This window comes from Castor canadensis, chromosome 1 (genome assembly GCF_047511655.1).
Source record: "Castor canadensis chromosome 1, mCasCan1.hap1v2, whole genome shotgun sequence".
In the NCBI taxonomy this organism is placed as follows: Eukaryota; Metazoa; Chordata; class Mammalia; order Rodentia; family Castoridae; genus Castor; species Castor canadensis.
Window position 1 is genome coordinate 157,501,662 of NC_133386.1, and position 56,671 is coordinate 157,558,332.

The following is a 56,671-nucleotide window of genomic DNA, read 5'->3' on the forward strand; positions in this document are numbered from 1 at the left end:
GCCCTCAACACAGAGAAACTAAAGCAGATACCTTAAAAGCAACTGAGGCCAATAGGAGAAGGGGACCAGGAACTAGAGAAAAGGTTAGATCAAAAAGAATTGACCTAGAAGGTAACACACACGCACAGGAAATCAATGTGAGTCAATGCCCTGTATAGCTATCCTTATCTCAACCAGCAAAAACCCTTGTTCCTTCCTATTATTGCTTATACTTTCTCTACAACAAAATTAGAAATAAGGGCAAAATAGTTTCTGCTGGGTATTGAGTGGGTGTGGGGGAGAGTGAGGGGTAAGAGAGAGAGTGGGTGGTAAGGGAGGGGGTGGGGGCAGGGGGGAGAAATGACCCAAGCATTGTATGCACATATGAATAATTAAAAAAAAAACAGACATGAGTTTGGTGATATGAATTCCCCTGGAATCCTTCAGTTTTTCTGGGTTAAAAGAGAGATACTAATTATGACGATGGAGGGACAAAGTAGTACAAGTTGATATCAAAATTGGAGATCAAGAGCTGGGTGCCAGTGGCTCACGCCTATAATCCTAGCTACTCAGGAGGCAGAGATCAGGAGGATCGTGGTTTGAAGCCAGCCTGGGCAAATAGTTCATGAGACCCTATCTCAAAAATACCCAACACACACACAGAAAAAAAAAAAGTCTGGCAGACTGGCTCAAGTGGCAGAGCACCTGCCTAGTAAGTATGAGGCCCTGAGTTCAAAACCCAGTATCACAGAAAAAAATGGAGACTAAGAACCATAAAGAATAGAACATCAAAAGCATCTATTTAGGGCCATAAGTTTGAGGTGGGCATAGACTCACACATTAAAGGGTGTCTGAGGGCATTACTGTATCCTTGGCGATCTAACCTAACATTGTATTTGTTGAATTTGAGTTTAACAATAGTGCTAATGGATCTGTGAAACAAGAAGAAAAGGTAAATTATATTCAAACCATTCTGTTTATAACTGGGGAGCTGTATTATATCGTTTTAGAAAGATTTCAATGCATAGAACTGAAATAAAAATGTTTTCATTCAAAACAAACTTCTAGGAGATTCACACATAGAATATTTTACTAAATAAAGTAGGATGAGAGTGTTTGTACAACATATTGCTAAGGGTTTGTAAAAACTGAATGAATATTTTCAAAATAGTTCAATATACAGATGCTCCTCTACTTATGAAGGGATTAGGCCCTGCTAAACCTAAGTTTAAAAATAAGTTGAAAAGTATTTAATTTTCTTAACCTACCATACATCAGAGTTTAGCAACACAGAATATTATAGAGTACCAATTGTTTACCCTCAGGATCCCATTGCAGACAGAGAGCTGTGACTTGCTGCCACTAGCCAGGGTCACTGCATAATGCTAGCCCAGAAAAAGATCAAAACACAAAGTTCAGTTTCTGCTGAATGTGACTCACTTTCACGCCATGATAAAAGTTGAAAAGTCGTAAGTTAAACCATTGTAAACCAGGGAATATCTGCATACATGTCTTTCAAAAATACTGTTGACGACCTGACTGTTGGAGGACACTGACAATGTATTCCCTACCCACATTTTTCTACAAAATGTCGACAATCACCACAAGTCTTCATTTAGCTACTGATGTAATTGAGCATGACATTGACTGCACTTAAATCAGTGGGACATTGAGATGTAAAATCACTTCTTTAAAAGTTGATTAAGAGATTGATACTTTCTCAACCTAAAAGAATGACACATTTCCTTTGAGTTTATCTTTTATTTTAGACTCTCAAGATTTGAAAAGTACCACTTGGTGATGAGTACTTAAAGAATCTGCAGTCAACTCACACTCTTTTATATAATTAATAGGATTGTTCAGACCAGCTTATCTGCTTTAAGTTCTAAAAATCTCTTTATCCTTTATCTGCAGGAACACTAATCACTTGAAAAGGACAAGGTTCAGGGAATTTGCTTTAAAGCCTGTTTAGAAATTTTTTTGGCATCAAATTTTATTGCTCCAGTTTCCTGGGTTTCTCCTATCTCTTCAATAATTTCCCTTTCAGGTAAAATGGCACTCTACATTCGCTTGAACATAGGTGACTTACTTTCATTTTTCTGGTGAGATAAGCAATTCTGAAAAGACTTTCTATTTCCTCTTTGGTTGGATTTCTACCAGGCCCAGAGAACAGGGTATTAAGTCGTCTATGAACTGGGAAGTCTTGACTCTGAGTTTTCCTCTATGATCTGGTAAGTCACAGAGATAACTCGCTACTTTAGGTGAAATAAATTGAGCAAAGGCTCAGGGGATTAGTGGATGGCTGAACTCAGGTTTGAACATAAACAGGTGCTTCTGCAGAGGCTTTGGGAAGCAGGACCTCCAGCTATATAAACAGAATGCAATGAAAAGAGAATGGTGAAAACACCCACTGCTGCCGGGATGAAGTGGAACATCAAAATCTGAGAAGGTTGGTTTAGGCTGGATGCCAGGTCCACTCTTGCTAGACATAGATTGTGTCCCCAGTAACAGTTCACTACGCTTCATCCAATGTGGAAAATGAAATTCCTTAAGAGTAAATAAGAAGGCAGTTTGGGAAAAGCAGTTGCATGCTGGGAGGGTAACTGTCCATGACTGCACTACTACCTAGCATCTTTAAAGTTGTTTCCAGCTACAAAAACGAACAGAGTGTTCTTCCATTAAAGTATTTGGAGTTACCACATTCCAGGGATGTTTTCTTCTATGAATGCTTATAAAACCAATGAATCATAACAGGACAAACAGGAAGATATATTTATGAACACTTAAGGTTATGTGGCTGCACTTATTTTCTATTGCTGCTTAACAGAATTATCACAAATTTAGCATCTTAATACACATTTATTATCTTGGGTTCTGTGGGTCAGGAGTCTAGGCATGGCTTAGGGTCCCCTGTTTAGTATCTCATAAGGCTGCAATGAAGGTGGCAGTTGGGGTTGCAATCTCACCTGAGGCTCATCTGTATTAGTTAGCTGTCTGCTACTGTGACAAAATACCAGATAAATCCACTTAAAGGAGAAAAGATTAATTTTGGTTCCTGGTTTCAGAGGTTTTGGTCCATGGTCATTTGGCTCTATTGCTTCTGGGCCTGCGGTGAGGCAGAACATTATGGTGTGGAATATGTAGTGAAGCAAAGTTATTTACCTCATGGTGTCTGGAAGTAGAGAGAGAGAGAGCTGAAGAGGCCTGGGACAAGATATAACCCTTGAGACTACACTCCCAGTGAACTTCTTCCAACTAGGCCCCATCTTCTGAAGTTTCATCACTTCCCAGTATCTATTAAGTTGTAAGTTCAATGGATTGATCCATTGATGAGGTCAGAACTCTCATGATTTAATCACCTCCCAAAGGCTCTTTTATCTGCAGGAACACTAATCACTTGAAAAGGACAAGGTTGAGGGAATTTGCTTTAAATTGATGAGGTCAGAACTCTCATGATTCAATCGCTTCCCAAAGGCTTCTACCTCTGAACACTACTGACCTATGGTCCCAAGCTTTCAACACGTAAGCCTTTGGGGGGGACATTTCATATCCAAACCATAACAGATCTGCTCTAAGCTTACTCTCCTCAGGTTGTTGGCAGAATTGTTTCTTGTGGCTACAGGTAAGACCAAAGATTTGTTTCTTGATGATTGTTGACTGTAAGGCCACCTTTAGCAACAAGAGGCTAGCTAGTTTCTTACCACGTTGGGTTTCCTGGTTTCTTTGATTTCTCAAAGTCAATAAGGGAGAGAGACACCAGCCAGACATGTACTACAGTCTGATGTAATCATACAACCACACACAGTCATACAAACTCTATCACCTTTACAGTGTTCTATTGGTTAGACCAAGCCACAGGTCCCACCCACACTCTAGGGGAGGGGATTGCACAAGAATGTGAACACCAAGAGGTAGAGATAAAGAGACAACCCCAAAGATCTGTCAGAATGGCATAACTAGGAGGGTCAGTCCCCAGAGAACCTCTTCTTTCTGTGTATATGATTACTCTAGAGAAGTTCTTCTTCATGTGGAGAACTGATGAGGATAGCAAACAGAACCTTGGCCTCCATCCTCTAGCTCTGCTATAGAGAAGGGGGGTCTAAGGAGACCCACCTCCTGGGCTACAGTAATTCTTTTCTGGGTTTGCATTCCTCTCAGTTCTGAGTATACAATTAAATCTAGCAGCTTCTATAGAACTATATATTTTTTCTGTCTACCATAGCAATTAATCTTCTGTTTATTGCATGGAAAACACTTTATTTAGTTATATATTTCTCAACTAACTATAAGTACCCTAAAAGCAAGGGCCATTTCTTTTATCAGGGACCATTTGTATACTCTCCAAATAGAATAAAACTAAAGGCAAATATACTTACTTACATTACTCACATTGGTTCTCTAATGGTATAGCAAAAGAGGGTTTTTTTAGGTCAATGTGAAAATCTGCCCTCTCTTACCTTTACTTGGTTATGTAAACAAAACGAGTATATTTGGAAGGGTGACCTTTCAAATGTTCAGATTACCTGATAAAAATATGCTTGGTTTGTCAAGAGCTGCTTGGTTATATCTGGAGCTAGATCCTTGGGTAATGGGTGACATCCAATAGACATAGGTTGAATCCTTGCCTGTACTAGCTGTGTGACCATGGACTTACTGCTTTAAACTCTGAATTTCAATAACCTCATAGTCCTAACTCATAGTGCAATGAAAATGTGTAGCATATTTATAAAATGTGTAACATAGTGTCTGGCACAGAGTAAACATGTAGGAAATAGATATTTTGATGATCCTTTTAGTCCTTGACTATGGAAGGCACTTGAAAATTCTCAAGATGTAATTTGTCCATAAAAAGGGGGTTGAGAAGATGCACATTTAACACACTGTAGTTCATTCCTTCTCTTAGAGCTCACTAGGGCTTAGTGTGGTGGTTCCCTGAGAGTGGACGAAATTGGAACCCTTATGCCTATTTTCCTTTCCCTAGGGCTAGACCTCGGTGGTGGGCTTTCCTCTGTGGAGAGAATGAGGCCTGGATAAGTGCTAGTCATGCCAGAGCAGGACAGGGGCTACCCAGGGAGGGGTGGAAAGCACATGGTACTTAGTGCGATATCTTTGATTAAAGCCATGTTCACGATTCCAAGCAATACCAAAGGGCACAAGAGGGAAAGAATGTAGAAACTTCTACAAACTTTGTATATCTAAGTCCCAGGTTATGTTCTCCTTCCCAAGAATCTGCTTCTAAGATTGGATAAATTTTAATTTTCTCCCAACAATGCCCTAAGTGGCCAAATGAAAATATTAACTACATTTTAGAAAAATTTTAATTTGAACAATTTATGATTAAAAATACATTTTATAAATAATTTTTCCATAGACTTGATTGAAGATTGTTGCAAACTCTACAAAAAGACATACCACAACAATGGATTAAAGAAATTACAAAAAATATAGCTATAGACCTCCTATGTAAAAATACAACATTATACATCACACAGCATTTTCTTTGTGCAAAAAAGTTTGAGTGCTGTGCTAGGCATGTCAAACATATTCACTCAAAGGGAAGCAAATTTTAATAGTTACTTTGCATAATAATATAAGCACAGCTGAAATAATGAATCTTTCCTCCCCTAGAAGTTAATATACCTTAGTTCAACATTTTACTTTTATTTTGTAGGATTGAGGGCTAAAGTTAGCCTTATACAATGTGTCTGTGTTTGTGTGTATGTAAGTACGAAAACAAGTATTTGCTTTGACATTGAGTAAACACCCCGACGTATTTACAGTATTTTCAGAGATGGTATTCTCGAAACTAGTCTGTGCACATCTTCTCTATTAAATAGCTCTTTAGAAAATTAGTTGATTAATGGACATCCTCTGTTGAGACTTCCAGTTTTCGCTGTGGGACAAAGAGGGTTCCAAAGGAGATTTTATTAGCACCATCAAAATCCATGCAGGATGAGCCAGTCAGCTTGGTTGGTCCACCTGGGGTACGGAAGAAACTTTCAGCCACTAATTGTGGCCCTTTGGGTGTAACAGGAATGGGCTAATAGGAAAGAAGAATGGGAAAAAGGAGTCAAATTCACACAGAAACACACCCTAGCCAACTTGGAAGACTGGGCTAGACAGATGTTGCATGTTGGGAAACTAGCACATCCCAAAATCTGTTAGGGAAGCCTTGGTGAGTCTTATGTTCTCAATTATTGCTAAGGAGAGATGAAAACCTCATGAGAACCCAATAAGAACCTGTTGGGTGCTCTTCCTGCATCTAGAAGGTAGATTAGGCCTTCAATCACTCACTCTGCCATTATCTTCTTCAAAGAAGGAAGGCAAAGAGAGTCTCCTATCATACAGATATATTTTCAAGAAATAATTAAGTTAAATAGAAATCCTCTCACCTGTTGTGTCCCTGTCACAGAAATTGATTGTCCATTTGGTTGGCTCTGGCTCAGGACTGGTGAGTCATGGTTGGTGGCCCTTCCTTGCTGAGAGCCTGCATTTTCTGGTACAACACTAACTGCTTCTATTCTTGGGGATACAGGAACAGTTCCGGTTCCAGGCCCAGGGCTGGCAGACACCTGCATACTAGGGGAGATGAGTCCCAAGTGCTGCAGCGTGAAGTTTACAATGGCTGAGCTTGGGTTCTGGACAGGAACCGGGTGGCTCGAAGCAAGAGCCGGACTGTTCCCAACGGGTAGGCCTGCAACAGGAGTTGGTGAGACCATTAGCTTCAAAGGTGTCACATGAAAATTAACAGCAGCGAGTTCAGATGATGTCACTGGAATAACACCTGGAAAAAAAGAGGGACGAGATCTTAAAAGCCTATACATTTGTTCAAAGTTTATACAGTATAAGTGAACTGGCTGGCTCATGTTAGAAAGTGCTTTGCATACTCACCTGCAATTGGGGAGCCGTAGATCCTGTGGTTTGGAGAAAGTGTACCTGAGTTTTCTTTACTAGACAAAATGGGTTCTGTCCCTAGGGATGAGCACTGGGTGAGAGGGATTAGGTATCCTGATGGGAACAAGGTCTAGAAAATAAGAAGAAAGGGTTTATTTTACACACAAATACTCCAGGAAGAAAAATGGCCATGTGACTCTTCCAATACCTTGCTTGTTTTTCTCATCAAATCAAAGCCTCCAATGGTTTGGATACCAGCTGTGCAAATCTCAGAGGATAATATCCTCTCATACAGAACATCATTTCTTTTCTTTTTGGCAGTATTGGGGTTTGAACTCAGAGTTGCACACTTGCTAGTCAGGCGCTCTACTGCGTGAGCCATGAGTGCCTCCAGTCCTTTTTGTTGTGGCTCTTTTGGATAGGGTCTAGTTTTTGCTCTGGTAGACCTAGATGGTGATCCTCTTCTATGCGTCCCACTGTTGATGGATGACAGGCACGCACCACCATACCATTTGTTCCATTTAGACACAGACTTGCAAATTTTTTTTTTGGCCTGGGAGGGTCATGATCTCAGCCTCTCACATAGCTTGGAATGACAGGTGCACACACTGCACCTAACTATTGACTGAGGTGGGGTCTCTGTGCAGTTTTTGTCCAGGTTGGCCTCATACCATGGTCCTCCCTATCTGAGTCTCCCAAATTGCTAGGATTACAGGCATGAGTCACCAGTACCTGGCTTGAACATTCATTTCTTAAATGTACCTGAGCCTGCTTAGATGTAGGGCTCACCCAGCATACCACCCTCACGTTGATATCCTAACTCCTGCCTGCAGACTTCTTGGTATAATATGGCACTTCTGGACTATCTACTGATTGTTCTTGAATGGGGTAGGACAGCACTTCCCAGTTCCTGGGGATATGAACAGGCATTGCTTTATTCGTGGTCAAATATGTTTGGGAAATACTTGAACAAAGGCAAATAGTGTCTTTATTAGAGAATTTACTAATATGCTATATTATACTAAACACTTTAATGGGCAAGAATTATAAATCTCCATGTGAGGTATACTGCATGTAGCATTTCCAGACTATTTGGCAACTAAGTTTCTGATAGGCTGTTAAGGAGAACTAATATACCAAAAAAACATTTTAAGCAGTGTTGATTTAGAGAAAGGTGTGGCCAAACTGTGGCCCAGGACCATAGCCAAACCTTTGCTAGCTTTTGTAAAGAAGGTTTCCTTGGAACACAGCCATCCACAACTGTCATTTATGTACAATCTGCAGCTGCTCTCCTGTTATATTAGCATACCTGAGTTGGTACAACAGGAGCCAAACATGTTTACTATCTGGCCCTTTACAGAAAGCCGAGATGATTTAGAACAAAGGAATTGTAAAGTATAGACTTTTTTCTAGTACTTTTTATATTATTGTTTATGCTGATGATACCAAATAGTCTTATAACTTGGAAACTCAAGTACATCAGAATTAAAAAATGACAGACAAAAAAAAAAAGAACTGATTAATTCATTTTAGACACCCAAATGCCATAGAGTAAAAAGCTTCAGGCAATGCAATAATAACATTCCCAGTAGAAAAGGCCTGTGGGTCAGGTTACACATCCTTCCCACTCTGCCTGTTAGATCACTATACTTCCCCAAGCAGAGAGTCCACGTGGGTGGCTGAGCTGCCTGAAAAGTCTGCTTTAGCCTCACCACGCTCGGGACTGGCAAAAGCTAAAAACAGCTCTTAAAAAGCAGGGGCCTCTTTTTTTTTTTTTTAATCTTCCTCAGACCTTCTCTCCATTGTCAAAACAACAGTCCATACTTTGATCTCACGCCTAATAAGTCTTTCCCTTGAGAACCAGTGAATTCAGAACCCACAAAACCAAAAGTATACCACAAGATTTAAATTTTGTTTTTTTGTACTGCTCAAAATCATTATTTGTCGGTACCTTGAGAGTTGCATGAGCAGGGAATTCTTAACAGAGTTAGGCTCACACAATGTTGTCCTGTTATCTTTAGTGATACTGTCTCAGGATTCAGATTTAACTCGTCTTCAAACCTATAGTACTCTCATAATAATTACGTTCAAGAAGCTACACTTACTACAGAGTCTTTTAACCTATAAAGCCAACTCCATTTTTTAAAATATTAGAATTAGCCTTAGCAGACTGAATGATTTTGACATGTGACCCCTTGAATGTCATGTCTTGTAGCCTACAGTCACCCTCTCACCCCACTTCCTGTCACCAAATCCTGTTTTGTTTTCTGTTTTTATCATTCGCTATCTGATATGTCTGTGTTTATTTGCATAGTGTCTTCTCTCCACCCCTAGTGGTTTGGACTCTCAGTAAATGTTTGTTGAGTGAATTAGCACATGAATCTCTCATTTCTTTGTTCTGCTAAATCCCTGCTAAAGAGAAATGGTCAAAATGAACTCACAGAGATGAAAAAAAAAAAAAACAAAAAACAAAAAAAACCAGGGGGGCATAGAAAATCTACCCACTGAAAACCCTAATCCTGAATACCTCAGGGAGCAACAGGAGACCATTATTCAATCACATCCATTGGCCCCAAGAGATTATGGACCTCCCAGAAAACTGAATCAAGCCAGAGCCTTGTGATTTTCCCCCTAGCATGTACATTAAATGCAAAATGATACTACATGAGATAATGGATGTTTTGAACGGTTTCTACAAGGCCATCCTCAGGGAAGATCTGACAAACTCTAAATAGCTTCCTTAATAATCAGTTACGGATAATGCCCTTCAGCTGACACGGTGTCTTAAAAGGATCACATACATACCCTTTATGTATATCATCATGTAATAAACTCACTTAATCCCACAGAAACTGTAAGGTGGCCATGGGCAAGGACTCAGATGCAACCACCATCAAAGCAGATGCTGGGTTAGATTCGATCCAAAGCTCGGTAGGCAAGCAAGAAAATTGGTGGAATAAATTATTTATAAATGAAAAGTAAGATGTAGAGAAATAAAATAGCTTAATAAAATAAAATAGCAGGGACAAAATGAGAGATTAACATCTACTTCCATGTTTAGTTGCATTTACTTGATTACACTGTCTTTCATATATAATTGTCCTAAGTGAGGAGAGTAAGACAAGGTATGTAAAGGAATCCACTATCTATGACAATCTGAACTATGGGTAGACATCCAACAAATATTAATTCTTTCCTGAGCTAATTTCCACCTGGGAAAAAAATTACCTAAAATGTCAATAGTTTTAGAAACCAATGCATCCAATATACCTACAAGTTGCCTAGTTCAGTTTGGCTTTTCAATTTACATGAAATAGAAATTGTGGTTTACATTTAAGCTAGAAATTAAAAACAGGGAACAAATTATCTTTTCGACAACAGATGCCAGACACATGACATCAAACAGACATGGAGGAATGACTCAGAACACAGGAGTCACAGGAATCCTATACACCCATCCATCCGGGTTAGGCCTGCTTGTAAATTATTTATGACCTTCATGACAGGTGTTTGCATTCCAGTATGTGATGGAGAAATGGACTTAAGGACAGCCACCTGTGGTGCTTTAAAAAGACATCAAGTAATCCCTTCCTCCAAAGGTTAAAAATGTCTCTGACATCATCAAAGTCAGGGGATTAGCTGTCTGGGCCTTGACTTGGATCATGGGATGCTAAGGAACAGGTCCCTGTCTTCTAAGAGACTGCTCTTTGGTCTGTAAATTTCACAAGTCACCAAATTCTCTTTTAATTACCCAGGGGATTCCTAAAATTTTAAAGAACAATTCAAGATTGTACTTACTGTGGAGACATTTTCAAGTCCGTTTAGATCCTCTTTAAATTTCTTTTTGGAACCATTGTCCTCCAGCACACTTGCTCTCTTTGAGCCTCTTTCTCCAGCAGCCTTCTTTGCATTTTGTCTCTCTGACACTGGCAGCAAGCTTCCAGGTCTGGAGGCACTGGACTTTGTGGCATCATTGGTGACCTTTTCAGTGGTGGCATCTGTGGAGTTGTTTGATCCAGTAGCTTTAGAGGAGTGGGTGGGGCAGACTGTTGGGCTCAGGCCCTGGGATGGCGTCACGGTTTGGGCTTGGGCAGGCTGCAAGTAGATGGCATAGGATGGGCCCGCAGGGGCCTGAGGTAGGATCACCGGCACTGCAGATGACAGTGGGCTAGGGATCAGGGGGACCACCCCCAGGGGCTGGATGAGGGACGGTGCTGTCAGCTCCAGCTCAGCAGTTGCTGGGGTGTCCAGAGGGGCCACTGGTTTGCAGTGCCCAGATCTTGCTAGCTGAACTTTCACTTTCTTTCTGGGTTCACTAAAAGATAAGATTTAAAACATGACACAATGGAAATAATTTTCTCCTAAGTGTTCTACCATATTACACCCCAGGTTAAAGCCACGCTTTTTTGAAACTATGAAACTAGCAATAGTTTCTGTAATGACTGAGTAGGAGACACAGAAAAAATTCTCTCTCTAGTTTCCAAAGCAAGTAACTATTCTCACATAAAGTAAGCAATTTTAATAATACAATGCAAATACAATTCACCCTGTTAGTAAAGAGCATTGCCAACTTACCTTGATTGCTCTAACTGCATTTTGCAAATAGCTGCAAGTTGATCCATTTTACTTGGGAAAGGTGGAGAATTCTGAGAACTCTCAGCTGATAAAACAGAAGGGGGGAGGGTCAGAGCTAAAGAATAAATATTCACACAGATAAAACCTTACTAACGTTAAAGGAACAGAAAATACGCACCTACCTCCAAAGCTGCACAGTAATTCAATAAACCACATAAATTACCTTTTATCTTATAATTCATATAAATAAGTTAGGCTTACACGGCTTGGTATATGAATATTGAAGCAATTCTCTTTAACAAGAATTGCTGGAATCAGACAGGCTAAAAAAAAATCAAACAAAAAGGAATTTTTCCTAGTGGACCCCAACATACCTTTGTTGGTCTTGACAGGGCTACTGGGGGCAGAATTTATCTTTCGCCGATCACTCTCTATACTCTTTACCAGTTTAATAAGAGATGGGTGTCGAGTAAAGTTTGGTTTCCCACGTGTGGAAAAGAGATTTTTGGCACAGTTCTCTTTTGTAGACTGCCTTACCTCCAAATCAGAGGTGGCAAAAGGAATGATGGGGCTGGAGCCTGAAACAGAAAAAGTCAGTATATTGAAGTACAAGTGGTCTGTCTTCAAGATATAAAATCAAAATGTCGTTCTAAAATGATTTTAAGGTAAAAGTGGTAGCAATTACAGAGCATTGACTATGTGCTACTGTCCTACTTTACATGTGTAGCTTTGTTTATTTTATTCAATGAATTGTGAGAAACAATATTTCATGTTGTATCTCTGAAACCACACTGTATAATCATCCCTTGGCATCTAAGGGAGATTAGTTCCAGAATCTGCTTTGGATGCCAAAATCTGAGAGTGAATAATATTGAAATACATTGCATCTGTGTATGAAGATAGCATAACAAAACACACCGAAGGCTGTTGAATAATAGGGGAGCAAGGCAGTAGAGAAAAAGTAAATAATAGAGAGGGTTAACCTTATTAAAGTATGATATATACATGTCTGAAATACCAAGGCAAAACCCCTGGAACAATCAATATACACTTAAAAATTAAGGACAGGTCCTGTCCAGGGATAGGTGCCAGTGGGAGGGGCAGGGTAAAAGGAGGAGGTGCAGGAGAGCGAATATAATCAATGTACTTTGTATACATGAACAAAAATAGAACAATGACAGCTGTTGAAACTGTTTTAAGAAGGGGGAGGGGGATATGAGGGAGAAAGATGACAGGGTGAATCTAATTAAGGTACATTGTAAGCACATATATAAATGTCACAATGAAACTTCCCTGTACAACTAATATATGCTAATGAACGTTATTAAAAAAAACTTCAGTGTTCAAATCCCTTGCTTAAAATGACATAGTATTTGCATATAACCTATATACATCCTCCTGTATACTTCAAATCATCTCTGGATTATATATAATATCTAATATCATCCACACAGTGTATAAATAGTTGTGATACTACGTTGTTTAGGGGATAATATTTTTAATCTTTGATTGGCTGAATCCTTGGATGTGGAAGGTGCAGATATGGCGTATAGACTGTATCTTTAACCAATGAAGTGTTAGAGTGTAGTTGCTACTGATTTTTCTCTCTTAGTGATGTATTGTGTCTTATAATCAGTGGAGTGTTAGAGCTGATAAAACATGGTGATCCTTATACCTGCTCTACTAAGTAGGTTCTTCCTAGGAAATGCATCCCTATGTCAGAGATCAGAGCATGGACACACAAAGATATTAGCCAATGGCTGGCTCAAGTTCTCTCAGCTAGCAGTATGGGGACATTGTCAGTTGGGCCCTAGAACTTTCACTCCAAATTCCTATACCAAAGGACCTCTTCTTGAGATTATATTCCAAATCACAAATATCCCACCAAGGCACCATTGTTCTTCCCAGCTGAGGAAACTGAGTCTTGGAGAAGTAACATGCCTGAGATTACACAGCTAATAGGGGGCAGAGCCGAGACTGGAATCTAACTCTCCCTCTGCTTCCATGGTTCAAGTTCTTACCCTTTCCCAGTGATGTGGGTCTTTGGTGGAATGCAAAACGTTAACATCACAGATGAAGACTGAAAATATCTACCTTGAAACCAGAATGGACTCATTTCATATTCTCAATGTGTACAGGTTCTGTTGTGGTTACTGAGCAGCGTAAGAACAAGAGCAATTGATCTCATGCTCTCTAGTGCTTTCAGCTTTGTAAATCCTCTCACATTCAAATTCTGCTTCCTAGACACAGGGCTGGAGAAGGTGGTTATGGAGCTCAGGTTGCTAATGCAACCAGCAGTCAACTTTCTATATGGGCACTCATATTTAATCGGTTTTTCCATCATTTGTATATGTCCTTTCCAGGTGGAGGGTGTAGGTAAGAAGGAGAAGAGAGAATCTCTCCAAATGTGCATTAACTAAAAAAAAAACAGCAAAGAAATGAAAGAAAAAAAATACATACCACTGGTATTTGGACTGATTTCTGGGCCTGTCCATTTAAAAGCTGGTTTTCGACCTCTTTCCTCCGTAACATGCACTTTCTTGATAAGATTCAGGCTACTCAGAACATTAGCTATATCATACAACCTCCTAATTTTTGCTAGGAAAAAAAGTATATATACCACTTAATAGAATAATGAAACATCAAAGGATTTTGCTTCATAAGAAATTCATGTATATTCTAAAAGCTATCCTGTCAATGTCAGACAGAAACATCTGCCTCCTTTTAAGTTATTCTAGTGATGCTACTTTAATTAAAACCAAAAAATACTTTTAAATATTTAAAATACAGTTGCTACAGGTTCTGAATTTTGAAATGACAACAGCACATGATGAAAAAAGAAAAATGACTTGTTTAGATCACCCTATTTATAAGTCACCATTCCTAGGTATCTTCTAATGAGTCAGAAGAATTTTATGAACAAATGGAAATAAAGCATCAGTGATAAAAGTATTGCTTTTCTACTCACAACAGTTTATAACAAGATTTATTTCATATACTAAGCATGGAAAAATCAGTACCCCAACAAAATGTGTAAACTTTTACATTGCCCTATTTCATAGGCAAAACATAGATTCATTAATTCTATAAATCTCACATATCTTAAAAAGGTTTGTTACAAAGAGTCTTGTGTTTACTTCTGTTTGATAGTATAAAATTACAAATTGAGCCTCCCTCTTCATAGCCATTGCAGCAGGTTCTGAATTCCCTGGGGATTCAGCAAATTAACATCTGCAGTTCCTGGAATAGCTTCCAACACTATGACTAACCAGTGAAACAGAGAGCTGAAAACTGTCTGGTGACTCAGAAAAAGAAGGCGACCCACTGGTAGTATCAGGACATGTTTTCTCAAATTGCAGGTCTCCCAAGCCAATTGTCAACATTCTTGCCTTTACTCTCTACTTAATCCTATCTTTAATAAATACACTTTCAATCCAAAGATGTCTGAATTCACTCCCATGGGACTAGTACAGCATTACAGTATGGGAAGGCGTCTCTGTGTGAGAATTCCCTAGCAATTCCCATGACCACCATAGTCACTCAAAGTGACTCTTCCTCTACACAGCCAGATCCCACAAGTGACCTATATCCAGTCTAGCCCTGCAGCAGAGACAGTTGTGCAGCCCATCCCCACCCCATCAGTAAGCACTTATTTCCACATCTTTTCTCTATTCCTTCTCCTTGTAGAGGTTCTTGCAAAGTCTGGCATAGTGATGGAGGCAGAGCTCTATATTAAGAACCCAACCAATGGTCCCTTCCAAACTTATGGTGGGTAATCTAGCTAAAATCCTTCTTTCAAATGACAAGTCGGAGCAGAGATCTAGGGTCCAGTTCTACTTTACAATTTACTGCTCTTGTAGAGCTCAGACAGTACAGATTCTACCAGTGTAAAATGGGGACAGTATTACTATGAAGCCAAAGTGTCAGACAAATAGGAACAGCTATAGAAACCTTTGAATCCTATAAGTTAACTAGAGCAGTACCACTGAGAAGTGAAGATACAGGCTCAATGAGAGAAGAGCTGCTAGTGCCCAGTACATCTGGAAATCAGTTGATAACTGAGACTTTATCATTTATGAATTCCACAGGAGTCCATGACACTTACTTTTAAACTTGCTTTTATCCAGATCTTCCACATGGTCCTCCCCAATTAAAATCTTGGCAGCTATTTCTAGGCTTACTATCTGAGGCGTTGACACCAAAAACAGCATCACAAATTTCTGGCTCATCACTCTTAAGGACTTGTCTTTACGGCTGTTTACAGAAGCTTTGGAGAAGGATGAGGATTAGAGAATTAAAATTCATGAAGGGACAAGTGACTTCTAAAGTAACAAGGCTAAAAATACCACCACTTGATCATTCAGCTGACAACTGCAGCATTTTAACACTGTAAGCCAAGTAGCTTTAGCACAGTGAGCATCATGGGGTCTTTTCCCGAGACCTATGAGAAATGCCATACAGCCTGTTTTTTCCTCCCTTTCTTCTTCCCTTCCTCGCACTTTTTTTTTTTAATTGAACTCAGGGTCTTGTGCTCAATAGCATTCTACCACTTGAGCCACACCCCCAGTCCTTTTGTTTTTTTTAAAGTTTCTTTCTCAGATAGGGTCCCATACTAACTTTGCCCAGGCTGGCCTCCAATCACCATTCTCCCTTCTCTGCCTCCAAAGTAACTGGGATTATTATAGGGATGTACCCCCATGCCCAGCTAGCCTGAGCTTTTCAATAACATCTCTTACCTGCCCGAAATTCCACTCCAGGGAGCTCAACAAAACACTCTTGGTGTCCATTTTGGCCAGTGTTTGATTTGATGATATGATCCTCTATACTGTAACTCTTAATAAAGTCAAACTCTTGCTCATACTCTTTCTTTTTGATCATCATAATCTGCTCAGCATACTTATTCTCCTCCCCAACACTCTTCAGAGTTCCAAGAGTTTTGTTGAGATTGTGCCGCCCGTGCCAAGTGTACCTGTTCTTGGCAAGGCGGCTCACCATGTGTAAGCTCTCTAGGACGTTCACAATATCATAAATTCGTCGACGTTCAACATCTACAGAGAAGGTGTGATTGTACATTAATAGGGTCAGACTTCTGTAATGTGTTTAGAATTTTAAGTTTTTCTTCTATGGATTTAAATTAGCCAGTAGGTTCTGAGTAACATAATTTTATTTAATGTAAGCACACATACTCAACAGTGTGAAGGTGAGAATACATTCCAGCTCTCGATGGGTAGAAACAAGTTAATATAATTAGAAAGGCAACATTTCATGAGGGCTTAATATGTGACATGAGTTTCAGGGCATTTTTATCTTAACTCGTGATGAGAACATAGAAACTCAGACCAGCTAAGTAGCTCACCCCAGGGAACAGCTGACAAGTGGCAAAACTAAGTCCTAAATATTCTAAATCTCATGCCTTCTAACCCATTTCTTACATCACTCTCCCAAACACACACACACACACACACACACACACACACACACACACACACAAACCTTGCCTACAATAATCACGGTATAAAGTGCTGAGATTGCAGAAAAGTTATATATATATATATATATATATATATGTAATGGAGCTTTAAAAATCACACCAAAATTTTGCCTATGTTCTAGCTACCTAACAAAGTGATGTTAGTAATAATTCTGTGACTCCCATCAATCTAGTTAAAATGAGTTTAATTAGGATTCTGCATATTAGAATTCTCTACATTCCAGAAATTTACTTTCAATGCTGATTTCAATTCAAATATTTGATGGAATACAGCCTTTCTGGAAATGTGCTTAATAAAACACTACTTCAGCTGGGTGATGGTGGCTCATGCCTATAACCCTATCTACTTGGGAGGCTGAGATCAGGAGGATCACAGTTCGAGGTCAGTCTGGGCATAGTTCATGACGCATCATCTCCAAAATAACCAGAGCAAAACTGACTGGAGGTGTGGCTCAAGTGGTAGAATACCTGCTTTGCAAGTGTGAAAAACTGAGTTAAAACCCCAGTCCCACCAAAAATAAATACATAAATGAATAAATAAATAAAAACACTATTTCAAGAAGACTGCCTCCTTGTGGCTTCTTGCTGTTCCTAAGACCTGCAAGATAAGCCCTAGCCTGAAAGCCTCTGTAGAGCTTGCACAGAGGTGCTGCTTCTGCAGGGAATCCCTTCTCCCTGATATCCTCAGTGCTCCCTGCCTCACTTCTTTCAAGTTCTGGTTCATATGTCATCTTCTCAGCAAGGCCTGACCTGTCCACTTAATTTAAAGCTGTGACGTATACCTCCAACACTCCTGATCCTTTTGCCCTGTTCTTAATTCTTCCCCCCCCACCCCAGGGCACATATTACCTTCTAATACTCATGTCATTACTTGTGTTCTTTGTTCAATATCTATGACCCCACCAGAATGTAGGTTCCACAGAAAAGGGATTTTGCCCTTTCTGTTTTCTGATGTATCACAAACTTCTACAACATTGCCTGGCACATAGCAGATGATCAGTAGCTACCTGCTGAATTAAAAAGTACATCCTAACTAGGTAGATGACTCTAAATAACACTCATAAAGTGTGATACAAAGTTGATATCTATAGACATGTATTAGATGGGCAAAACTTTTCTTCACTGGGTGATAGCTATATACTAAAATACATTATCCTATTAGCATACCTCTTCAACTTTTAGGTTATTTACATGATTCCAAAAATACCCCAAATTTGTCACAGACCCCTTTTTAGCTATAATTAGATTCAAGTCCATGAAAGAAGGTGATAAAAACTGAGTAACTTTTGTCAAACACTCTGCAAACCCATCAGTCCTCAGTCTAATGGTGGCAGTGTTGGGAAACACACAAGTCCTGGTCTCATGAAGACACTGGCTCCACAAGAGGGCCAAGATGAACATTCAGAGTTGTAGCTGTTTGTGAGACAAGTTATAAAACAATGTTGCCTTCCTGTAGACCTTCAGAGACAACCAGCAGCCAGAAGCAACCTCCACTGTGATTTTTTTTGTGTTGCTTCTAAGATTCATTGAAATTAGAAACCATTCAACATTATTCTTAAGAGGACTTGAGAGACTTATCATTTCTGTACAAACCCTGGCTCTGTGAGCATGGGTCTCAAAGGGTTAAGTCCATAAAGCAGGTTTAATTATTAACCTTTTCAGCAAACTCTTTGCATACTTACTAAGTTCTTCTGCAACTTCATCAAGACAGATGTCATTATTCACAGCAGGGTTGGGATAGTTAGGATATCTGGCTAAGAACTTATGACACAACAATCCTAAACTTTTCTCTTTTCGACTTGGTTGGGATTTCTCATATTCGTCTCCAGATAAGTGTTCCTATAAAGGAAAAGGTAAATAATGTCTCATTCTGAAATCAAGTTTGACAGATTTATTAGGGGCGTCTGCTTAATGACTAACACCTCTTACACACACATGCTTAGCTTAGACAGCTGCAAAGTATGAGATAGAAAAGGTTGGAAGAGTCAGTGCTGGGCAAATCTGAAAGGGATGCTAGAATGAAAACCACTCAAAGGATCAGAATTCCCAGGGCTGTATTTGATGGGGCCCCAACCCTTCTAGTGCTCTGAGGGAGGTTAATAACAGCCTGAGCGTGGCCGTGCTTTATATTGCTGGTACTTCTGCAGACCTCAAGACCCCCCCCACACCCCCAAATTCCCCAATCTCCACCCAGCCTTCTGAAAACCTACATGTAAAAAGTCTTTGGCCTCAGGTAATCCACTTCTATTGTCAAACAACCCCCTTTTCTGATCTCTGCTACGGATCTCAGGGCTCACAGCACTGATAAGCATTTTCAGATTGGCTGTTGGTGTCCATGGCTCTCCCTGGGATACTTCCTTGGGCTTGGTGGGCGTGGTTAAAGGGCCGAAGTCAGGCTGGATCTCCGCCAGCGCTATATTCGCCTTTGTGGACTCTTTTAGGGGTGTTTTCATCAGTCCCCTTTTATGTGGCTCAAAAAAGAGGTTTTCCTGATTCAAAAGAAGTAAATAATTAAATCTATTGCAAAATTGGACTTAACAGATAACTTTTGTCTCTAAAATTGTACAACGAAGGAATATTGCTAGGGAAAAAATGCCTAATGAGATTGCAAAGTTGATTTTAAAGATAATTTTAATAATCGTTTGACATTTAATGGCTATTCTTTTTTGTTTGTTTGTTTGCTTGTTTCAGACAGGATCTCACTATATAGCTCAGGCTGGCCTGGAACTCACAATCCTCCTTCCTCAGTCTCTCCAGTGCTGGCATTACAGCAGTGCATTACCACACCTACTACTGGCTATTACTATCCATTCAAATAATTACATGTCTCACTTTCAACTTTGGAAAAAGCATGGCTCTAAATGTTTTCCATCTTATGTTGCAAAAATCAAAAAGGAACTTTAATTAGGACTTAGAATTTTAAACTCCATTTTAAAATAAGTTTAGATTTATTCTTCACTCATCTTCCCCTAATAGGACCAATAGTTTTAAATGATCCCAAGTCCTGGGAGCAGCCTTTACTAATGACACTGCAATAAGGCATCTAGACAGCCATTATCCACCTAATATAATGGTTGTGTGCAGTATGTGCTCAGTTAAACACCACTGACATGGAAGAGAACCAAGCAAAGGTGAGGGCTTGCATATGGTCCGGCTTATTGTGGAATGCCAAAGAGCAGGACTTCTAACCTGAAGAATCTGCTCTTTCAACATCCACCCTCTCACTGTACAGATGTTGAAAATGGGACCAAGGCAAGTAAAATTAACTACTCAAGGTCACAAAACTAGTGCCTGGCAGAAGCACTGAGACAAAAAAAAGGATAAATTAACAGCTGTTCATAAATAAAACTAGTGATGACCATGTTCCTTCCACTTTTGGACACCAGGGAACCTATAAACTCTTCCTATCTATATCTATTTTAAAGAAAAATACTTGGAATGGCAATAAGTGAAAGAACAGAGACCCAACTAAATCCTCAATAATTTTAGGAACGTGGCATGCCTATGACCTAAGGATTTATCAAGTACTTTTCCACGTGTATTTTCACTGAATCTTGCCCCAAGAGGACACTGGGCTGAGGGATGTCACACGTGACTGGAACTGGACCTTTCCACTCTCTATATAATACTCTTATATGGAAGTTAGTGTGAAGCACCACCGGAGGGTGACTCCAGAATGAAGCTTGTCTAAAAACTGCAGCTCTTTGCCTCACCCTGCTAGGAGCAATATTTAACTAACATCTAAAACCTTTAGGAAATTTTCATGTAAGTTTGTTTTTTAAAACCTATCAAGTAGTTAGGTACCAATTGAGACACCCTTCTGCCACTGAAAATTCTTCTAAAAGTTTTACAAAATGTTTATGTCATAAACAGCACTTCAAGCCCCAATATTTAAACAAGTTGATAATTTAGAAGAAAATGATCTTAAAATTAAATCAAATGTTGGATCACATCACATGCACTTTCTAAATTCCAACAGTTCAAGAATCCTCAGAAATATTGTAATGCAAGTAACAAATTTATTATTAAAAATATCTTTTCTATTTATCTCTTTGAGACATCTACCAAATCATTAAAATAGAAATATTACTAACTCTGGGCTATCCTATTCTTCTTCAAAAACTAAATTTCCATTCCTTCTGGATCTTTTTTTCAAAAAAGGCTAACCAAAAAGGGGCATTAATACACATTAGAAAATGAAAAATTAAGAAGTAAAGTCAGGATGAAATTTCATTTAAAACTGAAGCAGTGAATATTGAAGTTAAAAAATACCTTTTCATTCTCCATTCTGTCAATTTCTCATACATTTAGTGTTTCTTTAAAAACGAAAAAGCTGGCTTCCTCCCAAATCCCAATGGTTTAAGTAGTCCAATCAATTCTAATCAAAAGTCAATATCCTTGAAGAAAAAAAATTAATAGAAAAAGTTAGAGAAAAATAAGAACAAGATCTTCCACTAAAAATTCCTTCATGGATACAACAGGCCAAGAAACAAAGACTAACGAAAAAATGACAAACTAGACTTATAATTTATTTCCGATGACAAATAGCTCCATTGGGCAGAGAACCCCAACAAACACCAGTAAATCCCTTCATAAAACCTTACTGTCATGAGACTTCAAGCAACCACAGAATGTTCTGTGACAGCCCCCTCCCATCTTTAGGGAAGGTGGGCCATTCTCGGGACCCCACCAAATACACCGTAGCAAGCACCCACCTGTCCACAGATCAGGGCTCCGGCCTGAGCGCACAAGCCCGGGGTTCTGGCTGAGCACACACGACCCCAAGTATCTGAATATGAGTCTGCATCTAGGTGCTTGAATCTCCCCCCTTACACACACGTGCACACGCTCTGCAGTAAAGTTTTGGGAAGTTGCTTGATACGAAACTTCCAAATTCAGCCCCAAAGCTCTAAGCGTACTGCTGGGCATTTAAAGAGCGCCTTTGGATTGTGCTTTTTTTCCTTTATCAAAAGACTTCCTTAAAGATGCAGAGCGCTATGTACTCGCTATCCAGGTGGCCGGTTCACGCCACGATATTCGACTCCACACCGAAGGCTGCATTTGCTCAGTTACGGCATCCAGGTACAGTCCCCCTGCGGTCACCAGCTCCGCGCCCAGAACACTTCCCCTCCTCCCCTCCAAATGCACCGCCCCCAGTCCTCAGTCCGCCTCCCGCCCTTCAGTTCCCGGACAGCATCCTCATGGTTTCCAGGGCAACAGTGGCCGTCCAATCAGAGGACATGTCGTGGGCTTCCGATTGGTTGACGACACTAGGGGCGGGGCCGGACCTTCCGCCTTCGATTTAAAAATTTGGCGCGGAAAGCCGGACCGTGGCCGGCACCGCCCCTTAGTTGCGCGGGGCTTGAGCGCGGGCAAACCCGCGCCCGGAACCACGACATCCCCGCCCCTCCCCCTCGTTCGCCCCCGCCCTCTGCGCGGGAGCTCAGCTCCTCCCTCCACGGCCCCCGGCGGAGCGAGAGGCGGGAAACGGCCGCCGCCGCCGCCGCCGCCCGCCCAAGCTAGCTCCTGGTGCCGGCAGGCCCGGCGCGATGTCCCTCTGCGTTCCGCTGACCTGTCAGACCATCTCACAGTTGGAGCCGACCCGGGCCGAGCCTGGACTCTTTGGCACTCCTTATCCGCCCAGGTCCTGGAGCCCGTGTGTCGGGCACTCAGTCTGTCTTTCCGCCGCGCCGAGGTGGGTGCCGGAGGGAAACGCCGGGACCAGAACTGGCGGGCCGGCGTGCGGACAGAAAGAGCGTGACCGTCCTGGAGCAGTCAAGCCCCCGATTTGAAATTAACCCGCTCCCGGCGCGAGCCGATCCCGCGGGCGGGGAGGGCCGCTCCCCTCCCCCACGCCCGCTCTCCTCGGCCCGGACCCCGCGCGCCAATCCGAGCCTCCCCACGCCAGCCGCCAGCGAATCAGGATGCAGGCACCGCCCTTCGGTCCCGCCTCTATGACAGGGTTGGGGGGAAAAAGTTCTGCAACTTTCTTTCCTTTCCTTTTTTTTTTTTTTTCTTCCAGACACCCCTTATCCATGTTCAAAATTGGGAAATGAAATTTGGTCTGCCCAGGACTAGAGCTGGGACACGGGCGCTCTGCGATCCCAAATTGAGTCCATCTCACCTACTGCCCAGTCCCGGATTCGCTCACCTGCCTTCCGGACCCCAGAGGGATCATCCCCTCTTCCGTCCTTGGTAGGCATTATTGCGCTGCCCAGCAGCTGCCCCAGGGCTTCCAGAAACTGGTGTGAAGATTGAAGAGTGGTTATTGGTGCCCAAACTCTTTGGGCGCGGGGCCTTGACCCATCCTTGAGAACCCAGGTGTGGGAGGAGGGGGAGTAAAGCTGAAAACCTGCCACGCCTGTCTCCGGCGTCCCGCGTCTTTCCTCATAGTTTCCCACCCACTTCTTCTTTATCTTGCCTGTTGTCTTCTGTTGTTTTCCCCTCTTTTTCCGGTTTTCGGGCGGCATCAGCCTGGTATATTGTAGGGTTCTATAGTAACAACACGGTTAGGCTACCTTCTAGTACAAAACCCTCATTTTGCAGAAAGAAAAACTGAGGCCCTGAGGTGGTGCCAGCGCTACCTTGCTTATGCCTGGATTGTTTGCATCCGCGTTGGTTTGCTCTGCTATGCTCTGTCTTAAAACGTTTCTCGTTTCCCCTTTTCTGGGGACCCGTGCTAGGATCGCATGTGTTGCCCAGCTGCTCCAAGATCAGGGCCATTAGGACTTTTTGATTTGGGCTTTTCCACCTCCGTAATCTTGGATCTTTAAATTCCAGCAAGGTCCAGGGCCACGCTGTCCAAGTCTCATCAATTAATTTACGTATCAGTGAATCATCCATTGCTGACTCGCAGCATGAGACGTTCTTAAATTTTCCTGGATACGGTAAGGGCAGGGATGCTGTGACTCTGAGGCCGGGATCTCGGAGCTGCAGCTACTGGCTGTAAGGCTGGGGGTTTAGGTGGTAAGCGGCTCGTTTACCTGGGGAACACAACCACTGGGTGGCTGCTGGGGTGGTTAGCACCGTCGTGCCCCTGTTCTCTTCTATTGGCCATTCGAGGCGCGAGTCCCCGGCTTTCTCGGCAAGTACCGCTGTACAGTACACTTTGACCTGAAAGCTGGCTCTCCAGGAGCTGTTTGTAGCCAGCCGCTGTAGTTCTTAGGTATAAAATAAAGCAGGGTCACTGGGCAGGCCCCCGCAGCTGGCTCTTGCTGAGCCCAGGCACACCTTTTCTGGAGCAAGGAGCCAAGGTGAGATTTAAATGCGTTAACAAAAGGTGGGCAGTTGGTGCCTCTGCTTTTGCCGCTGTCTGCCATATTCCTCTCCCCCATCGGTGCTTATAGCAGTGCTGTTCAGCCTATCCCAAGTTTTCTACTATGAGGGTTCAGTGGGCCATAGATTCCCTTCAAACATACTCTTCAGAAGACAGTCTGGTACCCCTGCGTTCAGAGATGCAGCAGGTGTCTGAGTGCCAAGTACTTGTAAGGCAAATAATGCAGGGAACAGCCTCATCTGGTGAGACTTCACAGATTGCATCAAGTGATGACATTTCCTTTTATACTCAGCATAGGTGTGAAAGCACGGATTATGACTTAGAAAGCAAAGCAGAGCATTGTAAAGTAATAAACCCAAGGTCTCACTGTGAGTGACTGGGCTGGGACTTGAAGCCAAGTTTAACTCAGTGCCTTCCACTAAAAACCGTGTTCACCCGTATGCTAGGTCCCAGTCCTTATTTGTATCACAGGATAGTTGTGCACATATTTGATAGAGAAGAAAACTAAGGCTCTAACGGTTTAAGTGATGGCCAACTTAGCTATACAGCCAGAATTAGAATCCAGGTCTACCCTCCCTGCCACACTTCAAATATCCCCTTCCATTGTCCAAGAAAGTGTTTATGAAAGCAGTGTTAGTGACACCTTAGGCCAGCTCATGACCATTTTAATTCCTCCCCCTACATAAGAAATAGAAAAGGTAAGATATGTAATTCTTACTTAATGACAGTTACTGTGTCTTACTGAAGCATGTGCAATTATAATCAAACTGAACAGGATGAAAAATGCTCCTCTTAAGTATAAAGTGTTGTAGTTTTGAAGCCTTTAGTGACCTTTTCATATAAAGGTAATTTTAAAAAGAAAATAAGAAGCTGGAAATATAGTGCAGTGGTAGATCGCTTGCCTAGTATTGTGCAAGGCCCTTGGGTTTGATCCCCAAAACCACAAAATAAATCCATATAGTGTGTTAATTTGAAAATTTTCAAATTCAGCATAGTACACAGGAAAGATATAAGACTACTGAAGACTTTTATGTTTACTATACAGCAGAGAAGGATCAGGGGACAAGCTTAAAATCATTTTTTCTTATTTTTCCCATCAAATGTGTTTTCTGGTTATTAATTACATAATCCAAGGGGATGTTCATGCACTTGCTTGTGGTCTTTGGTTCACTGTGTTGTGTAATCTGTGTCTCACTGAAAGACCAGTTTTTCTACTCTATGCTGCCATCATGGCTTGCATAACTTAGAGAGCCAATATGTTGTGTAACACGTTCAACAATAAATAAGGTATTATGAAAAAAAATATCAAAGGTGCCTAGATTCAAAAGTAACATTTGGAATTTGTGAATCATGTCCCATTTCATCATTACTGAAGAGTCACTCACTGGTTGTGAAAAGTCCAGACAAAACCTTCCCCAGTGACCAGCACAGGATGGGGGACTATGGAAGGATTTGCTCTCGCTACTAGTGAGTTCCTAGACGTTTTCTATCTCTCTTGCTGTTCCCTCCTCAAAGGTACTTGTATCACCAGCTTTACTTCCTGACCCAGTGGGACAATTCAGGTTTGTGCTTTTTTTTCTGCAGCATGTGCTGTTAGAACCATCACAAAACAACTGTCTGGACCTTTAAATTGCACAGATCCCCAGGTGCTGGGTTAGCCTGCAGCTGCTCACAACCAGATTAGCTCTCCTTGGTCCTTTGAACAATTTGGTTACTTTGCCTGAAAATGAATGGGGCTGTATCCAATCTGGGCTGAGAGGATGAATACAAGCAAGAAATCAAGGAAGTAGGAGACCCTGGGGAGACAAGTTTGGTCAGAGCTTGTCCCAGGTTTGTGTGTGAAATCCCCCAAACTCTCCTGTAGTTCTTGTAGGGAACTCCCAGTGAGCCACTGGGTAGATATTTACAGCCATGGACACAGCTATAGTAGCAACGGTTGCTGCTGTTTATTGAGCAATTACCACTCCTAAATTTTTAAATGCCTTGAGGATAATAGAACATAAACTACTGAGGCCCCTTTTACAGAACTGGAGTCTGAATTCTGTCACTGTATTACTGCACATATAATCTAAAGATGGTCACAGAGCTGAGGGTCGTGTAACCTAGTACTTGGGTTGGAAGAACAGTTTCCCCAGTTTAAGGACATTAAAGAAGTATGTGTAGAGGCTCTTGGGAGTAGGGGTAGGAATTTGCTACATAAAAAGTCTCACTTGATATTGGAATCCTATAACCTTCCTGATCAGCAATTGCTTTTGCTTAAAGCCTGGCAATGAAAATTATCTGTGCTGGTCCCCTCCAGGCAGATAACTCACATCCTGTTCCTGAGTGTAACCCTTTACACACACTTCTGTTATAGACACCTCCCTCCTACATCCTGGTGTGCTCCTGCAGGGCAAGGAGAGGACTTCCTCATCTCTTGGTCTCCCCAGTGCCCACCCATATTGCTGGCCCAGAGGAGCTGCCTAATGAATGTTGGTTGGTTAAGGTTCTACTCTAGAATGTTATCCTCCCAAACTGAGATGGAGCTTTGTTTTTTAATCTCTTTATCTTTAGTGCCAAGTTCAATGCCTGACACATAGTTGGTGCTTAATAAAGTTAGGAAAAAAATATGCTGAATGTCTACCCTGCTCCCAAGCTCTGATTTAGGTGTTGAGAGTATACAATGAAAGAGACAGGTTTTTGCTCTCTTGGAGTTTATAGGCATCAGAACAGTGTCAGGCACAAAATGTTAGCTATTGTTGTTATTATTATTTAAGTATGAGACTTCTCTGCTTCAATTCAGCAAGTTCTATGTCCTACCTCTATAGTACTTTTTTAAAGTTTCTGTATTTTTCTTCCCTAGGTATCCAAGTTCTATTCTCTCCTGTCAGCCCATGTGTAAGGGTCACTTGCTCTGAGCCTAGGGACTATACTGGGAATCAAGTTACAGTATATGATGGGTTCTCTTGGTAACCCAGCAACAAAGCCAACGCTTCACTTCTTCACTGCCTTAGCCCTCTCTTTCCTTCTCCTGAGTCTCTTTGTTTTCCAGAGATGGAGACTTCATTTGGGCAAATTGTCTTCTTCTCTGAGTCCTTCAAGATTGCTTCTTTGAGACCACTGAGGCAGCCGTGCTCTTCCTGGAATGATCATTGAAGTCAGCATAAATAGGGCAATTGAGCCTCAGCAAGTTCTCAGTGGTCTTGGAGTTGGGCACTGGGAAGGTAGACCAGGCTCCCAATCAGCTGTCAGGCTCGAGCATCCCTTGCCCCATGAGGTTATAGGTAATCACTAAGCAACCCACATCTACCTGAACATTTTTTTCCCAACTCCCCATTGCTTGTAACTGTCCTCCTTAAAGTTATGGTTTTGAGGATTTAATTTGACTTGATATGTTCTATAACACTCAGATATTGTAAGGTACAGTTTGACTGCTCACTGTCATACAGTATTGCTTTGTCATACAGCACAGAGATGGAACAGAACCTACCTACCTAAACTAGTTCTGTGGACAAAAAAACTTTATGTCTTCTAGAAGAAGTAGACAGCTCTCATGCCGACCTTAATTGTAAATGTTCAATAAGAGCTCATTGCATTAGTCAATATGCAAGTTGCTTGGAGTAGATCAATCCACCTATGGTTAGAGATATTATTGAATTACATTACAATTTGCCTGCAAAATGGATAGTTCTACAAGTGCTTTTTAAATAGTGTAAAGCTTTGCTTCAAATTAAACCTCTGAAATAAAAATGTGTAATTATTTCAATGTAAATTTGAAGAATATAAAATGACAGCACTTTTTATTGATAAAGATAATTGTTAATTTAAATTTTTTGAGCTATCTCAGCATCACTGTAATAGCAATGTTATATCTGTGTCATATTGTAAATACTGCTTTTGGAAAAACTTGGGGTCTGGGAAACAGAGACACTTCTAGTCAATCATTCTTTCTTGAAATAGGATAGGATGTGGATAAAAGGTAGGATTTTGGTGTGAAACAGACCTTGCTTGTTTCAAAGCCCATCTCCTCCTTATAGCTTTGCAGCCTTAGGTAAATTACTTAACCTCTCTCAAACTCCTTTCCCCCATCCTCATTGAAAGGGGAATTAGTAAAAGATGAAAGATATGTATAATCCTAAGAAAAGCAGAGTATTAAAAGAGATAATTAGAATATACACTTTGAAGGGCCATCAGGAGGGTTATATGGGTTAATGTATGAAAAGTGCTCAGCACAATGTTTAGCATGTGGTAAGCACTCAAAAGCTGTTATTGTATGTTGTTATATGTAGTATTATCCAAACTGACCCAGACATACACATATCTGATTTTGTTTGCATTTTTTGCTTATTTTGATCACTCTAGTGAGATTCCCAGTAGTCAGATGGTGTCTAAGGAGCTTTGGCCAGGAAACTGTTTCTTTTGACCAGCTCAATCTGTGTCCTCCACCTTCTTCCCCCATTCCCACTGCCGTTTAATGCAGGTACAGCTATGTTCAGTGCTCAGTTGTGGAGGGCATGTCCATTGTCTTGGAAGCCTTGTAACTAGCTTTTTATATCTATCTTAAGGACTTAATATATAGACATGTGTGAGAAAGATGTTGAAGAGGAAAAATACTTTAGATAACATGTTCTTATCTCTCGCTAGAATTAGTGAGTGCATCATAACTCAGGGTTTCTTATCTAGTACATTTGTTCTATTAGTAAATACTGCCTCTCCTGTGCTTTGCTGTCCTGTCTCTTTGCACACAGATATCTTAATTGCTGTAAGAACAACCCTGGCCATAGAACTGGATTTGGCTAATACTTGCCAGCTGGCTTAGAACCAAACACTTCAGCTATCTAGTCCATACTCTGGAACCAACTAGCTCTGTAACTTTGAGTAAGCCACTTAAACTTCTGAGCCTTAGTTTCTTCCTCTGTGAAAGGGGCTGGTAATATCTGTGATGTAAAGACTTCATTGATAGTGTGGGCCAACTGAGGCAACATTTGTAAAAGTATTATTTGAAGGTGTTAATTCCTATTTGGTGATAGAAAAAGTCTTATTAATATGATGAAGTCCCTTGCTAGCTTACTGGTTTCTGTGATCAGAGCTAGCACTCACTGTGTGATCTTCAACAAATTATTCAACCTCTCTGAGCTGCAGTTGTCTCCCCTAGAAAAGTGAACTGATGACTGGAATCTCTGGACATTGCCCAGTTCTACATTGATGCTGAGCTTCCTTTGGAAACTGGAAAAAGCATAGGCTTTGAAGTCTAATGAACTAGGGTCAACCCCTGACTTCACAGCTAGCTGACTGTCTCTCTTGACTCTTAAAAGGCAGGATTTTTTTTTTTTTTAAACAAGCCGCAGTTTGGCTGAAGGGCAACTGCCTGCAGTAAGACATCAGCCGTGAGCAGAACTCTGCAGTGACAGAAAATGGATCAGGCCAAGATTCCCATCTATAATTTCCAAACTTGTGGCTCATTAGAGAGAACCAGTTTTCTTTTGCATGTTTAATTTTTCTTGACTAAATATCAGTGCTTTAAGAGCTGGGGTGGTGTCTTGTTCCCCTTGGGGTGCTGCTCTTAAAGGAGTGACTAAAGCATTTCAGACAGGCCTGGCTCCCTGGCGTCTGGCCCCTGGCCCAGTGGTGTGCAGCTGTGTCAATAGGCCTTTGAAGTCCACACAAACCAGCTGACTGGTCAGCAGCCCCTGGGATCATCACCACGACCTTTGTCACAGAAATGGCAAAGAGGCATGTGGGAGTATTGCTGGAGGGGTGGGAAAGAATAATGATGAAAACCTAAATGAAATTTATTCACATTCCATCTGGAATGGGTACTCCCTGCTCTTCTGCCTTCTGGCTCCATCTCAGTACAGTGAGCTGGTTTATTTTATTCTGACCCAGGTCAACACCTCTGTGTGGCGTTAGCACAGTGACAGTATACTGGTAGTATGGCAAGATCCAGGAAGAACATCTGAGTCATCAGAACAGGAACACACATGTCCAGAAGTGTTTTTAGGGCAAGTATTTTGTACTTTTTGGTATTCTCCATTTTAGGGCACTGATTTTCCCTATTTCAAGATTTCCTGAGAGCTCCCTGTGTGGCAAGTGCTATGCCAGTACTTTCCATTAGCGCCATGCTATCTCATTAATCTGTACAACATCCCTAAGGAGGATGATGTTTTTATCTTCATCTTGCAAAAGAGGAAGTGGAAGCACTGGGGAGCTTACAACTTGCTGAAGGTAACAATGAGCAGAGGACCCTCAAGCCTGTATCCAAAACTCCTACCCCTAGCTGTCTTCTGCACCACGAAGATCCTTGTTTGGATTATGTGCTGGGTAATTAGGAATCAGAATTCTACTTGACAAGCATACCTTATCTTCTGCCAAAGTGCCTTACAGTCATCTCTTACTCATCTTTATTCTTGCTCTGTACATTCACTTGGTCACTGAGTTTTATCAGTTTGTCCCAAAGTACCCCTCATGACCACACTTTTGGGCCAGCACAGTAGCCTCTCAGCTCTCTTGTCATCAGGCTTTCTTATCTATCCTTTACATCTTGTTGTAATATTACTTTGTCCTGGTGTGGTTCATTAAAATGTTCTAGGGACTCTTTGTGACTCACAGGATAAAGTTGAAACTCACCACTTGTTACCAAGACATTCCCAAAGCTCCTCTCAGGGTATGACCATTGCTTCCTCCAATAGTTTAGGGTTTTCTTGAATTTTCTGACCTTTGTGTGTATGCATGTGGTACTGGGAATTGAACCCAGGGCCTCATGCATGCCAGGAAGGTACTCTATTACTTGAGATATATCTAAGCTCTGACTTCAGCATCCTTGCTTATGAATCATTCTTTGCCTAAAAGGTCACATACTTTCCCACCCAACCTTCTCTCTGTTAAAAAAGATCTCATCCCGGCCCAGCTTTAATGAAGCTTTGTCCAGTTGCTTTGCAGGAATGATACCCCCTGGAGCATTTTGTAACATTTAAGCAGTAAATCTCACGTGGCGTCTCACTGTAATTTTTTGAGTACCAACATTGTCTACTTATATCTCAATGTGAGAATGAAATGTGTGTATGTGTGTGTTGTATGTGTGCAACCTTCGCCATAGTCATCAGCCTAGTACATTGAACATAGTGGACTCCCCCTCCTTTTTGTTTTTTGAATGACTGAACTAACAAACAGACAAAACCAAATAGTAAGAAATAAGTCACTTATTGAGTATTTACTGTGTCAGACAGTATTCTTAGTGCTATTAAAAGTTATAATTCCTGTGAGCCTTGCAATAACCCTGACAGGTTGGTGATGTTATGTGTCCATGACAGAGATGAGGCAACCAAGGCATAGATAACTGAATTTAACTTGTCAAATAATTAGTGATGGGCAAGATTCAAGTCCAAGCAGTCTGCCTCCAGAACCTGGACTCCATTGTAGCTACTTTTCCAAGGCTCTTTACTTCCACATAGGAGGTCCTGCCAGGCTAATAAGCATACTCTTATAAGAACTACTTCATGAACTTTCAGATTTAGCAATGTGCATTGGGTAGTATAGGAAATTGTGACAAATGGATAAGACTTGGTGACTGAGTATACACACAGAGCAAGAATAAAGACAAGGAGATAGATCCCTTTAAGGTTTTGAACTTGTATAACATGGGAAAAAGGAGGTGTGCCACCTAACCAGAGATGCCCTTCAGCAGCATGTACCGGCAAACTGTTGAGCTAATGTAACCAGCTTCTAAATGCTAATGCCCCCTACATGACAGGTGCTAAGTAAAAATGAAGCATGTTTTTCATGTCCTATAAAACATGGTAACTTTATTACTCAGTAGTCTGACTACAGGCCTGGGACTGCTGTAATGCTCCACCTTTGGCATGAGATGATTACTTGGTTAATAACCCTAATCGCCTCAGTGCATGTACCCTATGTTTATCTCCTGTCTTATAATTAACTTTTATATTTTCTTTCACTTTACAGCTCAATCTGTACACCACAGTGACAGTAACCCCATATTTATCGAATTTAGCAAACATTTGCATGTACTGCAATTAGACTCACGTTACATTATCAACGTCCTTCACTAATTACACAGTTCCTTTTGAATTTAATCATCAGATGGCATCCTTTTTTTTTTAATGTCTACATGATGTGCTGTTGGTTGTGAGATGCAAGTGGAATCTCAGGTTGAGGCACCTGCACTCACAGAACCTTCTAGAGTCAAGGACAAGGAAGGAGCTGTCTTCCTTGTGTGCAGGTGAAAAAAACAGAAACCCAGGGATGTTACAGGACTTGCCCATAGAAACAGCTCATTATTAACAGTTCCAATAGATGTGAAAAGATTAACACATCTGCAAAGAATATCACTCAAACCATCCCATTGTCAAAATTCCATGAATAATTCAAGCTGGTCCTGACAATTAGCACAGGGCTTGAGTCTGGTCAAAATTAGTCTGATCCTAAAAGAAATCAGGTGACAGGCAAGGAAGACTCCTAGGATATTCAAAAATTATAACCCTTGGCAATTTTTTTCTCAGCTTCAGGCTGCTTATTTCCTTATAAGGAAAGCTGCCTAAATTCTTTTCCCTTTCTTCTACTTCTTTTTGTAATTTTCTTGTTGTTGCTCTACTAAGATAGATTAGAACAGAATAGAAGGTACATTAAGCAATTAGGCATTGGCATGAATAGAAGCAGAATATTTGAGCTGACAGGGAAATCAAATCTCTAATTTACTCAGCTTTTTAAAAAATGCAGCTCAGAAGGACCTATCTAAAGTTGCAAAGTTGTTTGGTTGCAGACCTAGGACTTAAGTCTGTGCTTTCTTGACTCATTTCTTACCAGAGTACTGTGCTAATGGAGAGGCCAAGTGACCAAGTTTCCCTCCATGATTCAGCACCTTTAAATAGTGCCTTGTAGTGCTCAGGTCTAAGCCAAAGGTGTTGGGATGCAGATACACAGAACTTGACCAAGGCTGAGATACAAGGGCCAGGGAAGAGGGATCTGCCAACATGTACAAGGCATCTACCCAGTGTGGAGATTCTGAATACAGAAGATTTAAGAGAATGGAGTGAGCCCAACTTAGTGGCTGGCCCATCAGAGGAATGCCACCTGCTGACTGAGGGTGTGCACTAGCAAGGGAATGAGGATGGGTGATGAAGTCAGAAGGGTAAGAGCAGGTTAGCTGTTGCCACCTGAAGTTTCTTTCCTTAGAAGGCAAAAGAAACAAGAGGTCTGTCATAATAGAGTCCATCTTTTCATCTCCCCAAGGTAGACCTGGTCACTAATATGGAAGTACTAAGAATTACTGGGGCCAGTAGTGTGCTCAGGAAGAAATGGAGGGTGGATGGTGGTCTCTGCCACATCTCTGGAACTGGAAGACCTTCCTGCTGCTGCTGTAAGTATGCCCCACTCTCTGGGACCATAGCAGCCAGAGTATACCTCTGCTTTGGCACTTGCCACCCTCCATCAGCTACCTAGTATCTCCTAACTCCTAGTGTCTAAAGAATAATAAGTGCTCAGGAAATGAATATGGAATGAATGAATGTATATTAAATGAATTGGACACTGTTGACATGCTCAGCTCTCTAAAGCTACAGGGTGAGGTAGTATATGGAATAGATAAATTAGTAAAAATATCTTAATAGCCTATATGGATAGACCAAAGAAAACAAGATCAAACTGATCTAGTGGAAATGTAACACAAAGTCTACATTTAGTTTTTTAAGACTCAAATAAAAAGTGGGTTAAACTTGAAGGGGTATAGTCTGTTTAAGCAAGCCAGTAGAGGTAGGTCTATGTAAGGCCAAAAGCTCAAAAAATGTGATTTTTCATGTAGCTGCTAAAATGGGGTTAGACTCCAGAAGTAGAACTACGTCTGGATCAATGCAAGTGACACTCCCTAAAGTTTTTGAGCAAGGTCAGGTCATGCATGGGACATTGTGTTCACTTGAGGTTCTGTAACAGCTACTCCTTACCCTGGGTCCAGTGAGTTAGCTTACAAAGTATTTTACTGAGCATTATTTTGTTACATTGTCCTAATGAAGTGGCTTAAGTATCCTTATGAGCAAGCTGACTTGCTCAAGGTCATCCAGCCAGTGAGTGGCAAAGCCCAGCTTTGTGACCCCTTGTCCCTACTTTTTCTGCTACATCATGCCATCTTTATGCAGACCAGAGCCCCCACTGGCAGCATCAAAAAGCAAGGCCAGCATGACACTTGTCAAATGCTGTCAACAGTGGTCACGCTCAGATGGGCACCTTACGATCATCCAGTCTGACAGTGATGGTTCAGAAACTACTTTTCCTAACTGGGGGAAGAGGGCTTTTTGATGGGTTAGCTCACATCTGCAAGCCCAGTGACCTTGGCTTGTTTCAGAACTGACAACCAGCACTCATCACTTTCCCTCTGAATAAGACTAGGAAAGGACAGGTTTCCTTAACCCCTTAGATACTTTGAAAAAGATTTATGAGCCAGGGACACTAAGGGGGAAAAGGACTAGAATTTTTCAGGTACCTATTAAGTCCTTGGTTCAGGATATTATACATTTGCTGAAGTTCCCTGTTTCTAAGACAGAACTTGTCTCTGTAGTCTCACAGCTCTGTTTGACTCCTACACACCTTGGCTTGTTGTCATATTGGGTTGTAATACTCTGTTGTAACTCTATGGTCTCTACCAATGGTTATCTGTTCCTCCAAAAAAACCCAAAAAATCCTGTCAGTCAGCAAATATTTCCATATTCTAGAAGATGGAAAACGCACTGGGGAAGCAAAAAATGTCTGGAAAGCTCTTAGGAGGGGAAGAGGATAATGTATAAACTCACAGGAGAAATAAGAGACATCACGGTTGGGGCTTTTAAATCGGAAGGTTGCAGATTGAGATGGTGGTGGTATCATAGCAGGCTCTGACCAGTAGGTGGCATTCAGGGTCTCAGGAGGCTCAAGAGTCCTTCCAAGCTAAGCATTCATTTCATATTCATTACTGGGCTTAAAATCAAATTCTATGACATATTGAAAGGCTGTATTCAATTTGATTTTAATTCCATTTATTTTCCGTTAATTGTTCCATGCTCTTCTAAAAATGGTCAGATTAAATCTGGTTGTGTCACGGCTTCCTGGGTAAGTGAAAGACATGTCCAGGAAATTAGAGTCCTAAATAAGTTAGCACCTCCAGTGATTGGTATTAGGCCCTGGATTCCTTTCAAGGAAATGCTCATGAAAATTTAATGCTATTGGGAAAAGATCTGGAAGAATACACACTAAAATCTTTGTTGTGATATCTCCCAGTGGTGGAAATTCAGATGATTTTTTTTAATGCTTGTTTACTTTAGGTATTTTTTACAATAAGCATGCTTTAAATATTTAATTAAAGTATAACCTACAAATGGAGCAGTGCATGAATCTTATGTGAACAGCTTGGCAAGTTTTTATACATTTATACACGTGTATAACCATCACCTAGATCAAAATACAAAACATTACCAAGATCCCAGAAAATTTCCTTGGGTCGCTTATAACAACCCTCACCCCACAGGAACCACTATCCTAATATCTATCACCATAGATTAATTTTGACTGTTTTTTACTTCCTATAATGTAGGATGTTCTCTTTTGTGTCTTGAGTCTAGCTCAATATTATTTATTTATGTTGATATATACAAATATAATAACACCAAACTCTTCCATTGTTATGTGTAGCGGAATCTGTTCTTTTTCGTTAGTGCGTACTATCCTATTGTGTGAATGAATTGCAAATATGTATTTTTATAATCAGAAAAAGTTACTAAAAGTGACCTAATATGGAAACTGCTTTCTAGCTGGAAGTCAAGGAGATATTTCAACCCTCAGGGGACATGGAACTAGAAAGCCATGCTGGGACTGACTTGGGCTCAGAAGTACTGGGTCTTTGAGAAAGGAGAAGACCTGTGAAGGGGCAGGTGTACCGATTCACAAGCTTTTAGTTAACTGCCTTCTGGTGGATTGGGCTAGAGCTAGCACTTTGATTGGTTGTGGGGTATCAGGGCAAGTTACTGAAGTTCTTTATTCTTATTGCACCCCAGTTTTCTCATCTGTCAAACAGAGTTTCCAGTATTAGAGAAAACAGAAAAGAGGGGGAAAAAACAACAAGATTCCCAGTTAAATTTGAATTTCAGATAAGCATAAGCAATGAATTAATTTCTTAGTGTAAGCATGTCCTGAGTATTACATGGAATTTACCTAGCAACCTTAAAAATAGTTATCACCCCAGTTTACATGGTAACACATTTGCTTGTGAGAAAGTGTAGGCAGAAAAGAAAATAGGGTGGGAAAGGCAGGGAGGAGGACCCCTGAGGAGCTGAGTCCTGTGAAGCCCAATAGGACATGAATCTTGCCTTCTACCTGCCCCATGACCACAGCACCCAGCTTGGTGGCTGACTCTGGGAAAGAGACACTTCAGTCCCTCCATTGAGGAACTGAATAGATTTGGTTCCTAGCTTAGACACTTCTCTGCTTCTGACCTTACATATGGTGTTTAATCACACCATTTCTTTCTCCTTGGAGTCACTCATCAACCATGCAGGGATCCTCACTCCATGTCAGGTACCGAGGGGAGACTGATGAATTGAGTTTCAGTCCTCCTGGAGTTTGTATTATAAAGAGGGGACAGAGAAAGAAAGCAAGTAAACAAGTCAATAAAAAGATCATTTCTGAGGCTGTGGGTGTGACTCAGAGCTCTTGTACACTTGCCTACCATGCACAAGACCTACGGTTCAATCTCCAGCAACACACACACACACACACACACACACACACACACACACACACACACACACACCAAGTATCTTGTGTTCCATTTCTTATAGTGATAGTGCTATGATAGAAAATGATGATAGGGTGTTGGTACTATTTGATGGGGTGGTTGGGGAGGGTCACTCTAAGGAAGTGATCCTAAGGAATCATAAGAGCCCATGGAGCTACATTCTGGGGAGAGGAAAAGCAGGCTTTTTGCCTAAAAATTAAAGGTGAGAAAAGCCACCTCCTACATCTGTAAGACATCAAATGAAGGAAAGCTGATTTGTGAAATTTTTCAAGTTCCCCCAAATAAAATGGATCACAAACTTTCCTTAACTCCAGTCCCCAGATGACCTGAAAACTTTGATGCTTTAGGGTAGAGCTGCACAGAGCAGCCTATGAACCCAACTGTTCCCACCTATTTGTAGAGAAGGCAGTATAAACATTGAAGGGCAACTTTGTTGCCATGACAGCCCATCATACATTGTATTCTGTAATGTTCCCTCCATTTCATTTTCATGTTATCAATCTCAATGAACTGAGAAGGAGAAAAAAACCCACTGGTTCTTCACACAGATAGATTGAGAAGAAATGTCTTATGGCTTTCCAGTGAGGAAAGCCTGGGATGGATTGCAGCTCAGTTTCTTACTAGCTGGTTAACCCTCATTAAGTAGCATACTCTCCCTGTACCTTGGTCCCTTCACCTATAACATGAGCATAAGAGTGGCCACCTATTAAGGGTTTGAGATTTCAATGAAGGAATCTACGTAAAGTAGTCAACATAGTGACTGGTACAAAAATGTTAAATTCCACGATTATTATTAGCAGTATCTAACATAGTATTTATTGAGTGCCTAGTATGTGCTAGACCTTTTTCTAGGAACGAGGGATACAACAAAAAACATAAACCTTCCCCTGCCCCTAGTTTTCATTGGGGGGGGTAAGTGAACAAAGAAAACAATTGATATAGCAGATGGTAATAATTGCTATGGAGGGAAATAAAACAGGGAAGGGAGAGAAAAGAGATGGGGGGATAATGAGTAAGAATGGGCAGAGAAGGCCTCACTGAGCAGAGAGGAAATAAGTGAGGGAAGGAGTCATCAAATATCTATAGTGTTCTAGGTGGGGCAGGCAGCAAGTGCAAAGGCCCTGAGTTAGGATCATCCCCTGCCTAGAGTGTTCAAGATAATAGCAAGAGTCCAATGTGACAGAAAAAAGTCAGAGAGGAGTCAGGAGGCAGGAGGTGAGTTAGAATAGAAAGGGCTTTGACCTCCTGGCCAGCCCCAGAACCATGGACTCAGCAGACACATGAGAAGGACTTAGCATTTGTAGAACATTGTTCCTGGAGGCTAGCAGAGCCTCAGGTCTGTGTGGGCCTGGTCCTGGTTTTGGTATGATTTCTACCCCAACCCAAGTATGAGGACATTAGCTTTCCTTCTTAGCCTGAAATGCACAGAGATTCTTAGCAGTCAACCCACTCTGAGTCTCAGATAGATCATTTTCAGCTGAAATAGGATCAATTCAATCAAGTGAAACCACACCTGCTTTCTTCTTTTGTGCTTTTCAAAGTGCATGAGCTTTTGGGGTTCTTTGTATGCATAGTGAATCCTCACTTTTCATGGATTCTGAATTTGTGAATTTACCTACTTGTTAAAACTTATTTGTAACCCCTAAGTCTTTAATACTAGCTGTGTTTTTGCAGCCATTTGAACATGTGCACAGTAGAAAAAATTGAGTCACCTGTCATGCACATTCCCAGTTGAGGTTAAGCAAGGTAGCACTCTGCTTTCTGGTTTCAGTTATATTGTAGACAGGTGTTCTTTTTTTGGTTCACTTAGTTTCATGTTTTTTGCTTTAGTATTAGTGATTTTGCTGTTTGAAAAGTTCCCCATGTGTTGTACTGAAGTGCTGTCTAAGAAAAATGTGCTTTTGAAAACACATTTTCTAAGAAAATGTGTGTTTCTAAGAAAAATGTGTGTTTGACAGGGTTTGTTAGGCCTGTGTTACAGTGCTGTTGGCCAGGAATTCAGGGTTGATGAATCAACAATATGCAGTGTATTAAGTTAGGTGTCTTTAAACAGAAACACACATCAAACAAGATTTATGTATCGACTAGTGGATGAAAATGTGATGACCAGAGGCTCACAAGAACCTAACCCTAGGCTCCCATTGTTCCCCTAGGAAAAATGGCTCCGAATTCACTAATTCAGTGTTAGTGGTGGCTTTCTAGAACATAACTACTGTGAATAACAAGAATTGACTATACACAGCCAGTGTTTGCTAGAGAACTTCAATCAATTTACTGTTTTAGCAGTGTACAACAATACCAGTTTTACTCCACATCTCCCAGCATTAGACAGCATCATTAAATTTTTTTTCTAATTTGACAGATGAGAAGCACATCTAATTCTATATGTGTTTTTGACTCTTGGTGAGATTAAGAGTTTCTTCTTGTTTTTAATGTTGGGGCCTCTTTGTGACTGTCTACATTTCAGGAAGAATATCTGTGAGCCCTTTGTGAGAGGAAGAAAGGATTGAAGTGCTGTAGACATCAATTGATTGATCATGGGATTCTCTTCAAGTCAAGGAAAACCACAACTAATTGAGTCCCTAGCAAGTTATACAAGCACTGTCCAGGCTTCCTCTAACCCATAGCAATGACCACTTCCTTGAGGTAACTCAGCCAGCTCTATCTGACAACAGTGTCTCTACTCATAGGAGTCAGAGCAGAGTTCTCAAGTGCATCCATTAGAAATGAAAAACCAGCAATTTCCTGGCTGTGTGGTCTTGGGCACTTTCTTAACCTCTGCCTCAGGTTCTTCATTCGTAATGATGGGGATGATAATAGTGATAACTTGTCTCATTGATCTGACATGTGCGTAAAATGAATTAGTACATGAGAACCACTTAGATCAAAGCCAACACAGTGTACTGTCTCCCTACCCGTTGGCTGTTGTGAACTACCTAGAAACACAGGGTGAGTTTCTGGAACATAATTCTTGTCCCAGAGAAACTTGCTGGAAAGATAAGAGTTATGCCAGCAAAATAATCAAAGCTTTTCCCATATTGGCAGGTGTGGTTTAGTAGAAAAAACAGAATGAGGAGCCACAAATTCTAGTTCCGTTGTCCATTTGCAGATTTCTTGGGTTTAAATCACTTTGTCTCTTGGGACCTCAATGTCTTCATCTGTTAAAAATAGGGGCAAATTCCTACCTCTTCTGATGCAGTCTCCCCTCTCTTATTTAGTCTTCCCATCATCCATGCGACATCAGTCTGAATGATCCCATTTTTACCTGTGAGGAAATCGTAGTTTAGAGGCTGAGGTCACTTTTCTGAGATCTTCTAGCTACAGAGAGGAAGAACATTTTGTCCCTGGCCAATGCTCTTCCTGCCGAACCAGTTTAGGATATAATACATATGTACACAGAAATGTCATAATGAAACTCCCTGTATAGCTATCTTAAAAAAACAAAAATATCTTTTTTTTTTCCAAAAACAAGACCAGAAGATAAAAACAGGTCCTGTCTGGTGGCTGATTCAGGGAAGGGGGGAAGTATATAAGAAAAGGGTGAAGGAAGGTGAATATGGTGGAAATATATACGCATGTATGAAAATGGAAAAATGAGATCTGTTGAAACTATTCTAAGAATGGGGGATAAAGGAGAATGATGGAGGAGGTGAATTTAACTAAGGTATATTATAAGAACTATTGTAAATGTTACAGTGTATCCCCAGTACAACAATAATAGCAAAACAGAATTAAACTTAGAAAAGTCCAAATAACTCCATTTTTAAAAACCACTGTTGTCTCTGGTTTATAAGGAGAGATTTTGTTTGTCCATCTTCTGCCAGCTAGAGGTCTATGACCACTGATGATGAACCAAATTTATTTAGAAGGCACATCTTCATGATTAGCTAAACCTACAAATTCATCAATTCTGTTGCTAAATGCTTTACCTCTTCTAAATGTCACTTCTTTTAGTTCCCACCGAGTAAATGACTTTCAGCCACTGACTCTGCACTGACTTCTTCCTGACAGGAGATTCTTCTGCCTGTTGATATGAACAGAAGCAGCCCTGCTTTTTTCTCTTTGCTCCTTCTTTCTAACTTCTTGTCTGAAGCTGCAGTGAGTGAACCTTCCTTGGGAGTGGAGGCAAGTCTGATCTTTTTACTTGCAGCCACCTTGGGCACCTGACTGCTGAATGTTCTGCCTCCAGAGACCTAGCCCTTTGAGAAGAATTAAGTCCTCTCCTCTTTTACCCATCTAACCAAGCTCACAGTGTCTCAACATTCTCCTGAAATAACCCTTATGCTTTTACAATGTCAAATATTGCTTCATTGTTTGTCCCTTGTGGCCCAAATGCTCTGATTACCCTTTAGGCTAAGTGTAGTAAGGTTTAGACTTCTTGCTGTTCTTCAAAGTCATGGCTATTTGGTTGTCACAAGGCTCCTGATCCTAAGCCCGTGGAGTTTAAAATGAACTTTATTTACTCATGTCATTACTACTACAACTGAAAGCTCTATACAAGGACCTTCCTAGCTCTGTAGCTATCACCATAGCCTGTTCCACAGCCTTGGCCTGTCCAGAGTAGGACGGATTATGTGTGGTAGTGGTGCCTTTTGTGCTCTGTTTTTCTCATCGTCTAATTTAGCAGTGCACAAACTATAGTCACTGACCTGTGTGTCTGCATGTTTGTGTGTGTCACTTTGTGTGGGGACCCCTGCATGTACGTGTAGAAATAAACATACCTACTAGTAAATAAACAAGACACAGAATGTAGTAAGAATCATTTAGCTGGTAACCTTCTACTCATCTTTGTAGGCCCTGAGGTAAGACACCTCCTCTGGGAATCCTTCCCTGGCATGCAGTCCTGTTTGGACTCTGTCCTGGTCCTGCTCTTCGTGTTGGCCTCAACTACAGCTCTTAACATCCTAAATTGTGATACAATTCTCTGCAGGCTTGTTTCTCTCATGACTGTGGACTTCCCGAGCTAAACACTAAGCCTTAATTATCATCCTTTTTCTAGTATTAGGGAGAAGACCTAGCTCAGTAGGATTTTCATACATGTTTGTTGAATGAACGAATGAAGTGGTAGGTACATGCTCTCAGTATGTGCCCAGTCTCTGCCAAACCAACTCGCCGCAGGTCAAGAAGCAGCTTTTAGCTAGGCAGGGGGACGCAGCCTGAGGCTGGCTAGTAGACCAGTAGATCAACATGCAAGAATATCATCCTGGCCAGAAATGGTGTGTTGTAGGTGGGGCTGGGAAAGGTTACTGCTGAGAATGGCTGAGATTAGGACACAGGAGATGGAGAGTGGGTCTGAGGGTGGGGGTGCCTTTAGCATGTCTGACATGATTATGGGGGCCAGCTTGTATGGCTTCTCCTAGGCCATTGATACCTTAGGCTTTCCAGCTGGGCCTGAAATGTCTGTTTCCTGAACAAAGACAACAACAATACAGAAATATGTAAAGAAACTTCAGCTCTATTATAACAACCATGTTCAGTGCATTCATCATTCAGCCAACAAATACTTATTAATCCCTTGCAAGGACCATGCACTGAAGTCACATCAGAGCCATAAACAGCAGTGGAATGCTTCTTCATGGACGATCATCATCTACTAAAACACATCCGTTAATTTATTGTCAGCGGATACTGCTTAACACATAGAAGATGTTTAACTTAGGATTTGAATTGCTGGATTGATAAAGTTCATCAGTTTTCCCAGTTAGTAAACCAGGAGGTAGCCTAGAAAAATCATCTTTGGAAGTCTGGTGCAGATCTCACTCTTGAGGCCTAATCTGAAGCTGAGGTTCTGAGACTGGATTTTCACAGACTGGTAAACTTCTAAACTAAAAATGCCAAAAAATATTGGGAGAAGAGATCAAAAGTCAGCTTTTAATTTTTCTAAGTAGGAAGATGGAGAAAGATATTACCAATGACTGTTATTTCCCTAAAGGCATTTTAAACACTCCAGTTACGTTAAGGATGACTACAGCATTTTAAAAAATTGACTATATTTTGGATCTATGGCAATGCTACCACATTATCCTTATGTTTCTTCTTGATTTATTTTTAATGACAGATAATCATTGTACATCTTTATAGGATACAGTAAGCTATTTTGGTTCATATGTATATTGTACGTTGATCAACTTGAGGGAGTTAAGTTATCCACAATCTCAAACATTTATCATCTTTTGGTTATGAGAATATTTTAAATCCTTTCTTTTGGCTTTCAAATGATACAATTTGGTATTAGAACCCCAGAGCTCATTCCTCCTCTGTAATTGCTATTTTATGCCAGTCTTTCTTCACCCAGCCTTTCCCCCCCCTCTGCCAGGGACACTGTTCCACTCCTTACTTCTATGAGCTCAGCTTATTTAGATTTCCCATCAGAGTGAAATCGTGTGGCAATTTTTGCTTGTTTCTTTGAGACAGGTTCTTACTATTAGCCTAGGCTGGTTTCAAATTTGTGATCTTCCTGTGTCAGCTTCCCCAAGGCTGAAATTACAGATGTGTGCTATCATGCCTGGCTCGATCATGTGGTATTTATCTTTCTGTATCTGGCTTATTTCACTTAAAATTTTGATTTCCATGTTTACCTGTGTTGCCACAATGACAGAATTTCATCCTTTTTTTGTGGCTGACTAGCATCGCACTGTGTATCTGTACCACATTTTCTTCATCATTCATTCATCAGTGGACGCCTTAGTTGATTCTATATCTTGACTATTATGAATAGAGCTGCAATAAACATGGGAATGAGGGTATTTCTTTGATACACTGTATTATAGTTTGAACATGAAATATCCCCCACAACCTCATGGTTGAATGCGTAATCCCCAACTGATGGAGCTATTATGGGAGGTGGTGAAGACTTCAGGAGATGGGGCCTTGCTGAAGGAGTGGGTCACTGGGGTCATAGCTTTAAAGGTTATGCCTGGTCTCTGGTCCTTCTCTCCCTGCTTCAGGTCTGTCTATGGTGAACAGCCTCCTCTCCACTTAGACCTGCAGCCTGATGTTCTACTCAAGTATACAGGGCCAGGCAACCATGGATTGAACTCTCTAGAACCATGAGCAAAATAAATCTTTCCTCCCTTAGTTGTTTCTGTCAGGTATTTTGTCACAGTTATGCAAAGTAACTAATGCATGCTGATTTCATTTCCTTTGAATATATACACAATAGTGTAGTATGAGATAGCAGGATCATTTGGCAGTTCTAATTTTAGTTTCTTTGTGGGGCCTTTATATTGTTTTTCCATAATAGCTGTACTAATTCACACTGTCACCGGAATGGGAGTTCCCTTTTTCTACATCCTTGCCAGCATGTCATTTTTTTGTGTTTTTGCTTAAAGCCATTCTAACTGGAGTGAAGTGATGTCTCATTGTGTTTTTCCTATGAGAAAATGTCACTGATCAACACTGAAGAGGCAGGTTGAGTTTCAGGTGGGCATTTGTCACCTCTGGCCTTTGCCTGTGAGGTTCTTGCCTCACTATTTCTCTCTAGTCCTTCTCTCCCTTTTTATCTCTTTCTTACTTTTTACACACACACACACACACACACACACACACACACACACATGCACGCACAGGTACATCCATGCATGTGGAGGCACACTTCAAAGTTCTGAAGAGAAGCACACTAGGTGCCAAAATTAGATCCCAAGTGGAGAAGAAAGGCTGTCTCTCCTGTTCCAAGAACTGCATCTTGAACTGAGAAGAAAAGGAGGTAGGAGGTGAAAGGAAGGAGAATCTTCCTTCCCACAAGCCCTCTTTATTATTTTGATTCAGAGTGAAAAAAGTAATTTTAAACTCTCAGTATTCATTTATGACTCCTATTAATCATATGTTAATTACCTTCCAATTATTAAATTATAGAGACATGCATTCCCTTATCCAAACAGAATAATTATTTACTGAAATGAATTAACATATAGAAAAGCCTCCATTCTGCAGAGGCTGAAACTTAGCATAATGAGTTTATCAGGCTTAAAAGAAGCCCAGTCAGGCTTTTTTTTGGGGTGAAATAAATGCACTGATTACAGCGAAGCTTACCCATGTTGGCATCGTGCCATTTGCTGTTTCTTTAATAAACACAGCTTAAGTTGTTTATGTGTTCAATATAATTTATCGAGTCTCTGCTTTGCAATTAACAGCCAGGGTGGGGGTGAGGGGGAAGGACATGTTTTTACCAGTCTACTCCTTCAGCTCCCCAAAGCTGCTCATTTGGGGTCCTCTTTGTATTTTAATAGGCCTGTCAATCAGTGTGCTGCAGTGCACAGATCTGATCTGCATTGACAGTGTACTTGTCACTCGGAAATGCATTTCTAGGACATCAGCCTTAGCAGGGTAGTGGGGGAGCCAGTCAAGGGGAAACAATTATGCAAATTTAAATTTTAAACTCTCCAGAGCCCCTGCCATAACCTGGTAAGACGATAAAGCTCTGTCTTCCATCTTTTTTCTCCAGCTCTTTTGCCACATATCTTCCAGGGGATTCCTGAGTTATTTAAGCATCTTCAAAGTGGTCCCATGGACACATGGGTGGGTAACAAAACTTATGGGTAATTATGCCTGAAAATTCTTATTTTTCATGGCACTCATAATGCCACTTCATCTTCTACATTTATTTCACCTAATGACTGTGTCAAATGTTCACAAAGGACATTCAGATCATTCATTGGTTCATTCATTCAGCAAGCATGTAGTAATGTATGTTTATTTGTTTGTTTTTTGCAGTGCTGGGGTTTGAACCCAGGGCCTATACCTAGAGCCATTCCACCAGACCTATTTTTGTGATGGAATTTTTTCAAGATAGGGTCTCACAAGCTATTTGCCTGGAATGGCTTTGAACTTTGATCCTCCTGATCTCTGCCTACTGAATAGCTAGGGTTACAGATGTAAGCCACTGGCACCCAGCTAGTAGTATAATAGTACTTGTAACTATTACAATAGTAATACAATAGTTATTTGTTTTTAAATTGCTGCGATAGTATCTTTTAAGTGGTCTCACTTTCCCTCAATATAATAAGTATGTAAGGTTGCAAATGTGTTAATTAGCTTGATTTAATCATCCCATAATGTACACATATATCAAAACATGACATTATACCCCATAAATACATATACAATTGTTACTTGTCAGTTAAAAATAAAATTAAAATTACAAACCAAACAGGTATCAATAGGGTAAGATACTGGAAGTTTATAAACCTTATAACTTACCTTGTTTATCCCTTTAACAATATATACTGGACATCCACTATGTGTCAGGCCCCTGAGTAGGTTCTTGCCATCATAGAGCTTGTCTTTGGGGATGAGTGGGCAAAAGAGTGGGGTGAGTGGCTTCTGACGTGTCTCACTGAGAGCCATGAGTTTGGGGGTCACAACGTTATCTAATTCCCTGCATTTGAGTGTGGGCTGGACCTGGTGACTCACTAATTGAGAAATAGAATACAGCAAAAAGTAAGTAAGCTGTCACTTCCAATTAGGTCATAAAGGCTGTATCTACCCTCTTGCTAGTGCTTTCTGTCTCTTGCCCTCTGATGAAGCAAGTGTCCATGTTGGGAGATGCTCTGTGGAGAAAATTATGCAGCAAGGAATCCAGAGTGGCCTCTGACCAACAGCTCATTGAGAAACTAAGACTTCAGCCCAGCAGCCACAGGTATGAGCTAGGAAGCAGGTCCTCCTGGTTCGCCCAAGTCAGAACCTTGAGAGCAGCCTGTGAGACACAAGGCTGAGGGACCCAAGTCACCACTCCTCGATTCCTGACCCATCGAAACTGTGAGATACCAAATGTTTTTAAATTACTGAGTTTGGGGACAATGTCCAGCTTAGTCAGTTCAGGTTGCTCACACAATACCATGGACTTAACAACAAACATTAATTTTTTATGGTTCTGGACACTGAGAAGTTCAAGATCAGGGTGCCAGCAGCTCCAGTGTCTGGTGAGTACCTTCTTCTTGGCTTTTGGATGCCACCTTCTTATTGCTTTCTCACACAAGGAAAAGAGAGTTCTCATCTCTTTCACCTCTTATTAGAACATCAATCCCATCAAAGGGGCTCTACCCTTATGACCCAAAAGGCCCACCTCAAAATGTCATCCCATTGGTTAATATGGCTGGCAGAGTGGGTCAATGTTAGAGCACTTGCCTAGCAAGCATGGGGTCCTGGGTTCAAACCCCAGTACCTCCAAAAAAAGGACTTGACTCCATTGGGTATTACAGATTCCACATAAGAATTTTGGTAGGACAAAAACATGCAGTCCATAACAATTTGCTTTGTAGTAATAGATAATAATATGGTGGTAAGGGGACAAGGGGGAGATTATAAACTAAAACATAAAGAAGGAAAATATCAGCTGATGACAAAGCAAGTGCTGAGTATTAATGAAGGGTGATAGATAAACCAAAGAGTGGTGACTGGTGAGAGTTGGTGTCCCAGGCTAGAACAGACCTTAAAGCTCCTTTGGTCTTCTACCCCAGGTAAAGCTTCAGCGAGCTCTACAGATGATGCCCCTCTTCTAGTGGGCATCTAGCCTTGGATGGAATATTCCCAGTGACAGGAAATTTACCTCTTCCCTATTAACTTTGTCTCATCTTTGGAAGTAAAAAATATTTGCTGCTAGATGGAAATTTGCTTCTGTGTGTTTTTTATCTGCCTGGTTCCTCCCTTTGAGGCCATATTGCCTTTCTGGGCTGTTGAAACTCAATACCCTAGACAGTTGTTTAGCCCCTACCTCAAGTTACTCTCCAGTCCTCTAACTTCTCCTCTAAACTCCTGAGTTCCTTTCTTTGATACTACTTTTGGTGATGTTCCCCTTCCTCTACCCATTGAATATCTCTTCACAGTCTCTGCTGGTGTCCCTGTAACTTTAGTTGAAAATTTTGTAACCCTGGATTGGGTGGCTGTTCCCAGGGCATCACGCCATATCTCTCACTCACATGATCAGCCCTTCTGTTGGCAGAAGGTGGCTATCATATACCAACCAAGCATTTTCATCTCCATGCTAAACACGCCTGTCTTTTTGGCACTCCACTGTCTCCCCAGGGACTTCTTTCTTACACAGTCTCTTCCACCTGCCTCAATTATCACCTCTGCAGAGGACTATCAGAGGATGGCTTCTATCTAGTCCACTATGCCAGAAGTTGTTCTCTGCAATGCTGCCAATCGCTGGAACTCAGCATGCCTTCCTTCCTGTCTGACAGATATCCTGACACTGGTCTATGCTTTTCCGGTCATCCATTCCCTTCCCTTCCTTACTCAATGGGCCAGAATTTTCTGTGCCTGCTGACATCACAGGCTCTAAACTCAGGAACATACTGGACCAAGTTTGTCACCTGCCAAGTTTTTCTTCTCTTTCATCTGCCTCTTTCTTCCATCACCTCTGAGCCCCAGATCCTCATCAGCTCATCCTAGGATTATAATAATCTCCATCCCCCAAAGAATTTATTGAAAGGGATGAGGCTGGGCACTGAGAGTGACAGGCAAAGCAGGCCTGGCATCTGTCCTCCTGGAACTTCCAGCTAGCTTGTGCTTGCATGCCTGCGTCATACACTCATAAATGTTTATTGAGCACTTACCACCTTTCTTTGTCTGGTTGACTCATTCCTGATTGTTGGAGATAACTGCCTTTCCAACTTAGTTGTTCTGAGCCTCCAATAAATAACTTGACAATTTGTTTGATAAGTAGTAGGAGTAAATGAGAAGGATGGTCTGGAAAAATCACATATGCTTTCATTCTCCACCCCAGAATTCAGATTCTGAGAGCTCCTATGCTGGGAGCCTTATCTATAGATCTACCTGACTTACCAGAAACCCCAGAGTGACATCTCAGAAAAGACCAGAACTGGGGAAGTCACCCCAGGCCTTGCCTCTACATTCTTTGGATACTGTGAATTCCCTCATCTTGATCTACCATCTTCTTGTCACCTGTAGCTAGTCCACTTCACACACCTGCCTCATCCCAGGCAGCCTAGCCTTTGGGCATGGGGGTGTCCTGGCTGCTGTGGAGGTCACTGAGGCATGCAGACAGCAGCAGAGAGGCCTGTGTGCAGACAGCTGCCTGCAGGCTCTCAGAAAGACTCTAGAGCAGAGGGAGGTGGGGAGGCCATAGGGAGTGACCTGGTACAACTGCAGGCTATAGGGTGTGTGCATGCTAAGCAGGCCAAATTAGGTAACAAATTGGGGCTAAGAATGTGTTGATTTCAGTGCCTTTACCATTAGCTTATTGGTGTCCTTGGGCTAATGATTTTGCTTCCCTCAGTGGCATTGGTTTCATCATTGAAAACAGGATCAGTAATCCCAGCCTCAGAGGATTGCTGGAGTTTGCATGAGCTAATGCAAGGAAGTGCCTGGCATGGGTGGTCAATGAACCCATGAGTTTGGGGTTGGGCAGAAAGGACCAGCCAATGCGAAGGAACCAGAGGCCTCAGAGAGTACTTAAGTCCAGGCCAAGTCAACCATGAACCTTTCACAAAAACAAGAGCAGGTGCAGGGACAGAAGTGGGGCAAAGCTCAGGTGAGAGCCGGTGGGTCAAAGGTATGGAGAGAGTCCTTAGGCAATTGCCAGGAATTTTTCTGGATTCTCAGCAGCTGCCTCAGTGTGCTATCTTCTAGGGAAGTTGGATAAAGAGTGGGCAGACACAGGGTCATTGGGCCAGAATTGTTTCCATAGCAAAGCAGAAGCTCCACATGACTTTAAGAAGCCCCTTGAATAGGGAATGCAGGGCTGTGGGGCAGAAAGCAGGTAGGCCCATCTAGACCTAGTCCATAGTATATGGGGTTTCTTTGGGGAGAGCACCCTTTGGACCCACCTGTAAGTCCTGCATCTTCTCTCCTGTGCAGGCTGTTTGAAGGCCAGGCTCATCTCACCTGTTTCGAGGATGCTTGTCTGGCAAGCTAGTGCGTATAGATGGCTAGAGCTCAGGCTGCCCACAGCATTTTCTGTTTCCACAGCTCTGAGCTAGCTGCTTCATATGGCTGTGATTTTTTTCCCCTCAAATCAGCTAGGTGAAGTAGATGTTATTACTATTCTACAGAGAGGAAGAGTGAGGCTCACATGGAGTAAGTAACTTTTTCAAAACCCTAAAATGGGAAATGGCAGGGCTGGCATTTAAAACCATGTCTTCCTGGCTCTAAAACTCTATACTCTGTTCTCTACACTCAAGAAGAGCATCAGAAGGTTGAGTAACAAATTACTCCAAAATTTAGTGACAGAGGACAACCATTGATTAGGCTCACAGATTCTATGGGTCATAAATTCAGGCAGGGGCAACCTCTTTCCACTTCATAATGTCTATAACTTCCACTCTTGAAAGATGCAAGGTCGGAGGTTATACTCATCTGATGGCTTGCCACTCCCATGACTGGTGACTGAGGCTGGCTTGAGGCTGGGGACTTCGTTTCAGCTCCGTAGGCCTCTCCACCAGGTCTCTCGTCATGGACTAGTTTGGGCTTCCCCATAGCATAGTGGGGTGCTGCCTCCCCCAACCCACAAGTGAGGGTCACCCCTAAAAGTGGGAAGCAGGTAGCAGTCTATCATCTTTCATGACTGCCTCAGAAGATGAGAGGCATCAGTTCTATGGGGCTCTATTTGTCAGTGTTATCACAAAGGCCATCCAGATCTAAAAGGAGGAAAAACAGATCCCACTTTTTGATAGAAGGTTTTTGAAAGAAGATGTATGACTAGAAATATTGCTGGATGGCTAATTTTAGAAGATAAGATGTACCACATGAAGGAACCTAAAGGAAGACATCACTTGGATGGTGACTTAATGGGGGTCGACCCTCTCCTAATCTTGTACTCTCGTAGACCCAGTGCATTGAAGCACGTAAGTTGTTGGACTAAATGAATAAACATAGAAGATCTAAGTCATGCTATTTTGCCATGTTTATTCCTCCAATTTCCCACTTACTGCTTTCTCTTTTACCCCTGCAAATGAAATGTTCCATCCTACTTAAAGGTTGTTTTGATCCAAGGTTTGTTTCATCCATCAGAGATTCAGTAGAATCTAGGAACATCTGCTCCGTGTCTTGCATGAGTCTCTAAGGGAAAGTGCTTGAAAAGCTCAAAGGTATGTCTTCCAAGTTCCATCAGAGCCAGCAAGCTTTTAGGACATCACCCAGCCATGCTCAGAGTTTGTTTTTAAAATTTTTCTTAAACTTTTCACGGATGGTGCTTGGAAGTTCAGGGGATCCTGAAACTGTATTTTTTTTCCTTTTTGGAAGTACTGGAACTTGAACTCGGGGCTTCCCACTTGCTAGGTAAATGCTCTACCTCTTGAGCCATGCCTCTAGACTTTTTTGCTCTGGCTATTTTAGAGATAGGGTTTCACTTTTTGCCCAGTGCAGCCTCAACCACAATCCTCCCATTTAAGCTTACCTACATAGCTTGGGATGATAGCAGTACATCACCTTGCCCAGCTATTGGTTGAAATGGGGTCTCACATTTTGACCAGGCTAACTTCAAACCATGATCCTCCTGATATCAGCCTCCAAAGTAGCTAAGATTACAGACATGAGCCACCAGTGCCCACCTTTGAAATTATACTCTTGAGGCTCTTTTTTTGGTGGGATTAGCTTAAGCCATAATCATATAGGGAGAATATGGGTAGGGCATGAATCTTTTGCCCATGTATGTGTTTTTCCCTCCCTTCCCTCTTTCTTTCCTTTCCTTTCCGTACCTTCCTTTCTTCCTTCTTTTTCTACCATGCCATTCTTCTTTTGTTGTGGCTCAGTACTCCCCAAACTGATCTCAAATTCTGTGAAAAAAATCACAGCTCTGACCTCTCCTTCCTGTTCAGTGTTGCGCTCGTGCAGAGACTTAACTGTAGCAAGAACTCTGGCCTGGCAGGCTGACGTGATGGGAAGAGGCTGGCATTGTGCACCAGCGGAGCTGGGATGAAGACCTGCGTGTCACTTCTCTGAGCCTCTCTTTGCTTTCCTTGTGCAGTGTGGAGACAGCACTGCCTCCCTCTTCACTAAGGGGCTGCTGCAAAGGTGAATGAAGATCCTGAATGGGCGAGGGTTCTGCTAGCTATGATGGGCTGTGTTACACTCTGTGGTTGCTTCTTTGAGCCAGAGCTTCTATCTGCAGAGCAAAGTGGAGGATGGAGGTAAGCAGCCAGATAAACTTTCTCCTTGGTACATCTAACTGACCCCTGGGCCTTTGCGAGTTAGGATGGTAAGGTGGGTGGATGTTTGTGAGAGGGAGCCCTCAATTCATCAGTAGCACTCTTTGCTGATGCTGACACTAGCATCAGGACCAGATTTCACCACAGGTAGAGAAGATAGTTGCTGATAAGATGCTCTGGAGAGTTCCACAGGAAGTCTTTTTCACTATCGCACAGCATTCTAAAGGCAGAGGTTGAAAAGTCAAGTGTTTCAAGGGCCAGACAGGAACCATACATGGATAAATCAGGTGTGGTAGAGTCTGAGGAGCACCCAAACGCCTTCTCCTTTCTGACATGTGGCCTCTTCAGCATCAGCCACGTGTTGCCACAGAAGGCAAGACTGGGTTTTTCTCCAAGAGAAACAACAAATCAAGATTTTCTTGATATTTGTATGTTGTCAACAAATTCACATTTTCAGAAACTAGTGCAAGGGCCAGAGTCCATTTGCAGCTGAATTCAGCCCACAGGCCAACAGTTGGCAACCTCTGAGCCAAAAGGTTGTCAGAGGGATCCTATGGACTAGTGCAATGTCGGACTCTGCACCTGAGCAGCAATAATGGCTGCAAGTGACTGACATCAGATGAGGAAATGGATGTTTTTGTCAGGGGGACAGGAATAGAAATGGGTGGTCTCTGAACAGATGGGATTCAAACCCAGCTCAGACTGACCCTAAAGCAGGGGAAGAGTGGGGCTGCAGTGCCGAGCAACATGTGGGCAGGTGGCAGCTGAGGCCTGGGGAAGAGGGGAGCAGGCAGGCTGGCAGCTTCATCCTGCCTTAGAGCTCACAGGATGCTAAAAAGTTCCCAAAGGCATAAAGGGAAGGCAAAGGGCAGGCACCCCGGGTTTTGCCTGCTTCTCCCCAAAGAAGACAAAAAACATCAGGTCTAACCCTCGCAAATAAATCCCACATCTGATGGCCCCCAGTTAGTATTAGCATGGAATTTGTCTATCCTAGGAACTCCTGGCTGACAACCTGGGAGTGGGGTGCAGCACAGTTGGTGACTGCGGTAGAAATCGTGGGGTGGGGCAAGGAACCAGGCTGACAACAGGGCCCCAGATGACTGTGCACCATCTGAGTTTACTGAGTCTTCCAGCCTGGCATTAAGTTGTGTGCAGTCACACCCACAGAGCTATGAGGATGACCTAAGTTAGGAAATCTATGGTTCTCTTTATAAAAAGTAAAGTTCAAAATTTTGAAAGCACAAAGAGTATGTTAATTATCAGGAATTTTAAAAATACAGATGGACTAAAGAAGAGAACATGCACTCAAAAAACAGCAAAATAATGTAAAGCCCCTGAAAAAAACCTTGGATATACACCCAGAAAGTTTTCTCTGCACACACAAACACACACACGCACAATATTCTTGACAAAATAAATATGATTTATACTTTGGAAACTGGTGGCTAGCTTCCTATGCTTTTCCCTGTTTAACTAAGAAGAACATATTTTATCAATAAACGTTCTCTTTTGGCAGTGATTTGGAATGATTATTCATCGTATGGGTGCCTCATAATACATTTTACCAATCCCTATTTAGGACATTTAGATTGTTTTCTTGCTTCAATTAGATTCAACAGGATGGTGAACATTTTTACAGCAAAATCTCTTCACACATCTGTTTCTATTTTCTCAGTATGTAGTCCTAAAAACGTGAGACATTTGGCTTTTTAAGAATTGGCTTTTGGAAAAACTTATATAAATATAATTTATATAACTGCTTCAGTGTTTGAGATTTCTAATGAATCATCAACAACATGGTGTTTTCAATGTACCAAACACTGTGAAGATTTTATAGACATCACCACCATCTCTCCATGAACCCTCTGAGAGGGCATTATTGTTCCCATTTTATAGATGGCAACATAAGGGTCAGATGGACGAAGTGACTTGCTCAAGGTCATGCAGTCAGGAAATGGCAGAAATGGGACTTAAACTTAGCTCAGATGGACTGGACCTAGAGATCCTCTTCTCAGGCTGCCCTGCCTCCCACTTGTACTTTCATAGAAATCAGTATCTTTAGAAACACCTGACTTTTTTCCTTTCTCTGACTATCAAGCTAAATGTTCCTATTCCCTTTTGGCTGCTGTTTCCATGGGCTGAAGAGACTCTGAATGGCTAAGAACCATTTTTGATTAATTAGATTTTTGTTGCCAAGGAATTAATTTGGCCCCCCACTCCCTCCTCTTGCTCAAAAAGTACACAACAAAATGATTTTAGCAGCAGGGATAATTACAGAAAATGTGGTGTTAACTTAAATGGAATACAAATATTTTAGAGTTTTTATTGTTTGGAAGGACTGCCAGTGTAGAAAGAAAAGAGGGAAATAAGCCTCAGTAAACCTTAAGAGAGAGCAGACACCATGCTGGAAACCTGTTGGCCACTTCTCTGTTGCCCTCTGACAAGCTAAGAGAACAATCTTGAGATTAACCCTGATAATAGCTGAAGCCCATTGGAATCACTGGGTCTTACAAATGTAAGAAAGGCCCCTAGCAAAACACAGATAAAGTCAAGTCCCTCCTCTTTCTGCCTCCGCCTGGCTGGGCTGCTTTTTCTTCTCTCAGACCTGTATGTAACCTAAGCCTCAGCACAGGTTCATACCTGTGGGTTGGAATGAAGGCTGCCAGAGACACCTGGTGAAAGGCAGATGCTCTTTTCAGAGGATGCCTAACTCACACCTGCAGTCCAGATTGCAGACTGGGGAGGATGGAGACCTCCGTCCATTTTTTCCCTTAACCTGCACTTGTGTTAGACTCTTAATTTTTTTCCCTAGAAAAAAAGGTGCTAGAGCACCTCTTAGTAGCTTCCTAAGAAAGGATTCCAGAAGTTACATTGCCTGTTTCTTTGAGACAGCATAATGCCTTCTTGCTTTTAACACACTTGAATGGTAGTTTGGATACAGAACTCTGGGTTGAGAACTAGAAACTTGAAGGCATTTCTACAGATATTTCTGCTGCCACATTGCTATTCAAAATGTAGTCCATGTGCCCAGGGTCAGTCTGCAAACTCTTTGTCACCCAGCTGTGATGAGAAGTATAGAAACTGAGTGTAAGCATTTTGAAATTTTTATATTAATTTGACTGAGTCATTTTCTGTCCATTGCAGCTCATAATAAAACTTGGAAAGCTTTTAATTTTTATATCATCTTTGAATTTATTTTTTTCCTAGCAATTTTTTCTATTCTATTCTACTTTTTATTGTGAGCTCTATTTTGTACCAGCCACTACAAAGTAGGCACTGAGACTGGGAACAAAGTCAAGTCCTTGGCCACAAACAGAGTTTGAGAAGCACTGTTCTAAGATAAAGCTTTATTCTTGAAAAGTCCTTTGTCAGTCTGATCTTGGTATTTGTAAGTAGCTTGCTTTTTCTCTCTGAAGCTTTTAGTGTCTTTTTTTTTTAACCACTGGAGTTCAGAATTTCATTTTGAGAAGTGTTGGTGGGGGGCTTTTGTCATTCATTATGCTGGGCCCATGTCAGTGCTTCATCCTGGAGATTCATTTATTCAGTCATTTACTGATAAGAATTCCTCCCCTCTCTTTTTTTCTCCTCTTTTTTTAGGAATTCTTGTTGGTTGGGACATTGGTCCTGCAGTCGCATCTATTGAATCTTTTACTCTGTCCCCATATTTTCAGTTCTCTTTTCTTCTGTTTTACTTCTTAGATTTCTTTAACTTTATCTCCTCTTTCATTTATTTATATAAACTACCATATTTTAATTTAAGAAGCTTATTATTTTATTCTTTTTCATAGTATTCAGTTTTTCTTATATGCAATATTGTTTTTAAAGGAAACCTATAAGATTTATTTTTTGCAAATCTTTGCTTCCTGCATTGTATCTAACCCCTTCACTTTCTTTTATTCTATTGATCATGTTTTGCCTCTCTTCGCACTTTTCAAAAATCATGGATGACCATTCATATCTAATAATAAGGCACTACAAATCTGATGGTTAGTTCTATGTGTGAATTCAGGGGTTTGTCAATTGGCAGGTTGTAAAATGTAAAAAACCTTTCAAAAGAGCAATGAGGGTGAACCTGTGAACTTTGTTCCTACTGAACCATACAGGTTGTAGTTCTCACCACTTCCCTATTGTAGTGAAATTCTATTATTTAATTATCTACTTTGGTTTTCCTGCTTTTTCTTGAGATTGATACTCAACTTGTGGGTTGTGATTTTAGAATCTGCCACATTACCCTTTCTGCATTTCCCTTTCTGGCCACTCTCCTGGTTTCACAGGAGATGCCCTTTCTGCCCTGGGTTATCACTAGGATGGGTCTGGCTCATTCATCTCATTTAAAACTGCTTAAGACTATCTTACTACATCTTTATACCTCAGGTTTCAATGTCTTCTTAAACCTGTATGTTCTATACTTTCTAGTTGAAGATTATTGCCTTTGACAGAGAATATAAAAGCTAAAGGAGTTAAGTACTTCTTCTTTTCTCTTTTTTATTTTGTGAACATGGCTCTGAATCACCTAGTTGCTTCCTTATACTTCTTCGTCTAAACATTGATTTTAAGACGGGGGGATGCTAAAAAGACAATCAGGTGTCTAAAAT

At 41.4% G+C, this 56,671-nt stretch overlaps 1 protein-coding gene across 4 annotated transcripts; it reads right to left on the bottom strand.

Moving 5' to 3' along the window:
• Nucleotides 1-5,279: 5,279 nt before the first annotated feature.
• E2f8 (E2F transcription factor 8) lies at nt 5,280-23,243 on the bottom strand. Of its 4 annotated transcripts, none has more exons than XM_074042820.1 (13): nt 23,091-23,243; nt 21,212-21,336; nt 19,150-19,428; nt 18,622-18,778; nt 16,185-16,496; nt 15,554-15,715; nt 13,909-14,046; nt 11,823-12,026; nt 11,449-11,533; nt 10,672-11,188; nt 6,871-7,003; nt 6,372-6,763; nt 5,280-6,019 (listed from the first exon to the last, which is right to left on the bottom strand). In XM_074042820.1, exons 2-13 carry the CDS (start codon nt 21,224-21,226, stop codon nt 5,837-5,839), a joined length of 2,577 nt encoding a protein of 858 aa, XP_073898921.1. In that variant the 5' UTR covers nt 21,227-21,336; nt 23,091-23,243; the 3' UTR covers nt 5,280-5,836. The 4 variants fall into 4 exon arrangements, with proteins under 4 accessions (XP_073898921.1, XP_020026885.1, XP_020026884.1 ...); XM_020171296.2 differs by lacking the exon at nt 23,091-23,243 and adding an exon at nt 22,512-22,789; XM_020171295.2 differs by lacking the exon at nt 23,091-23,243 and adding an exon at nt 21,655-22,068.
• Between the last annotated feature and the right edge of the window lie 33,428 nt (nt 23,244-56,671).

Bases quoted from the DNA above. Each gene is read 5' to 3' on its own strand.
- E2f8 (XM_074042820.1), bottom strand. The intron at 11,534-11,822 runs GTATGTTGGGGT...CTGTTTTATCAG, and splicing joins CCCTGTCAAGACCAACAAAG to CTGAGAGTTCTCAGAATTCT. The intron at 6,764-6,870 runs GTGAGTATGCAA...CTTTTTTTCCAG, and splicing joins CTACGGCTCCCCAATTGCAG to GTGTTATTCCAGTGACATCA.